The following is a 72,089-nucleotide window of genomic DNA, read 5'->3' on the forward strand; positions in this document are numbered from 1 at the left end:
TGAGGACCTATGGAGAATAGTCAGCCTGTTAGAAGACTAGAAATGGGCAAAACAATGCACTAACTTAAAAAGGGAGAATGTAGATTCCCTCAGCTATAGGTGAATGAGTTCAACATTGCTTCTGAAATAATTTTGAATGAAACATGGAAAAGAATGGTTTACATGCACCTAACAGGGTTTATTGTGATTATGAGACAACATGGGTTCACTGAGAACAAGTCACACCAGACAAGCCTTCTTTCCTCCGGTTACATGGTTTCCTTCTGGTGTGTCTAGAAGGGAGATAGACAATGCGCACCACCGGACTAGTAGGGCCTCATGGAGCTTTCCTACGCAGAGACGGTGGTGGTTCCCCTGCCCGCGATCAGTGGTGTGCTGGAGATGGCTCACAGGAGCTGACTGGGCAAATCTCTTCCCAACTCCGTCTATATTCGGTGACATCACATTGGTAGTTTGAAATCTGCTGATTTGGAAGTAGTTATGCCATGGAAATCAGCAAACACTACAAATCAGGGATTTTTTTTCCCCCCTGGGGATTTGGCTGTTAAACGTTTACCAGCACAACACTGCCTGTACTCTAAGTATCTAGTGCAGTGCCAAGACACAGCGGGTGCTCAATAACTGATGTCTGGCCCTGACCGGTTTGGCTCAGTGGATAGAGCGTCAGCCTGCGGACTGAAAGGTCCCAGGTTCGATTCCGGTCAAGGGCATGTACCTTGGTTGCGGGCACATTACCAATAGGAGGTGTGCAGGAGGCAGCTGATCAATGTTTCTCTCTTATCGATGTTTCTAACTCTCTATCCCTCTCCCTTCCTCTCTGTAAAAAATCAATTATATATATATATATATATATATATATATATATATATAAAATAACTGTTGTCTGAAGGAATAAGTAACTTAAATAAGAAATCTGACCAAGTCTCCCATAATATGATGGTGGTCAAGAAAGAGAAATTTTAACTGGATGCCAGTGCAACAAAAATCAAAAGGAAAAAAAAAATGGAAGGAAGGAAGGAAGGAAGGAAGGAAGGAAGGAAGGGAGGGAGGAAGGAAGGAAGGAAAGAAAAAAAACCTATGTCAAGTTGGCAGGCATTTTCTAAAAGTGGATTAAAGAGCTCTGTCTTTTTCCTGTGAGCCTTGAGTAATTTTTATATCAACATGAGAGAATGAGGATGTTGTATGATACAAAGAACCCTTCACCATCTGGAAGGATGAACTGAACTGAGCAAGATGGAATTTTACAGGGACAAATAGAAAGTCCTGTTCTTGGATTAAGTGAGAACTAAAATAATAAAACAAACTATGAAAGTACAGGATGGGGCTGGGGGTGGAAGAACATAGCAGTGTGAGATGTGAAAAATGAGTCTAATGTCTCCACATTGGTCAGATGTTGCCTGAAAGCCCTGTACCAAGATTCAATTGAATATTCTGAGAAGAACAATTAGAGTGATAGGAGACACAAAAGTTGTCATGAGAGGCATGATAGGAGAAATTTGGAGGTCTTCATCGGAGAAATATTTGGGTGACTATTACATAGCCAGGACCATCGCCTTGCTCAACTCCAAGGAGGCGCCATTGACCTTGTAGTCTAGGTCAGTGGTCAAACTCATTAGTCAACAGAGCCCAATATCAACAGTACCACGACTGAAATTTCTTTTGAGAGCCAAATTTTTTAAACTTAAACTATATAGGTAGGTCCATTGTTATTAACTTAATTAGGATACTCCTAAGGCTTAGGAAGAGCCACACTCAAGGGGCCAAAGAGCCGCATGTGGCTCGCGAGCCTCAGTTTGCCGACCACGGGTCTAGGTGAACTGCAATACCCAGAGCGCTGCAGTGCATGTCTGCACAACCAGGAGAGCCACTCCTGCATGTGCACAAGGGGTTCCAATTCCAAATAGTAGAAGCCCCCGAGAGTTCTATTTGAGCTCAATTTCAGCAAGAGCCTCGGAACTCCTGAAGAGGATTTCCTCTTGCCTTGGATAGATTCAAAGCAGAGGCTGGGTGACCAGATGTCTTGGGCGTGCAATAGGGGATTCTGACAAGAGAAAAGCAAAAGGAGGGTGTCATTTGGATGCACTGTAATATGTTTGCAATTCTGAGAGCCACTAATCCCGGGGATTAGTGAGCTAATCCCGGGGATTAGGGAACTAATACCTGTGCTATACATTGTATTAGATACTTTATATATGTGATTTGATCTTCAAAACCACCCTAAAAAGTGAATGCTATTATCCTTAATTTGCAGGTGAAGAAACTGATACTCAGAGATTATTTGTCCATGGTCAGCCAATTATTAAATAGCTCAGCCAGGATTTAAACCTGGGAGTATGTCGCCTCTTGATTCTTCCCGCATCACTGGAGATTGGGAGGAGAGCTCACCACTCCACTCCCCCCGGGACTATTGGGTAGCAGGGTGACCAGTGTCAATACCAGTATTAGGATCAGGGCACTTGTGGGAGGAAGCTCACTGAAGAGAATGTGGAGCTGGAGCTGTGGGTGCTACTGACTGGCCACGTCTTACAGGTAAGGTTTCATACCAGAGCTAGCTCCTCCCCGTGTGCTGTCCTCATCCATACATCATGCCCTGAAGAAAATGAAGATGCTCAGAGAAACCCAGTTCCTGACTGAATGTTGCTCTTTGGATTAACAAATGTGAGTCAGGAGTCCCCTTATCTTGCCTCTTCACCTACGAGACTGAAACTCAGGTCTTAATGGTGACTCTGTAGGCTCTTAATCAGCCCCGGGATTGTTTGCGTGGAGCCACAGACAGACTGGAACTACCCGGGAACGACCACGTAGCTGTCAAACCAGGAAGGCTGATCTTTGACTCATCCATTCATTACGCAACTAATGGGCACTGCAGCACTGGGGTGTGCACCGTGCGTCAACATATGGCAGAGCCACACCTCTCCACGGCTGGAAGAGCTTGCCTGGCTGGCTCTTGAAGCATCAGATGTTGTTGACTTAGAAGAATCCATGCCTTTTTCATGATCTAATGAGCTATGGCAAGACCGGCATTCCTGTTTGCTAGTAATTCTTCAGTGTGAGAATTTGGTGTGGGCTGATGTTGTGTCTTGGGCAATTACTTTGAATTTCTCTGGAACCACCCCTGTTGACATGAGCTGTACTCACAGCTAGGATTAAAGTCTACTTACTAACAGAAGGCAAACACCTGTCCTCACAGTGAGCACGGCTAAAATTATAGTCAGGGACTCAGATCTCACTCTCGGTTAGGCTCTCAGAGCACCATTCATTTTGGTCTTGCTATTTTTCTGTCTCGGTTATCTCCCGGCCATCCAGGTACTCTAGTATTCTGTTGCTCTCTCTCTCTTTTTTTTAATCCTCCGAGGATATTTTTTCCATTGATTTCTAAAGAGAGTGGAAGGGAGGGGGAGGGAGAGAGAGAGAAACATTCACATTCAGTGTGAGACACATCAATTGGTTGCCTCCTGCACGTGCCCCTGCCAGGGCTGGGGAATCTGCAACCAAGATACATGCCCTTGACTGGGAATCAAACCCAAAACATTTCGGTCCGTGGGCCGATGTTCTAATCACTTAACAAACTGGCCAGGGCCCCTCTTTGTTCTTTTCATGTCAGTAAATTTACCACAGAATCATAAAAATTGGCACTGCAGATAAAGAAATAAAGCACAGGAAGGCTCATCCTACATCAAACAGCAAGTGAAATGCCCTTTCCACCCAAGTACCATGCCCCCTTCAATGAAAAGCTGTCGTGATGTGTGGTAGGACCGATGGGAAGGAAATTGGTAAAAGGTAGTGAATATCTTTATTTTTCTAGAAGATTCTAATATTGCCTTGGAATTCACCAAGCTCAGAACTCTACAGATTTGGCTGAATGGGACACTGAGAATGACGGGCAGGGGCTCTAGCACACGCTGAGTGACAGCCGCTCCTTCAGATCATTCCAGCGATGACCCTAAAGCAGAGGGGCAGGTTGGGTTTAATTCTCTGTGGACAGCCCATGACTCCTCAAGTGACCCAGTGCGGCCGCACCGGGAGGTCTGGCTCTTCTACAGGAGCCAATTGCTGTAAGTCATCTTTCTGTACCCGCTCAAGGTACCGTGCTTGGGCACTCAGGGTGGGAACAGCTGAGTGAGGCTGGTGCTCGGACTCTCTGGCCTCCGGGCTCTGAGTGTGCACTCTGCTGGGCCCCTCCTCTCCGAGTGGCTGTCTTCACACAGACGTGGTCACCAACGGGGGTTGCAAAGGTTCCCTGGCTAGAGGACTCCCTTCCTGCTTGAGGTCAGAGCCAAAAATGACTTCATTCGCACAACACTCTGGCATTTCCTGTGCAAGATGATTAAAGGCCTCTATGGCAGTTGGAACGTTTAATCACTTTTGGCTCAATATCTCCCATTACATGGTACCAACCCTCTCATCCTCCGTCACCCATCAGAAAGGCAGACTAGTTGGTGAATAGTTTGAGTTCTTCAGCAGCAATCCACAAGGGATAGAGTGAGGTGCACTCTGTGTCATTCTATTGAAGAAATCAGGGCAATGTTTGATGGATGGAGACGTCACCTACCCAAACCCATTTTCAATCCAGACAGGCTGCTGGCTGCACACTGGTTATCTCATACCCAGGGCTGCTGGGAATTCCAAAGGCGGCTTCTTCCTCTTAGAGCCATCCTGAATGGATACCTCCTGAAAGAAAGAGATTAAAAATAAAATTCGCCATATGCATGAGCATATCTGTAGAATTAATTCCTAGAAGTGGAACTTTTAGGTCAAAAGGCATGTGAGCTGTCGTTTTCATACTGAAAATTGTACCAATTTATACTTCCACCAGCAATGTGGGAGAGCGATTGTTTTCCTATACCCTTGTAAACAGTGCCAATTTTATCAGTGAGAAAATAAAATACAATTTTTTTATTTAACTGTGGAAAAAATCCATGATAAGTTTTCTGTGAGTTCCTTGATAATCAGGCCTCAGCCAGACTTCAAGGGCTAAATTAGCCTGTGGGTGGGAATTCTGAAAACAGTGGGGAGTTCACATGCAAAAATCCCTGGTTGATTTATCATCTGTAAAAGGAATATAATCATTCCAACCTCGTGAGGTTCTTGGGAGGAGTAGAGGCTCATGGATCTGGCGCGATTAGATAGTCAAATGTTACTTCTCTCCTTTCCCATTAAACACTGAGTGAGAAGCTAAGCCTGAGAAATGTTACTTACAGAAGTAGCTTGCTTTGCAGAAGTGCAATTCTTGAGGCTCTCACAACAGAGGAAGTTTAGGAAATGCCGAAGTCAAACTCGAATCCACACAGATGAGGTACTATCATGTGGCATCCGGAAAGATTTGAGTTTGATAATTCTTTCAGCCAAATACCAGAAAAATAATTCATAGTGACTCGTAATACAATAGAAATTGTATTAGAAAGCCACGTGAGCCCGGCCTGATGTGGTTGAGCAGTTGAGCATCAATTAAGGAACCAAGAGGTCACTGGTTCAATTCCTAGTTAAGGCACATGCCTGGATTGTAGGCTCCATCCCCAGTAGGGGATGTGCAGGAGGCACCTAATAGATGATATTCCTCTTTCATCAATGTTTCTATCTCTCTATCCCTCTCCCTCCACTCTCTCAAAATTATCAATAAGAACATATTTTTTTAAAAATAGAGAGCCCTGGCCAGTTTGATTCAGTGGATAGAGCGTCAGCCTGTGGAACGAAGGGTCCTTAGTTCGATTTCCGTCAAGGGCATGTACCTGGTGGCAGGCTTGATCCTCGGCCCCAGTCAGGCCTGTGCAAGAGTCAACCAATTGATGTGTCTCTCTCACATCAATGTTTCTCTCTCTTGGTCTCTCCCCGTCCCTTCCTCTCTCGCTAAAAAACCACAACAAACTATGTGAGTTTTCCCCCAACATTCAAACCAGGAAAGAGACTAACCCTGTGACAGCTCTTCACCAAGAATTCAGTCTCAAGGGCTCTGAAAGTGAGATACTCTGCTACCCAGTGGACATACATGTATAGACATGCAGTACTGTTCCCTTATATTGCTCACTTCCAAGTCAGTGTCTCCATGGATACCTTAGTGATGGAGTCCGGATTACCTGGTTATGCCACAGGTGACAAGAAAACTAGGAAACAGAGTTTCTTGGTTTTTAACCTTGGGGGTCAGTGAGATTTATCAGGTGATAAATTCCTAAGACATAGTAAGGGTGCTCAAAAATTGCTGGATAGCCAGGAAAAGTGATGACTATCTACAGCGTTGTCAACTGATTTGTCTAACACATATAGCCTTCTTGCATATGTGCGGGCGATCCGTAGTCTTTCTCTAGTTCTATCTGGATTCTGTCTTTCTATCCTGTAACCTATATATTATATTTTAAAGATAACCAGATCACCACAAACCTCCATATACATTAGGAAGGGAATAGAAAAGAGAGCCATTAATTATGACACAACGGGAAAAAATAAGTGTATAGTATAGCCTTCAGCCCACAATTCATCACATGGTCTTCTTTCCTCCACCATCCATTCCGTGCCTCTTTCTCCCTGGGAGTTAGTATGTTGGCTGGATGATGCTATACATGCTTTTCATTGAAACCATTACTTAACAAAGAAGTACTGGGATAGTGTGAAATAATTAGTATGTATATATTGGTCTCTGCCCCCGCTTCTGACATAGAAGTCTTAAAACCTTTGTAAATTCCTAAGCACAGTGGGATTGCGCTAGCCAGTTTGGCTCAGTGGATAGTGTCAGCCTGCAGACTGAAGGGTCCCGGGTTCGATTCCGGTCAAGGGCACATACCTCAGTTGCAGGCTCCAAGGCCTGGGAGGCAACCAATCGATGTGTCTCACATAGATATCTCTGTCTCTCTCCCAACTTTGCACTCTCTCTAAAAATCAATGGGTCGGGAGGATCCCCAAGTGAGGATTAAAAACAAAAAACAGTGGGAGTACTTTTTATTCTAATGAGGGGACTCTGGATGGGCTCCTGGATAGAGGGTGGTCATCAGAAAGACCAAGGCATAATTAGAAGCTTGGCATTTTCATCCCTCCCTCCCCGCATTCTCCAGAGAAGGGAGAGGCGAGAGGGGTTGGAAAGGCAGATGGTAATTGGCCATGCCTATGTGAGGAAGCCACCCTAAAATCCCAAAAGTATGGGGTTTCGAGGGCTTCCAGATTGTTGAGCACATCCACCTACCAGGAAGGTGACTCACCCCAATTCTACAAGGACAGGAGCTCCTACGCTCAGGACCCTGCCACACCTTGCCCTATATATCTTTTCATCCCTATCCTTCATCATATCCTTTAATAAACTGGTGAACGTAAGTAAAGTGTTGCTCTGAGTTCTATGAGCCCCTCTAGCAAGTTAATGGAACCCAAGGAGGGGGTTGTGGAAACCTCAGATTTATAGTGATTCACAGGTGACAACCTGGGCTTGCAATTGGCATCTCTCTGAAGTGGAGAGGGATCAGTCTTGTAGGACTGAACGCTTAACCTGTGGGGATTGAGTTGAATTAAATTGTAGGACTCCCAGCTGGTGTCTCAGAGAACTGCTGGATGCCAGGAAACCTTCACAGAAAACACAGGAGGAAGAACTGGTTCTTTCCCCTTACAGAGGTAGAAGTTATGTCCTGGGTTTCAGACATACCTCCTCCCTACCTCCATTGTGTAACAGCAACCCCAGTTCTCCTTGATAATCAGGATAAACCATTCTATTCGACACCATAACCCACTTGGGCCTCCTCTTCAAGTGGTATGGGGAGCCCCAATGGCCAAGTGACGGTTTCAGCTTCTGCTTCGGTGTCATCATTTTTGTGTCGCTGGTGGAAACATTCCTCTAAACCAGCAGAGCTCATAGCTGTGGGAATGAGCATCAACATTTTTCTAAGTGGGTCATCAGATGCAATAGTGAAAGATGCCTCACCCACCATTTCATTTTTTCCTTGCTTTCGGTCCTGCTCAGCCCTGGCAGGATAGAGGGTGGTCATCAGAAAGATCAAGGCATAATTAGAAGCTTGGCATTTTCATCCCTCCCACATATGCAAGAAGGCTGTATGTGTTAGACAAACCAGTTGACTACGCTGTAGATACATTGTAGGCCATGCAGTAAAAGGGTCAAACCAGCATGCTTTCATGTGGTAGACAAATCAAAAGAGGTCTGCCAAGCACGGCGCCTCTTTCTTAATGGTAGGAGTTGCATCTGCCTCCTCCTTTGAAGGAGATATCCAACTGGGATTGATACCTTAATGAAGTGGTAGCCCCTGTATTTTCTTGGGATACACCTCTTATGTTAGGCACATAGGCATCTGACCCAAGAAGGTTTCTAAAGCACCTGCTGCCTGGCTGGTGTGGCTCAGTGGTTGATCGTTGACCTATAAACTAGGAGGTATCTCTCCCTCTCCATTTTCCTCTCAAATCGATAAAAATATTTTTTAAAAAAACACCTGCTATATCCTGGCTTCTAAGTCCTATTAGTTTGATATCATCAATGGGCCAACTACATGTCCATATATGACATTCCGGGCTAAGGATCACCCTGGGGCCTCAGAGGGGAGGAAGGTCATTGCAGGCCAGTAAGAAGAGCAGATGTTCAGTCATGAGAAGTTTGCCATGCCCTATAGATAGGCCAAAAAGATTTCTCTCCGATAATCCCTTTTAATTAGGCAAGGCCCCTAATTGGAATTTTTCTATGTAGTTGAGTGTGGGCGGGGGTGGAGCAGAAGTTTCTCTTGAGCCTGCAGGGTCTCGGTTACCTTTAGCTCAAAACAATCCACATACCACAGAGGCATATCTTGGGGTGACTCATTCTGAACTCCCATAATATCATTGTGGGCTCCCCCACAGAAAAGGAGGAAGAGTACCTGTATCAGTGAGATTTGGGGTACTTTGAATCACATGAATCCTTCCCAAATTCAATTCTTAGGACTAGGGAGTCCTTTATATCAAAATCATCGACTTGCCGAAACCGGTTTGGCTCAGTGGATAGAGCGTCGGCCTGCGGACTGAAAGGTCCCAGGTTCGATTCCGGTAGGGGGCGGTCGGGGGGCATGTACCTGGGTTGCGGGCACATCCCCGGTGGGAGGTATGCAGGAGGCAGCTGATCCATGTTTCTAACTCTCTATCTCTCTCCCTTCCTCTCTGTAAAAAATCAATAAAATATATTTTTAAAAAAAAATCATCGACTTTAGTTTTCTTCTATCGCCTCCTTTCTCTTCCTGGAACTATTATAATTAGGCTATTAAGTCTCCACCTAATGGATCCACTATGTCTGGTATCTGTGCATTTTTCTTCATATTTAGTTCTGTTTTGCTCAGAGCTATTGGGACGCTCTGCCCCTCCCCCCGCAAACACTAATTTGGTTTTCAGAAGTAATCATCGTCTTTAACTTCTACATTGAATTTTCAAATTTAGAAGTCATGCTCTTTAGTGCCATAATTTCATTTTTTTATGCTCTACTTCTGCCTTCTTAAATGTTCTCATTATGTTCTTCCCCCTCGTTATATTTTAATTGAATTTCTCTTCTGTGTCTCCCCTTAATTCTCCCTCAACTTACTCTCATCTTCTGGCCATTGAGTTTGGTCTCTTTCCTGAAAATGACCTGTTCCCTTTGTTTGTCATCTCTCTTGCCTGATGATCTGGTGGCAAGTCAGCGGTTGGAACCTCTCAGGCAGTGGTGGGCTGACTGCGGCTGTCATATGGGCCAGTGGCAACTGGGACAGGAAGCAGAGACTTTCCTGTGGAGGCTTTTGGGGGCGAGGTCTCTGTTCTCAGATGCAAGAAAGTGAAACCTTCTAGAGCTGCTGGCACCAGTGGGACGATGTCCATTTCCCCAGAGACGGGCCCAGCAAACAGGCAAAGTGGCCAGATTTGGATTCTCGCCCTGTGTCTCCACTTCCTTTCGTGGCTGAGTTGTCCTAGCTGGGAGGACTGAGATCTGAAGAGTCTATACAGGTTGTCGTTTCCCCAGAATTCCCTAAGGATGGGCAGTGCAGGTCTGCTGGCCCCAATCAGTGGGGACCCTGAGGACAGGGACTGTGTCCTACATGTACTCTGCAGTTTTGACTCAATCTCATTACACACAGCCATGGTACTCCTCTTCACACACACCCCGCCCCCTTGGGCTAACCTATGAAAACAGAGTAAAAAATTTCAGTTCCAGTTACCCTGGTGACAAAGTGCCAAATTGCAGTTTCTAAGAGAAAAAAAAAATTTTTTTTTCTTCCCATCACTTTTATTTTTCCAACATTTTCACAAAAAATTATTTCTGACAAATCAGTAGCTAAATACTATTTAAGAGAAATACTTGTGCTAACTTTTCAACCAGTTTTCCTCTGTCTCCATTTCCCCTGTTACCAGAAGTGAAGTTTGCCAACCAGCATCTGTCGTCCCATCTGGCCTGCTCTGCAGATTCCTTTGTGTTGTCGCAACCTCTGGTGATTACACTTCCTTGGGCCACTCTGTGGTTCCTGATCCAAATTCCAACGTGCAGAGGAGGAGGATTCCCCTCATGCCACCAAGCCATGCTCAGGACCAGCTGGGTGGCCAAGAATTCAACTCATTTCCGACCCTCTCCACTGGAGAGCGCATCAGATCCCACAGGCTGGCTCAGGGCTCAGGCCTCCAAGACTGCCCCTCCCCCACTCAGATGTTGATGGCAAGTCCAGGTACCTGTGCTGTTGACTGATCCACTATGGATGGGGGTTTGTACTGCACCCTAAATCGGCTCGTAGAGCTCAGAGAAACATCTTACGCACTAGATGATTGGCTGATGACAAAAGGATGTGAGCCAGGAAGAGCCAGATGGAAGAATCACGTAGGGCAAGGCCTGGGGAGAATATCTCGGAGCTGCCATGTCCTCTCCGGAGGCGCTTCTCTCCCCAGATCTCCACGTGTTCGCCAGCCGGGAAGCTGCCTGAATCCCATCCTTTGGGTTTGTGTGGAGGCGTTATTACATAGGCACCGTTGATTAAGTCATTGTCCACTGGGGATGGATTCCATCTCTCGCCCTTCTCCTATCCCCAGAGGTCATGGGGGTTCCAACCCCCTAGTCATATGGTAGGCTCTCCTGGCACGGAGCCTCCATCACGGGTGCAGTCCAAAAGCCACCTCATTAGCATCACAACAGGCATCTTGACCGCCCTCATCCTTTAGGAAATTCTAAGGGCTTTTGGAGCTCTGTGCCAAAAAGGGGACGGATACTAAATACATATTCCTTAATCATAAATCACACGGCCACAGCCACTTCACTTAGAATAAAAAAATAGTCCTAAAAGCTGAGCCTCAACTATCCTGCTCCCAAGGCCACCACCTGCACTCCACGGCCCTTGACTGTGCAAAATGCATTCCCTCGTGTGCTAACCTTCACCGTAATGTTCCTCAAGGTGTGCTAGAAAGTGCTTGCATCAGAATCTTAGGAAAACTTACAAAGGTTTAGAATTCTTGGTTTTACCACAAGGTAGTGGAGCACTGTCGTTGGTGTTTCAAACAGTTCTCATTTAATCTTGGCTGGTGTGGCTCAGTTGGCTGAGCATCGTCCCATGTACCAAAAGGTCACCAGTTTGCTTCCTGGTCAGTGCACATGCCTGGGCTTCCGGCTCCATCCCCAATAGGGGCCATGTAGGAAGCAGCCCATCAATGTTTCTCTCTCATCAATGTTTCTCTCTCCCCCTTCCTCTCTCTCTCTAAAATGAATAAAAACGTGTTTTTAAAAAATAACAAAGAACTAAAATAAGTCTAATTCATAGGACTGTTTGGGAGCCATGGGAGCTACAAAGCCATGCAGAAGAAAATTCCCTTTCTGGTGACCAGTTCTAGAAAGACCTCAACCCCCACACTCACTACTCAGTGTCCAGAGTCAGAGAACCTCAGAAATTATCTTTGAATTATCCCGAACCAGCTATCTATTAAAAGAATAGTTGGGCCTACCTGGTTTGGTTCAGTGGATAGAGCGTTGGCCTGTGGACTGAATGGTCCCAAGTTCGATTCCGGTCAAGGACACATGCCTGGGTTGCAGTCTCGATACCCAGTAGGGGGCATGCAGGAGGCAGCTGACCAATGGTTCTCTCTCATCATTGATGTTTCTATCTCTCTCTCCCTCTCCCTTCCTCTCTGAAATTAATGAAAATATATTTTAAAAAAGAATAGTTGGACACAGTCCAGCCAGGTAAAATTCTTCGAATGTTGCCCATGCCACAGGTGCATCTCACTCCACATATGTGTGCAATGCCCTGCTGTACACACCAAGTTCTCTCAGCCTTCAGATTCTGTGGACTGTTCTTGCAGGAGTGCAGGCCTGTACAATGAAGTCTTGCAACTGCTTGCTAGGCCTTGCAACTCAGTCCATTGGCTCTAGCATTCTGGACAGCATTACATGGGCTACAAAGGCACTACTTATAATCCGATTGAGTTTTCTCCTCAAACACTATTTACCCCGAAGTACCCAAGGATGAGGATCAGTTGCTCTAAAAAAGATCATGCAAACCCTCTCCACCAGACTGTGAACAAATCTTTTCTTCAGGCCTTGAAGTAAGAAGAGAGACTTTGTTCAGGGGGTAACCAAGCTTTCATTTTCACTTTGTGACCACGGCCTTGCACTTAGATCCTTATTTTAGGAACACAAACCTGTTACTGAGAATGTGGCTTTTCATGTGCATTAACTCCGTTAATTTTCACATCAACCCTGACACATAGATAACATTGGGGGCACAGAGAGGTACAGGAAGCAAATGTTGATGCTGGAAAGCGCACCCAAGCGCTCTGGCTCCGAGGCCTGCACTCCTCTGTGATTAGCTATAGGCATAAGATTAGTGATAAAGGCCTGCTTATCTTTATTTGTTCATTAATTGATTCTGGAGAATGGACTTCGTGTCAGGTCCTAAGCTACGTGCTTGGGGCACAAAGGTGAGTGTTACTGACCTCCCTGCCCTTGATATTCCCAGTCTAATAATGAACAATGAAAGGGGCAATTAAAATAATTAGTGTTAAGTGCCAGGGAGGAAGTGAGGGGTGAGGCTGTGGAGGCACAGATGGCGGGGTGGGGGGTGGGTTGGGGGGGGCAGGGTGTACACAGCAACGGGAAGATAAGCCATGGAGTTGGCATCTGAATCGAGTCCCCAGGGTGAGGTGAGGGTCAGTTAGAGGAATCAGGGGATCTGGCTGAGGAAGCAACATGCACAAAGACCAGAGCAGGAAAAGGAGGGAAATTCACTATGAAGAGAGTTTATGTGAGTGGGTTTAGGGAGATGGCGAGAGATGAGGCTAAAGGGGTTGGCAGGAACCTAACCTAAATGGCCTCTCTGTTGTGAGAAAAGCCTAGGCTTTACCCTGAAAGTAATATCAAGCCACTGAAGTATTTTGAGTAGAGGTTTTCTTTATAGCAAGAAGATACTGGTGGGCACGGGAGGGATGGTCTTGCCTGCAACTGTTACCAAACTCAAGGGGTTCCCCATTTGATGTGCTCTATTCAAAAGCCAGACCTGGTTGTCACAAGGTAGTTTTATTTACTTGCAGCAAGTAAAAGAAATAGTAGATTCACATCCAATGAATGAATTCAGACAATATATCCCACGAAGCTTCAGAAGGAAATGAACTGTTTTCATCCATGTAAACACGGTCTTGTGGTATGTACTAATCTTCTCCATCAAATGATATACGTAAAGCATTTTACCTTCAACTAGCTTTATAATAACTTCCGTTCTTGTTCTGCAGGTTTAAATCTGGCTTCCTAGAACAATGTTTAAGAGTTGGATAAATATGGACAGTTATTTAAAAAACCTGGGTTTTTCAATTTTGGGGTTCATGTAACAAGTGGTAAAGCTGTTGTAGGCAGAACTTGAAATGTGGTCCAGTGGTGTGAAGTTCAACACCGGGGGCTGATATATCAGGGGCCACTCCCAGCTCTGTGGGCAACTGTCTGCCGCACCCTTGGGATCACACCTTTCACAGTGGCCATCTCCCCTTCCTTACTTTTAAGGGCGAGGGCTCTTTGGAATGTGCCTAGCTGTAAAATTCTAAGACTTACACTCAACTTTGTGTTAATCATTTCTTAAACATTAGGGTTTAACAAACTATAAAGAATGAGCTTGATGGCTGGGTCAAGGCGTAGAGGTGGCGCCATGGCCAGACCACTCTCAGTCTCCCCACACCCCTTCCCTGGGGCTGGCTCTCGAGCTAAGCGTATTCTTCTTTCTTAGACGGGTGGTAAAATAGGCCTGGCAGTGCCTCAGACTAGGAGCCTGGCCCTGGTTAGTGTGTGGGTGCCGCTTCGTCTGCCTGGCATTTAGGTCTTCAGCTGCAATGCCATTCCATTCCTTCCCCTGGATCTGCGTTCCTACCTATTGGAGCTGAGCTCCGGCTGTGAGTCCTGGTGAGGGGGATGGGGGTGGGGAGCAGAGGTACCAATGGGTCTTTTCTAAATGTTTTATGGGCTAGTGCTTCTCAGGTCTGTCTGCACAGTAAACAATGAGCAGAATGATTAAGCCAGAATCTCTGTGGGCAATTCTAACATGCAACCATGTTAGAATGATGTTCAAAAGCTGGACTTTGAGCCATTAGTCTCCCTGTAGCACTGGGAAAATGAAGATTTCAAAACCCACACCTCACAGAACTGCTCTAGTAATTCCGATGCAAACGGTGGAACGTGTTAACATTATTTATAAAAATACAAAAGGAAAGAGGAAACAAAAATGCGGTATTGCTCATGTTTTGATTGTATTCCAATTTTTATTTTTTGAACAAAAAAACATAAGGACAATGATCTTAAATAATAAAACATGGTACAGTCTAGATACTTTTAAAAAGACAGTTCATTAAATTTGGATTTCTACAGTTCTGTTGTGATGCTTTCTCCGATATTAATATTTATTTATTTATTTTTACCATTTTATCACCACTCTAAACTCGCTAAACAAAAAAATCACTCTGTCTGCTCCCACGAAGCTTCACTTTAAAGAAATCCTCCACTCCCACATCAAACACACACAGAACAGTCATGATGTATTTACAGAACACAGGAAGTCTGTCCAGCCACTTTGGTTCTGTTGTTCCCTTACCCATGCTGACATCAGCAAAAAGCTAAGTAATAAGCATGATTTCGCTTCAGCAGGCCAAGGGCGGCATCAACCAAACTTCATGAAACAACCAACAAGTTACAAACATGGTCAGCAAAAGTCAACTTGCACAACAGTGATTTAAAAGCATACACACGGAGTGGGTCACAACTAGACTGGCTTTCCCTGTGCAACTCTCCTCAGGGAACAGTACTACCCATTTCACATAGGAAGGACGATGCGTCAAAGCCTTTGTTCACGAAGAAGGTGCCCTTCAAAACAAACTCATCATAAGGCAAAAGGAAAAGGAAAAAGAATGAAGTAGTTTGGCCCAGAGAGAGGCTTGTGTACAATGTGTATACACAGTATATACACACTTATAGATATATTACCATTTAAACTATGTATATAGTCATTTGACAATTAAATGAATTGGCTCAGTGCAGTGAAAAAGTATTCATTGTCTACAAACTGTAGTTATTGCTAATATGCTACACGTGATAGTTGGACATGAAAACTGAGTAACTTAGAATTAAAGCTGCCATATTGCCAGTGTCAGCCCCGCAGCAGGCGTTCATATGGACAACATGCCATCCCTGCCTAAAGGAAGAGCAAACATTCCACGACCAAAAAAAAAAAAAAAAAAAGAAAGAAAGAAAGAAAAAGAAAAAGGCTTATGCACTGTCCCTTACATATTTGCCTATTTTTTAAAAAGCAAAAAACAAGTCCAGTTCACCACAAGCTAAGCACAACCTGACAAGCAAGTTTAGCGGCCTGAAGGGAGGGGAGAGGGAAATACGGCATGCATTTACAAGGAGCACTGTTCTAGTCTATTTTGTCATACAAACTGGAATACAAAAATCCAATTTAAATAAGACTAGACTAACTGTAATAGTAAAAAACCAAAAAAAATAAAATAAAGCAGAAAACCAACCACACGCACAGTAGACTTGGTTGATACTGATTATTTAAGAGTAAAAGTCATCCTGTCCCCTTATACCCAACTGTAATTTATTTATTGATGGCTAGAATATTTACTTAAAAAAAGATATTAAATACCTGTAATTACATTCTTTTTAACAATGAGACATACTGTTTAAGAAAATAGCTCGTGTGAAATGTGTCTGAAATGCATTTTTCCTCATAACTATCAAAACATCCACTCACACTTAAAACAACCCTCCCCCCCCCCCCCCCCAATAGTTAAGGACAGATGGGGTGGGTCAGGTGAGGGACAGGGAAGGAAAGGGTTACCAGCACAGTGTTTAACAATGGTTCAAGACAGAACCAACAAGAGTTGGTCAAAAAGATGCCTTCGATACATGGCTATGATTAAAAACCAAACTCAACCACTTTGGGTTCATTGCAGTGACGCCAAAAAAAAAAAAAAATATATTCCTCACAGATTTATAGAAATACTAGACTCCAGCTCGTTCGTTATTATTATTTTGTAAAGTTTTTCTGTTTGTTTTTGCAAGGCCTGGCTACCTTGTTACACTTTTTATCTGCTCTGCAACAACTACGAGAGGTAGGCATAAAGCATGAAAAAGTTTCCCGTTAGTACCTCACTGTGGATTGTTCACTGCGCAATACCATTCACTTTAGTCTTTTCTGAACCCCAAAACAAAGCTGCTGCCATTCCATCAATGTTCTAAAAGAGTGTACTCACAAATAAGAAACTTTTTCTACTGAAGGATACTGTCAGTGTTTGCTGCAGAGCATTTGAATACATATATATATTCAAAAGACAACAAAAACCAAACCCAGGTTCCTAGAACCAATTCTCTTGATTCTCTACTTCCACAAAATAATGTATACCATTTGGCCAAGACTACAGATGTGTTTCTTTTTTTTTTTTTTTTTTTCACAGATGCAAGTGCCATGCAAAAAATAAATTAAAGAACAGATACCAAAACATACATGTGATAAAACTACTGAAGGTAGATCTTTAAAAGCATTTATATAAACATAATTTATAATACTTCTTTTTTCTCCTGTATGTACAGTCACAAAGCTGTAGTTATACATCTAGGATTTCCTCTGCGGTGCCCCCACAGCGCAACCTGTAGCGGCCAGTTCTCCAGCTTATCGTAGGGTCCCATAATGCCGACAAAAAAATGTATATCGTCATGGATTCACGGATGAACCAAGCTACTGCATAATCAAGTTTTGAAAAACACAGTGTGCCACCCTACGAATTAAAAAAGAAGAAGAATTGATTTACTATCAGACTAAAGACACAGTTAAAAAAAATAAACGTTTTTGAATTCACACTTTTAAGTACACTACACAAAAATCAACTCTGTTTAAAAAAAATAAAATCCGTTTCTTAAGATAACTTAACTGTCATGCAATATTATAATGGTAAAGAAAATGTTGCCCTGGCTGGTTGCTCCGTGGTTAGAGCCAAGGACCAAAGCGTTGCGGGCTCAAGGGCACATAAGTCAGTTGCAGGTTCAATGCCAGCAGGTGGGGGCATGAGAGGGAGTAAATTCTCTCAATGATGTATCTCTCTCACATAGATGTTTCTCTCTCTGTAGCTCCTCCCCTCCTTTCCACTCTCTCTAAAAATCAATGGAAAAAATATCCGACCAGCATGGCTTAGTGGTTGAGAATTGACCTATGAACCAGGAGGTCACAGTTCAATTCCCAGTCAGGGCACATGCCCGGGTTGCGGGCTCCATCCCCAGTGGGGGGTGTGCAGGAGGCAGCTGATCAATGATTCTCTCTCATCATTGATGTTTCTATCTCTTTCTCCCTCTCCTTTCATCTCTGAAAGCAATAAAAATATATTTTTAAAAATATCGTCATACCTGGGGTATTAAAAAATATAATAAAAATTTTAATTATCTACATATATAAAAGCCTAAGCAACCATTCGACTGGTAGCTATGATGTGCACTGACCACCAGGGGGCAGATGCTCAACGCACAGGCATGGAAACAAGGAACAGACTGATGAATCCCAGAGGGAAGGGAGGAGGGGGGAGGGCGGAAAGAGATTAACCAAAGATCTTATATGCATACTAGAGGCCTGGTGCACAGATTCATGCACCGGTAGGGTCCCTCGGCCTGGTCTGTGGGGACCGGGCCAAACTGGCAGTCCAACATCCCCCGAGGGATCCCGGATTGCGACAGGGCACAGGCCAGGCCAAGGGACCCCACTGGTGCATGAATCAGTGCACCAGGCCTCTAGAGAGTAAATAAGAGGCATTAAAAAACTGCTAGCCTAATATATTCTGAGTGAACACTTTTTAATTTAACATCATTGTTATTTTTCTTTGAGCCCTAATAACAGTGACTGCATAACAACTGAAAGCTGAAAGTCAAGTTGAGTTTTGGGTCCACATTCCACCAACAAAAGGAATGTTTAAACTTGATATTAACCTTCAATGGGAAGCTATCTGATCTTTTCTACCTTTAATAAATTAAAAAGTGGTTTGTTTTTTTTTAAATTCTCATGCAAAGACACGTTTTTATTGATTTAATTTGAGAGAGAGAGAAAAACATTGATGTGAGAAAGAAACATGGGTTGGTGCTTCCTGCACATGTGCTGACCAGGGACTGAACCTGAAACCCAAGTATGTGCCCTGACTGGGAATTGAACCTACCACCTTTTGGTGTACACAGGACGATACTCCCACCAACAGAGCCACCGTTCAGGGCTAAATTAAAAAGTTTTGGTTCCATCAAGTGACTGCCAATCTTTCCATACCTATCCACATACCTGGACACCCCTGAGTTGAATGTAGTCAAATATAAACCATGCCAGGCAATGACACATGAAAAATACCATAATATCCCATCTGAATACATGGTGGGCTGCCCATCCAATAATTAAACTGGCAACAAAGCATTCTGAAATCGGCTCACAAATTATTGTAGCAGGAAGCATGTTAATTCGTAATTTGGTCCACCTAAAAAATAAAAGGACTTTCTTTAAACAATAGCTTGGTTACAAGACTAAACCTTTCCCCCCCAAAATAATCAGTTCTTTACCATGTTATATCAAGGTCCCCCTCTTCAAAGAGTATTTAATGAATCTCTTCTATTTTTATTTAGCATATAAAAGGGCTAGAAATTCATTTGTATGGTCTATATGAATAAAGATTATAAAATTCAAAGTATAGAGAATGAGAAAATAAAGATGAGCACATAAAAAAATCATCTCCACATTTCTTTTTTGAATGCTTTCCGTGTAACACAGTGAAGAAAATATATGTAGACATTAAATTAGCTAAACTTTCTTTTCTGGAACTGAAAAATCTGACTTTTAGATTTATTTTTAAACCAAGTTATACCACATAAAAATCACCCCCCTCCCCCCCTTTTAAACAAAGTATAAAAGGCAGAAAGCGGCTGACTCACCTGATCATTCTAGATTGAAACTGAGAAATGGAATATGAGCCAGAGTTCTGCATGGCAACTTGAGTGGACATCGCAAACCGCCAACCTCTGAAAGTTAAGACAGTTGAGCTGTGATGATGGACACATGCAAGTGTGACTGGCGATGCTTTAATCATCACTGTAAAGAGTCATCAGGGAGAGCCTAGCCCTCAGGATTAGCACCCCACTCAGGGTACATCATACGGATGTTTGAGCAGTTACGTGGGCCCCCGACAGTACCATCTAAGGGCTGGAAGAAGCTACAACCCCTCCGTTTACAATGTAAGAAACTTAAACGACAGGCATTCTCAAAGTTCTAAATGGAATGGGTTCTGTATATAATAGTTTAGTCTCTGGCCCAGTGGTTGAACGTCGACCTATGAACCAGGAGGTCCGGTTCGATTTCCGGTCAGGGCACATGCCCAGGTTGAGGACTTGATCCCCAGCGTGGGACTTGCAGGAGTCAGCCAATCAATGATTCTCTCTCATCATTGATGTTTCTATCTCTTCCTCCCTCTCTCTTTCCTCTCTGAAATCAATAAAATATATTTTAAGAAAAAGAAAGTTTAAGTGGGAACGGCCGGGGAGAGGTCAATGGGGGAAAAAGGAGACATATGTAATACATTAAATAATAAATTTTTAAAAAAAGTTTAGTCTACTAACCAAAAAGGGGTGGGGAAGGGCAATGTGTGTGTGTTCAACAAAAAATGTAAATAAAAAGTGACATCATATATCTCTTGCAAAACACTATGAAACCACAAAACAACATGAACACCATTAATGAGAAAATTTTAAAACCCCACTTCAATTTTTAAACCACTTCTTTAGTAAATTATCACACAAGACAAGGATCCCCTTTAATAGCAAACAGTATTATTTTGTGATAGGGAAATGTTAAGTTAATCATGTGAACCATTAGTTGGCCTCTTAGCAAAATCCCAAATAATCTGAAAATTTCAAACTTTGAAATAATGTCCTTTGAATTTTCACCTACTGGCTTATGACTACACTGATATTTTTAATTCTTCTAAAACACACAGAAATGTACACCCATAATAATGAACATTCACAATTACAAAGAAACTTCCTTTTAATCACTTCAAACCTCATTAATCTGAAGAATGTAGATGAATGAGAATATTTATGTCTTTAGAATAACATTATCTATGAATTCATAGAAATTACTTTCTGAAAATATTAACCTATTCTGCATTCACTAGCAAAAATAAAGAGTCCTTAATCCATGGTTTTAACAAATAGAATAAACCAACAGAAGTTAGGTACTGAGCATACTGTAGCCTAATGTAATTTAGTTTTCTTACCGGTCAGCTATTGCTTTGGCCATAAAGTAATCTTCAGCAATGTATTGAGCAAAAGCTATAAGCCCTCCTGCTTGGTCTAACACATCCTTTCTCATTAAACAAGACATTCCTGTTACACATTTGAAACCAGTTACATGGGCAGAGATATAGGACCTCGGATGAGAAGTTCCAAAATACACCTGCCGAAAAAACAACCCAGAAACACATGTATACAATTAGAATTTTATGTATGGTGTTTATAAACTCTTATTTCTAATGAGTTTCCTTTAAGTATGACTGAATGAATATCATATTCTTATATAAATTACCTGAATAAAAATTGGTATAAATAATGTTTACAGATGTCAGGCAGTCAGTAATTTTATTGGTTGACTACTCTTGCTATTATTTTATTACTTCTATTTTTTAAAATTTATTTTTATTGTTGAAAGTATTACAGATGTCCCCATTTTTCCCCTCTGACTCCCACCCTACCTCAGGCCTTCACCACACTACTGTCTGTGTCCATGGGGTATGCATATATGCATATAAGTTCTTTGGTTAATCTCTTCCCCCACCCCCGCCTTCCCTCTGAGATCTGTTAGTCTGTTCCATGCTTCCATGTCTCTGGATCTATTTTGTTCATCAGGGAAAAGTATATTCTATTCTCAAATAAAAGTTATCTTCCCGAAAACTGCAAGATTCAAAGATTTATCCAAATAAAACTTAATTTAGATATAAGACAGGTAAAAATATCACTCATTGTTATATATAAAAATGAACAAATATTTATCATCCTGCTTTCAGAATGTTCATATAATTATACACACACACACATATAATATATATATTACATATATATAGTATATATATATATATATGTATATATGTATGAATACATATACAAACACCACCTATCAACCTACAGGATGATTTCTTAACTCCTTTTCTTGTATCCATTCATAGCTGGCTGCTTCCTGCCCCCGAGTCACTGAGCTTCTCAATTTCCCCAATTTTATTTTTCAACTTATTTTTCATAATCAGGGCAGACACTAAAATTCTGTCTCCCATTTTACTGCCCTTTCCCTAGATAGCTGTGAAGTCACGAGATATGCAAGCTGTTAAAATTAATGGTTAGAATAAGATGGTCATCACCCTACTTATTATACATAAAACCCTACTGATTATTTGCATCTGAGATATGCTACGTCTTCTAATTAGCTTGAAATAGAGAGCAGTGATCTTTCTCAATGGCAATAGTTACATACACAGCACAGAGCAGGGAATTATCAGAGCAATTAAGAATATGATTCTTGCTACCTACCCCATACCCAGACTGTAACGAAGCCCTTTGTGGTACTGAATAGGACCAAACTTCTAAGACCAGAAATATACATCTTAATTCCGTAGGTAGTTATTAAGTGAGGTCTGAGGAATGGGGTGGGACTATGGACTAGTTGGAGGCTCTACAGATTTCTTCATAGAATGGAATGAATCCTCTGGCCTATTTCTATTCATTCTAAGTCTGGTAGATTAAACCTAAACTACAGGGGTTGGTGCAAAATGGGAGGTGCTTATCACTGACATATAAATCATCCTGGACACTTATAAAACAGAAACACAATGTGGCATAGAAGAATAAGACATATTTTATTTTGAAGGAATTGAGAGTTTCCTTTTCTAAACAAAAAGTCGATTAGCGGACAATTAGTCCTTCCCAAAATGTCATCCCAACTCTCTGAATAGTCTCAAGCTTCTGGGCGAGTAGGAACCCGACAACAAGAATGTTATTTATGAGCATCATACTCACCTGTTCCAACGTGGCGGCAAAGCCCTGTCTGTCTGCTACATACGGCAGCCCGTGAACCAGGCCAACTTTCTCTGTCATTTGGTTAACCATGTCAGTGAGTGTGTCTGGAAGCACTACATAAAAAAGACAAAAAGGTGGCAAGGGGGAGAGAGGAAAACACTCTTTTTAGTAAAATGCCCACTAATGTAAAATATATTCTGTGAGTTATTAAATTACTAAAAAAAAAAAAAAAAAAAAAAAATTTAAATTCTTTTTTACATTTGGATCTATTGAAGGAATCTCAATTCCTTTTCTGAGTCGAATACAAAATTTCAAAAAGGCGTAATTTACGATAAGCTAATTTACTCTATACGTTGTTAGGCCATTATATACCTAATACTATGGATATACCTTGAAAACCTTAACTACTCCCGTTTCAGATCCTCCAAACTGGAGTAATGGACAATGTGTCCTAGTCAAAAGCTACAGGGGTAGAAGTCAAAGGACCCCAGTTCTTAGGCCGCCTCCTCCATTCTCCAACCACAGGAAGTGAGCCTACACTTTCTTGGAGGGTAGGAGATGTCCTCTCTCATAAAACTGCTGCCAGGAATCAAGTAAGATTATACTTGACAGAGATTTGTGCACTGGAAACATAACACATTCATGATAGTATATAACTTTCGATAGTAAATGTGTTGAACATAGTCCCTGATAGATATGTAAGGATCCTGACTTATTAGGAGTGCCACCCTGGACTTAAATACAAATAATCGAAGGCAGCAGTCTGACCTGCTGCCCCACAGGGGACACCTGGCATTATCTGGAAACATTTCTGGGTGGCACCCTGACAGGGGTGTCACTGGCATCCCGTGGGTGGAGGCCAGGGATACTGCTGAACAGCCTCAGCAACAAGGAATTACCAGCCCAGACGTCACTAGTGCTGAGGTTGAGAAACCTGAGGTAATTAGAATGCAACAGCATAGCACAGAACTCTGAAGTTACAGTAAGTATAAACCTTTAAAGCTGCAAGTTAAAATTTCAGTATAGAAAAGGCTTCCTGTTAAAATCATCTAAGTGAAAAGCCCTAAATGTATTCTAGTAAAATATCTATAATTTCTGTCCCTTTGTGTGAGATAGTGTGGTTATTGTGCCACGAACAGATCAAAGTAGAAGTGTCACATGAACAAGAGGAACTTTACAGCTGTGAGAAAGTTTATAGAATGTATAATGGACCACAACTGTACTTTTTTAATGGCTGAACTTTTCTCTTCAAGATGAGAACATTTTTATATGTGTAACGTTCCAGGGTAGCATAAAAAAGTCAAAATCTTAGTATAACTTGACACATTACCATAAAATAATGATAAAATGAATTATTTTATTAGGATAACAAAAAGGGTTGATAAATTTGTTTTCAGACTGCTTTTGGAACTTTTTTCATCAAATAAATAGTTTTATAAAATAAGAAAAGCCTTACCTCTTATTCCACTATCACAAATCCAGATAAGATCATACTTTGCAACTTCATATCCTGGCATTAGATTATTAATTTTAGGATTAATGCCAACCTTTTTGCCACCTAAAAATGGAAAGGCACAGCAATGAAAAATTCATTCAACACTGAAAATATTTTCTATTACACAGACATATGGTAGAGAGAAATAAAAAGTACTTGCATATTTAATAATTTAAATGAACATACTTTAACATTGTTTTACATTTCTTATTCACAATGATATAGTTAGAAAAAAACTGTCCATTCTCAAAGGAGAATGATATCATTTATCTTTAAAGTTTTATTAGTTTCAGCTTTCTAGTTCATAAGTTCTTATATTAATAGTAAGCATGGCCTGGCCGGTGTGGCTCAGTAGTTGAGTGTTGACCTATGAGCCAGAAGGTCATGGTTTGATTCCTGGTTAGGGCACATGCCCGGTTGCACACTTAATCCCCAATGGGGCAGTGTGCAGGAGGCAGCTGATCAATGATTCTCTCTCATCATTGATGTTTCTATCTCTCTCTCCCTCTCCCTTCCTCTCTGAAGTCAATAGAGATATATTTTTTAAAAAATAGCAAGCATGCCCTAACGGGTTTGGCTCAGTGGATAGAGCGTCGGCCTGCAGACTAAGGGATCCCAGGTTCGATTCCGGCCAAGGACATGTACTTCGGTTGCGGGCACATCCCCAGTAGGTGGTGTGCAGGAGGCAGCTGATTGATGTTTCTCTCTCATCGATGTTTCTAACTCTCTATCCCTCTCCCTTCCTCTCTGTAAAATATCAATAAAATATGTTTTTTAAAAAAATAGTAAGCATGAATCAATATATATTGGAAAATAAACCTCTACAAAAGTCTTTAGAATAAGCCTACATACAAGCTTTTGGAAAAATATTCCTTTTGCAATAAAATAAAAGTGAATTCTATGCTAACTCCCAATTACAATGAAGGAGATACAAAAAGGCCACAAGGTGAAAATATTAAAGAAGCAAATTAGCAGATTCTTATATCTGATTGATGAGTTAAACATAATTTGGGATTATTTTTTGTTACTTTGTTAATCCCAGATATGAAAAAAAAACCTTTGTTTTTATAACTGAAGCTTTCTCATAAGAATATAAACACCTTTTGCCGCTCCAATAAATATGCATAAAGCAAGCATGCCAATAACTTCGATGGGTGGCTGACATCTTAATCAATAGTTTAAAGCCAAGATTACTGCCATCTAATACTATTATAGCAAAATGGTTTTTGGAGAATTCGCAGCTTACCTATGAACAATCTGGCATCGACATTTGGATATTTTCCAAGAAGCTTCTTACATACATCAATGGCTGGATCGTCATGATCTTGTACACAGAGGAGTACTTCATACTAGCCAAAGAACACATTTTATGTAAATTAATCTCTTTACAAAAAGAAGCACTTAGTAGTATTTACTGGTTGATCAAAAAGCATTAAGAAAATCAAGCAATTGTACACACAAGTTAAACAGTAAGAGAGTATTCATAATGGATGCACTTATGATACTAAGTGCTGGCTGCGGATCAGAGCAGCTTCCCCAGAACAGGGCCTGTGTGCAAGCGGAGGGAGAATGGAGAGACTGGCGGCGCCCACAGTTGAAATCTTGCCATTCCCAGATAGGCATAGCCTAGTAATCAGATCAGATCTCAAGCTTCTCCATGCCCTCCATCACGAAGATTTACTACATGTTCACACAGTGCCCAGCAGTGTAAAAAGCAACGTGGAAAGCAAACCAAATAAACACAGCCTCCATTCTCTAGAACTTTGTCTCTGAACTTAATATATAATAATTTTTAAAAAATAAAATAGAATTTGATTCAAAATGTATCATCTTGAAAAAAATGCTTAGCCTTTCTAAAAAAAATGTTATTGTTTTGAAAGAGAGAGAGAGAGAGAGAGAGAGAAACATTGATAAGAGAGAACCATTGATGGGCTACCTCCTGCACGCCCCTCACTGGATCCAGCGGTAAGTTGGGCATGTGCCCTGACCCGGAATCAAACCAGTGACCTCCTGGTGAATGGGACGAAGTTCAGTCAACTGAGCCACACCAGCCAGGGTGAATGCTTAGCCTTTAACCTATGAAAATACTCAGAATTTTTTTTTCTCTCAGTGCTATGTTTACTCTTTGATAGTAAAGTAAGGAAGTAATTTCTTAGCACTTAACTGACTGTGTCAAAGTTACCCTGGTACGTGTATTTTAAAAAGGGAATACCAGGCCCTATTCTTAGATTTTTTAATCAGAATCTCTGGGGTGACATGTTTATAAAATCTTGAGCTCTAAGTTACCATTTAATAAACTATTAAATTAAAAAAAATGTTTGCTTCCACATACAAAGATGCTACTTTAGTATTTTGTGGGATATTTTTTTCAAAAGTGGTGATAAATTCATGCTGACTCAATGACAAATTTTCTACTAATCCTCTTTCTGAAATAGGTTGGACATTTTGAAGCAAAAAAAAAAGGAGGTTAAATTAATGATTTCCATGAAAAAATAACAAAGCTACGTTTTGTAAAAAATAAAGAGCTAAGGACACAACTTTTTAAGGGCTAACTCGTGTAAAGGGAAGGACTATTTTATTTACTTCCATTGATAAGCACACACAAGTAAAAAGTGAAAATAAAATGTTTACAGTGCCCTTGAGCACAATAATTACTATTTGCTCAATATATAGTATCTCAGCAAAAATTGGCAGTATAGAAATTAGTGGTTTGGGCACAAAAGAGAAAGGACTAAGGTCTATGAAGAAAGTAATAGGTAAGATTCATTTTTCAAGTGAAGTAAATGTTTTTTCATACATTCTACCCAATATCTACCTTTAACACTGACCAAATTGCCACTCAAGAGGCATTGAAAACAACTGTAAGCTACCTAGTTTCCAGAGATCAGATAAAACTCTGAGAAGGGAAAGGCCCCACTCTTGCCACACCCCTAAGATTTCCCAAAGGGCTGACTCTGAGTTCTAGAAAGTGTCAGCCATCACCCTAACTTGACTTTCAGAACAATGTCTGGCTGAGCTGCCAAAAGGTATTGACCTTAACAATGAAGATTAGGAAGGTTAAGGGACTTTCTAAAGGGTAATAGTGACAATTACCTTTCCTACTACAGTGGGCTGCTCAGCCAGGCTTGCTCTAAAGAGTTCCTTGTTTTTGCAAACATAGCATAGTTTCCTTAACGTTTTTATGGTTTATGCTTTTTGGCAGGTATGAGTGAATATAGTGAAAGGAAGTATTTATAAGCAATGCCATTTCATAAAATAGAATTAAAAAGCTAACTTTAGCCTTTTTCCCCAGCAGGAGAAAACTTTGTAAAATATACTAGAAATGTATTCAATGGGAAGAAAAAAAAAAAAAAGCTATGCTAGGTTACAGCAAACATTTTCATTTTTTGAGAATTATATGGTATTAATGTAAGTAAGGGAGTACATATAGTTTACTTTGTTCAAATTCAAGGTTTACCTTTTAATTAGCCTTGGTGCAAATAAAACTCAATTCATATTATCAAGAAAATGTTCAGACTTTTATTATAAAACACAACTTTTGCTTAATTGTTTCTGATGTTGAAAAATCATATCCATTTGGAGGTAGCATTCCAAGTGTTATCTAAAGTATCAGATTTAACCAGGAGCCTTCAGTTTTCAGCTATGATAATCACACCTCTGTGTCTTCACAGTTTGATCAAACACTTATTGGTTACAGACTTTCTTAGCAAACACAAAATACAGTGTTTATTAAAAACATATTTTATGAATATCTCAAGAAAACATGTACTTCACAAATCTGGAAGTGATATAAGTAAATTCCACTATAAAAGGATACAGCATAAAGACATGAGATCTAGAAATAAACCCCAGAATACTTTAAATGAGGTTAGCCTCCATCAAATCTCTACTAAGGCTGCTATACAAATAGCTAAACTGACTAATTCCCCCCTTTTTTTCAAACAGTGAGATGACTAAAGAACTAAAGAACGAGAGGTATAAAAAACCCACAAATTGTGACTCATCCCTTTGATATTTAAGAAATGAATATCTGAAACTGCAATAATCATGAATGCAATTTTTCTGCTTTATGATTAAAAAGTAATCTTAATTAAATAATATTAGATGTATAAATAATATTAGAAAAAAAGTTCCTCATTGATTTAGCCCTATCAACATTAGGAATGCAAAGTTTTAAATATAGTAAACAACATAAAATATCCTCTTAAACATAAAAATGTTTTAATATATATTAATCAATTATATTGCATAATGGATAGGAATATCTTGAATTTTTTATAAATAACTAAATGTCGTGTTTACAGAAAAATCTTATGATGACATCTGGATTACAGAAGATCATTTGGGGAAAGAATATACTTAGACCCCAAATGCCCAGAACATTCTCTGGTGCCGAGTAGGCGATGAATGTATTTGTTAAGCTAAGGCACTCATCCTAGGGCAGCCTTTTAAAAAAATATTTTATTTATTTTTTAGTTTTTTAAAATTTATCTTTATTGTTGAAAGTATTACAGATGTCTGCTTTATTGTTGTTGTTTTTTCCCCACTGACCGCCCCCTCCCAGAACTCACCCCTTAGGGCAGCTTTCAGTAAAAGACAAATGCCAGCCAGGAAATGTTTTGCAAGAGAACCACTCTGAATTCAAAGTTTTGACAATACTAAATACTTACCTATTTTTGAGTAGGTAATTTATACAGTTTTTGAAATTTATTTAAAAGACCCCTAATTTTTCTGACTTAGTAGTTTTATTACATATATTGTGCTTCATCTTTTGATAAGTGATCCTATTCTCAATCTTCAATTCTTTGTTGGAAGACTGGCTAAAAAACATTTCCTCTCAAGGATAGCTACACCACTGGCAATAAAGAATTCAAACATGCACTGGACTTGTAATGTTTTAAACCAATTCTGTATTTGCAGAAAAGAAAAAAGTCATAAATGCCATAGTCTCATTCTGTTAATAACTCTGATCATTAATTACAAATTCTTCATATGGCCAGAACTCACTGAAGTAAAGCCATCAGTCATGTTAGATGCAGATTACTGAGTTTTCCTGCTACTGGCTGACTCTCTCTCCAATGCCTTCTATGCTGATGCCAAATGAGTACTCAATTTTATGAAAAATGAACTGTATCACTTTTCCATTCTTATATATTTTCCAAGGAATAATTTTAAAAATATATATATTTTATTGATTTTTTACAGAGAGGAAGGGAGAGGGACAGAGAGCCAGAAACATCGATGAGAGAGAAACATCAATCAGCTGCCCCCTGCACATACCCCACTGGGAATGTGCCCGCAACCAAGGTACATGCCCTTGACCAGAATCGAACCTGGGACCCTTCAGTCCGCAGGCCGATGCTCTATCCACTGTGCCAAACTGGTCAGGGCACCAAGGAATAATTTTTAATCAAGGAATACATATAATCACAGAAATCTTTCAAGGCAATTAGTATAGTAATGTCACCGAAATTTAAACCTAGAAATTCAGAACAAGTTCCAGTAGTAAATCTTGCACATGTCCAAAATTAAATAAAATTTTAGAATTTCAACGTATGTTTTATTTTTCTCCCAAATGGCCTATAATGTTGCACATCAAATACCAGGGGAAGGAGTTATGTCCAGAATAAAAATGTTTCCATACTTTTTAAAACAATGTTCACACATGACAAGATGAAATTATTACAGTGCATTGGGCCTGGCTGTCACATGAATGTTCATTTCATGACTACCCGCCTCCTTGTCGATACAAAGGGCTCATCTATTCACACTCAGGTCTGTGTGATGTTTCAGTGGTTTAACTTCAGTCTCTGTGGAACATTGTCATTGTGTTTGTTTTTTTAAAAAGCAAATAAAATGCCACGAGATCAAAATTTTCCTTTAGGTGGCAGGTATTTTGTGCTTTCCCTCTGCTTTCTAAATTTTCTATTTACACAGCTAACAATACTTTTGTAATCAGAAAATAAAACCGTGATCAAAGTATCAAAATAGCTTTCTCCTCAACCAATTTAAATGCCTGGTGACATGATTTAAGTGGAAAAAGAACTAAGTGAAAACTACAGCTCTTGAGATAATCCCGAATTGTAATTAAAAAAAAAAAAATCAGGATTAAGAAGTCAATTATTGATTCATCCCAAATGTTCATAATTAATGGCTACATATGTTCCTGGAGTTATTTTTAAAAACTCTTTCTACAATTAAAACCCACACTAACTTCCACAACCATTTAAATTCCATGACTATCATCTCACATGAGCTACAATATAGAAATTCTATAATTAGGTTTTAAAAGTGGTTTAGTGAGAAAAGGGGAAAGGGTAGGCTGATGGTTAAAAATTAAAATGTGAGACTGTTTCACAAGAATAAATTTATACAATTCTTCTTAGCTATGCTCTGAGATTTATTTGTAACCAATGAACATAGTCTTTCATTATAAAAATAAATTCTCCTTTGCACATACTTATATAATGTAGGTCTTGAAAAACTCCCATTTTTCCTATTGTAGAGCTTATTTTACAAATTAATTGTATGTATGTAATTCTTTCTGAATTATAAAAGGCTAATTTTTGCATTTTCAATTTGAAAGAAGATCAAGTACAACTCAGACATAAAAAAGATAAGATCTTGCCATTTGTAACAACATGGATGGGTCTTGAGAGTATTATGTTAAATGAAGTAAGTGGGATGGAAAAGGACAAGAACCATAGGATTTCACTCAACGCAACAAATGAACACACAAAACTTATAGATGCAGTCAAAAGTATGGTGGTTCCCAGAGGGGAACAGAGTGGGGGAGAGGATGAAGAGGGTCAAATGTATGGTGATGGAAGGAGACCAAATTTCAGGTGGTGAACCATTTCTGTCCTGTGACTACTGTTACTACAGCATAAAATTTGAGGTTGACATCATCATGAATTCTGCATACTTTTACCTTATACAGTGTCAAAATGTCTCTTTATGTATTTACCATGAGAGTGAGAAAGAGAGAGAGAGAGAGAGAGAGAGAGAGAGAGAGAGAGAGAAGATGGCCTAGCCCATTTCTAATGAGGACAACACCACACTTACTTTGGGATAATCCAATTCAAAAAAAGTTTCCAAGTTGTTGATGAGATTGGGATCCACTCCTTTCAGTGGTTTCAGAAGAGACACGCCTGGGAGCTTGCTATATGGCTGTTTGTCAGTTGCCTTCTTGTTGAGGTGCAATCGGCTACAAAGCAAACAATGTATACATTATTTCTGGAGAATATATTAGCGCCAAATCTACATATAACCACCAAGTTATCAAGAATTACTAAATTCTAAGTTAAATAATAATTTTTAACGGACATTTTTCTAAAGGGATATCTGAAAATGAAGGCAAGTAGAACCAGGGAAGCTTCCAGTTAAGGAAAACCAGAACTAAGCAGAAGCAATACTCCAACGAAGGCCGGAACTTAAGACGGTTGCCGATTGCTGTACTCGCAGTGCCTAGAACTATGCTGGGCACACAGCAGACATTCAATAAATACATGGTGAAAAAATGAGTAACAATGTTAGCCCACACATTAACTGCCCTTCCTCCCGTACTGCCATCAAACTGGCCAAAAAACTATCAAAACGGTGTGTGTGTGGGAATCGGGATAAGTAGCAGAACTCCCAATATTCACAAGCCGCAAATGGTAGGGTTGGGTCAGGGGAAAGTTGAAAGTAAGAAAAAAAAATCTCAGTGATGAGAAAAATGTCTACTAATGACCTGGAAAATATGCCAGTGTCATCAATTCCCAGATAAGTTGGTCGAGGTTCTCAGGGCTGGCCCATCCCAGGGGTACTGCAGCACAGGGCTCCTAATGAGGGAAGCCATGCCATCAGAAAGGAAAGAATGTGCCCCAGTTAATGTCAGGCTATCACAATAAAGAAATGAGATGCCATTCGGCAGAGTGGCGAAGTTCTAAGGGAAGTCACCAAAGGCTGCCTCCCTCCTTCTCAAAATCAACTCTCCACAGAGGCTAGAACAGTCACGGAGCCATCTGCAAGCTATCGTAAGACACACATTCTTTCACATTTCAGTCTCTCTGAAATCAATGGGATCTTACAATTGCTGGCAGCCAGACAGTTGGGAGTCCTAACGCTGTAGCATGAAAACCAACCTATGAGACCTGCAGAAGACCAAGAAAACACCAGCAGCATCAACGCCTCTTAGGTTGGATGAAATACACCATTAATCTATGAATGACTCCTGGAAGTACACCAGTACCACCTTCTAGAGCAGTCGGCCACAGGCTTGCTCCCAGCCAATTAAGGCAGGGAGTTACCATAGTAAACACCTAATGTTTCAGGTAAGGCCATACCAACATCCTTACAGAAATAAAACAGGTTACCTACAATGAAAAAAATTTACACGTGAAAGACATTTAAAAGACAGTGTATAGATTTCATAGCCACACCACCAAATGCTAAAAACAGAGAATGGAGCACGGCCTACAGCAGTGCTGTCCAGTGTGGTCCACTGCACAAGGTGCTTTTTATTGGTCTGTGATGAGAAGAAATAGAGAGAAATCATTTAGAAACTTTTACAGCAGTTTCACATGGCCAGGCCATCCAAACACGTGATCAATAACTTATTTTTATTGTAGCTTATCAAAGTTATCAATGCATAACAGATAGGAAAATTTTTAAAGGACTGATCCTTTGCCACCAATAGGTTGGAAAATACTGATCTACAGAACTGATCAAGATGGCTGGATAGAGGTTCAACCATGAGCTAAGATGTATACAGCCACAAAAACGACCACTATTTCTAACAAAATAATAGACTGGACGTCTAGAGAGAAACCCACCCAGTACAGAACATCTAGATTGCTGGGGGGGAAGGGGGGAGTTTTAGTAATACTTAATTGAACTGGTAAGATAGCCACCACATGGTTCAAATCACAAAAAAATATTTAGAAGTTCATGTAAGTCTCCCTGTCTCCCATCTACCTATTCCTATTACCACCTCCCCAGCACCAGTAGCGTCTTGCTGATCTTTCTAGAGGTTTTCTTAATATATATGCAAGCCAAGGCATGTACATATATATATATATATATAAAGCCTCATATAACTTTATACTGTTCTCCCTCTTTTTAAATACAAGCGCACTGAAAGCAAGTCTTTAAATACATGACTGCACTGTTAGGAAAACAAGGAGAGCCTCCCAGTCAGAAAGGAGAAAACTCTAAGTCAGTGAGTGCTGCAGACGCTACGGGCCCTGGGCCACCTGTTGGTCCCGGATGACCTAGGGATGGTGACAACCCGAGACCAGATTCACAGGAAATCTGTGAAAGGCAAAGTAGAAAAACCCTGGCCCACAGAGGACAGATGGGGAAACGGTCTATTTCGGACTCAGTCTTGAGCGAAGAGGAACAGAAGGGAAACGTCTCTCTGGAGAACGCCCAACCATGTGGCTCTGGAACCCAGGATGCAAACTTCCTGTGTTGCTTGAACTAAACAATGAGAGACCATCATCTGTGACGATGAATATATGAAAAAGACCACACGGTGTCTGGAAGTAAAATTAGGATCACTGACATCGGAAACGCAGCAGGTAAAACTGAAGACTGCCCACTTAAAGGAGAACTGGAGAACAGGAATCTAGACTTGAAGAAATTAGCCAGAGTGCAGTCCAGAGAGAATGAGCTACGAAGACACTGAAATCATGGAAGAGTGAGAATTTTTATCTCTTGGTCCCACTGGTGATCACTAACTGCTATTAAGCTGTACCAAAGCATGCACCCGTGGCGATGACCAACTACAGAGAAACCTCGCCCGCCGACACACTGCACTTAGCAAGGTTGTAGATGAAAAACAAGGATAATTTCAACAGTGCTCAACAGCCCAGTGCTGATCCGATTGCTCGTCCCTTCCCCGGCTTCACTAAGACATTTTACTTTACGTGCTAATACAGACATGCCTCCTAACCCTTGAAGAGCTTCTCCTATCAAGCATGCAGAATTTTCTCAAAGACTCATTCTGACTCGCCAACAACAAGAAGCCCTCAGGTGTGTGGTGAAGAGAACTGATGACAGTACCATTTACCTGGTAGCTCGAGAGTGGCCTGGGTGGTGCCGTTCTCCAAATGGGCCAGTTTGATGAGTGGCTCTGCTAGGGCCAGACGAGGCTGACTGCTTTTCAAGCCAGTTTTTATTTAAGTGTCTCAGGTCACCGTTCTGCATGACCTGAACAGTGTGAACTTGAGCTTACTGCACCCACACATTGCACAGGACTGCTCATGGATGCCCATTTCTACCCTTATAGTCTCCAGGTCCAGCAAAACAATGATACATCATATGTTCTCAATTTTAAAAACAATGGAGAGTAAATGAAGAGTAACTAAATAAATAGATATTTAGAGCTCAGAAGGTATGGTTAGTCCAGAGATAAAAATACTGGAACCATCTACTTTTGGTAAATACTCATAAACTCTCCCAAGTACAACATGCCATTAGCAGGTGGCCACAAATAAATATCACTAATATCATAGAACCAGTAATGCATGAAGGAGACTAAGAGTGAGTGAGTGACCAGAGAAGGGGGAAATTTGGAAGGGTTCAAGAAAGAACAATATCGAATGTTAAGACAAGAACTGAAATGTCGCCCTGGCTGGGTGGCTCAGTTAGTTGGAGCATTGTCCCGTATACCAAAAGGTTCCAGGTTCAATTCCAGGTCAGGGCATATCTAGGTGGCAGGTTCGATTCCCAATCCAGGAGCATACGGGAGGCAACCGACTGATGTTTTTTCACATCAATGTTTCTCTTTTCCTCTTTCACTCGCTCTCAAATCAATAAACATATCCTTGATGAGGATAAAAAAAAAAGGAACCAAAATGTCTACTGGACTGTATGCTTGGTGACCTCAGAGCACTTTGGGCAGGAGTAGGTAGGTAAATACATGTTAAGTACATGAATGGGAGGTGAGATGTGATAACAGTGAATAAACACTAGTTTCTCTTGAAACCTGACAGCAAATACAAGGGCCAAAGACTAACTAGATGGAGAAGGGGTTTCCAGTTCAATTTTTCATTATTTTTAACTTTTAATACTTGAGTATATATGGTAAGGGGAAAGAGCTAGCCAAAGGGTAAAGGGAGAGAATACAGAATAATTAGTGACACATTAGGATCCACAGTGTGAAGTAGGAGTGACGGTAATCTGACCAGCACGAGGGTAGGATGGCGAAGGTGTAGAAGAGGTTCTGCCAGCCAGGGGTGACAGAGCTAAGTATAGACAGGAAGTACTGCCAGGCACCTCTGGGCTTCGCTGAGATCCGAGCCCATGAATGTGCAGTAGTACTAATCCAGGGCTGTGCGATCACCCTCTGCGGGACTGTGAACGTCAAGAAGCTATAAATTGTGAGGTGGGTTCAAGATCAGAGGGCAGGCTGACGCGAGGTGGGGCAGGACAACGAAGTGATGAATTGTGTGTTCCTGGCCAGATGGAGAATTAAATGAAGCCACGGGGCGGAGGCCACCACACCGTGAATAAACAGCCTAGGGCTGTTGCTCTCAACCTTGACTGCACCAAGGATATCACTAGGGCAGTCTAAAAACAAAAAATTCCGATGCCCAGACCAATTAAATCAGAATCTCTAGGGTGGAGACCCAGCCAGCAGTGACCTCTCAGTGACCTAGGAAGACTCGATTCCTGAAGGATTGGAGAGGACTGAGGGGGAAACGCTTAGAAAGATCAGCAGTCATGGGATGGATGGAAAGTCAGAAGCCCGTGAAGAAACAGGACCAGAGGTGTGAGAACGCGGAAGAGCAGAGAAGAGAATGAGTAGGGGCTCTCTCCATAGTGATCTAAATGTTGCCAATAATCAGAAACTTAAGATTCAGAACAACTGTAGGAATTCCTATACGCATACCCCTATGGATCACTTCCGGGTTATTTTTAGGGTACCACACCACAGGCTGTATATTCCATACTGGCGTAAGCGCCCCGCCCGGAGGCAGACTGTCTGGATTTCTGTACCAGCGTCACAGCTGTGCTGTTCTTGGGCACGTTACTTCTTTACCACAAGTCTTTGCTGTTGTTGCTGTTTTTTAAAAAGGTGGGTAACACTACCTACCTCATAAAGTAGTTGTGAGAAACGAGATTCAGCCACAAAGTAAACATTCAAGGACAGCTATTATTGGTAATTTTTAAAAACTCGGCTAACTTTAAGGACATTTTCCACCAAATGTAACTTCTCTGAATTACCGAAGTTCTGATAAGAGATTTAGAGATGTTGCCCATCGATGAGACTTATATACCAAAATAGAAGAACTAGAAATTTATATATTTAAAGATTCATATAAATTAAAATGTTAGGCCATTATATTGATTTTTCAAAAAACAATAAAACCAAGCCTTGTGTACTAAGAAAGATTAAAAGGGGAAGGGGGATTTGTCAAAAGCCCTAAATCAAGGTAAAAACAAATAACAGTCAAAACATGACACAGAACACAGTTAACACAGAGATCAAATTACATGCAATAGTTAGGATAAAATTATATTCAAAGTTCAAATTACACCTAATATTTAGGAACCAATTTAAAGTTCTACAGACATCATCCAAAATGTAAAAACAATGCAAGGATGAGAGTGAGAAACATTAAATATCATAACTTATTATCCACTGAAAACGACTGCTACTCGTAAATTCCTTTTAGCTGAGCTCTCTTTTTAAACTACAGGATGTATTCTCAGCTGGACAGTGGTTCTGCATAGTCCTGGCTCCTCTTAATTCCTGTTCTTCAGACTCTGACTGGGAATGTTGGGTTCTGCAGCCACAACAATCCCCACTCACGTGGCTCTGCTGGAGGGAGAGGTGGTCACCCCCAGAGCTGAGAGGCAAAGGTAAGATCATTTCCACAGGTACAATGTATAAGGTACAGGTACAGGTACAATGTACAAGGTACTGTAATTACTAGTTACTCTGTAATCCAAACAATACCACCTTCTAGTATGGAGATGCTCTGAAGGCTTCCAGAGAGAGTCTATCCTGCCATGAAATCACCGCACCTACCTCACACAGGCCCCAGAGCAAAGATTACAAGGGAAGGCCCCACCCCACGACCTGGCAAAGGCTCTTAATCCGTGGCAGCAGGTGCCAGGCATCAGAACCAGCAAAACATACTTTGGAATTTTAATAATCATCTTAGCCCTCTTGAAAAGAATCTGCCTCACATGTACGTCCATTTTGATTTTCAGAAATGTGATTTTGTGACGTTTTCAGGAACACATCGGGTATAAAAGGAATGGATCTCCTATACGGCTAGTCAACTGTTTTGATCTGTTTCCTTTTTAAAGAATGGAATGATCCTGAAATGTAAGTGAGCAATTTTCCGGAGATAGGAAGCACAGTAAAATGTCCGTATGTGTCACTTTCCAGAGGAATTATCTCTAAATTGCACTTTCAATCAGGATCTGGAATCACTGTCAAATAAAAAAATCCTATTCATGTAATTTAGGCACCTCACCTCCAGGAGGGAGGGGGGAGGGGGAGGGAGAGGGGGAAGGGGAGGGGGAGGGAAGGGGAGGGGGAGGGGGAGGCTCACCTCACATGCCTGCAGGGCTGTGTCCCCCCTGCCAGCATTAGGGACAACTGTGCAGGTACCGTTCTAGTCAGGGTGTTTCTGAGAAGTAACTTAAGTCCAAAAGGTCATCAGGGATGAATCACAGACAAAAGAGAGAGCCTTCGGGGTACTGCTTTGTCTGGTGCCCTAGAAGGTTATCTATTCGGGGAACACTTCAAAGAAGTATCCGGGTTGGTTCTGTGGGATTTAAATGCTTTAGCCTGATGACCTAATCGTCTCTCTGCAACTTTTGAACTGAAGGGATGGTCTTACTCATCCTAGCTGATGTTTATCTTCTAACATCTCAGTCTCTAAAACAGTTACTGTCTTTTTCATCATTTTAGCTTCTTGCTTTATGCTTCTGATCTTTTCACACACCTCCCCACTCACTCACACAACAATCTGAACCATTCTTAAGTGCTTTGTTTTACAGTTTTGTGTTCTAATTGGGTTTTGAGCGGGAGGGAAGCCTAGTAGGAAGGGAAGCCCTGCAGTGAGAGGGTGCGCTGTGCTCTCTCCGCTCCAAGCCAGAGGCAGCAGCCTCTGCGGCAACCTTAACACAGTGTTCCACCTCCCACAGGAGGCACAAGACTCGCTCCAGGCTTCTAAGAATATGGATTCCCTGAGGGCAAGGTCCACCTTGCTTAACAGCCCCAGATTGTGCTGTTTTTACAGTTCTGCCGTGTGATTCACTTGAAACAATTTATCTGACTCTGGGAATTTATCTCCGCTGCATGCAACCAAGCTTGTTAATATTTCATGTAAAATTAGGTTGACTGCTCTATCAGCAGGTCCCCGGCTTCACACAGTCCACGCCAACCACTTCCAGCGGCGAAGGGCTTCTGTTGTTGTTACTCGTGACTGCGCCCGGGAAGGCTGTGACTGTGTGTTTACCATCGGTGATGTGTCATGACTGATGTTACTTCCACGCAGCACTTTTCTTTTCCAAAATGCTACTGCAGCCGGAGGGGCTTCGCCAGCAACATAAGATTCCCTGAGTTCTGCACACGCAAGATTCCCCAGAGAACACAAAACAGCCGATAGTGACTTAAGTTTACCGGAAAACACCAACTATTTCTACCAGATGACAGACAGACATACTGCAGAATACGGAAGATTCCTCACCATGGAAAACAAATAGGTAGGAGTTCTTTAATAAATTTGCTCCCCCTCCCCAATAATCCACCCCCAACTCACTAACCCTTTGGTGACAATAGGTAGCCCTAGTGTATGAAAAATGGAGCATGATGTTTTGCTAATAGCAACTAAATAAGAAAGGCACTCGGCAGAAGATGCGGTCCCAGCAGGCCGTGCCCCAAAACACAGAAGACCCTCAAACATATCATAAACTCAAAATCCCCTCTTTTCAAATCAAGAGGAAACTAATGGGACTGGCCCGATCCTCTTCTACACAATTCCCCAAAGCTACCCTTTTAAAGCTGAAAGTAATGTCTAAATTAAACTATTTTGTGTCTAAAGCAAATTTCTGTGGGTGAAGGAAAATTGGGGGACATTTGTTATGATCTGCATGTCAACCAACTCAGGATAGCACTGGGCTCCACATTCCCCAAAGGACAGATCTAAGTGTAAAGATTAGTGATAGCAAGACAGCCATTCCCTTTGGAAAAGGTTAGGGAGGGGGGGAATGGGGGGGGGGGGGGGGGATTCAGGTTTTTAGGTAAACAAGTTATTGATAGAGCCCTGTTTTTATTTACCTGGAAATTAACTAGAAATAGTTAGATAAACATTCCCTTTGGTCCAATAAAGTTCATTAAAGTTCATGGCCATTGAAAGCATCCCAAATTCTGACCATCCACCTCAAATCACAGTGGCTAAATGACAGCGAACTTATGAATGAGCAAAATATTCACCATTTCTACTAGAAAAAAATTCAAAGATCATTTATTTAATAAGTAATAATGAATGCCTGGTTGACACTGGACATACAACAGTAAATAAGACACTATCCTTACCCTCAAACACTTACAATCCAGTTGGGAAAAGAGACAACTGAACACATTTACAATTTAGATGGGTAAAAATCAAGGTGCTATGGAAGGACGTAAGAGGGGGCGCCTAACCCCGTAAGGAAGTAAAGTCTAAAATTGCTTGAATGAGTAGGAATTAAACAAAAAGGAAGGGGGCCGGGGTGTGGGGCATAGAAAGGAAAGGAAGGAAAAAGAATTCTAGAGAAAACACATTGCATAGTTAGGGGAATGCCAGTAATTCAATGTTGCTGAAGATGCAGGTACAAGGGGGTGGTGGCTCAGATCCTGAAGAACTATACATGTCTTATTAGTATTGAATTTTAACCTAAAGGCAATGGGGAACCATGGTAAGATTTTATGCACATGATCTCAGATTAGTACTCCGGTAGGATAAGGCTAAATAAGAAAAATAAAGTAAAAAGGAAACAAGGCTGTAGGAAGAAACACCAGTAAGCAGAGATAGTTTTAAATAATCTAGGGTGGAGATAACGTGTACTGAACCAACATAGGAAAAATGGAGGAAAAGGGAGGGATGATGAATCCACAGTACCATTACTGAATATTAACACTGAATTCCAACTTTCATTTTGCTTATTGAAAGCAGTCACAATCTAGTCCAATTTGGTATCTTCCCAGGCTCAGGTCAAAGGAGGTCAATTTCCTCATTCATTCACCAAAAAGTGGTCCTGGTAGCAATGATTTACCAGGAATTTTTAAAATGAGCAATACTTGACTATTTAGTCAGGGGCACTGACCTCTCCCCTTAGATTGTCAAATAAAAAATGACAGCCCAACTGGTGTGGCTCAGTGACTGAGCATTGACCTATGACCCAGAAGGTGATGGTTTAATCCAAGGTGATGGTTTAATCCATGGTCATGGATTCCCAGTCAGGGCATATGCCAGGGTTGCGGGCTCCATCCCCACTGGGGGGGGGAGGGGGGGGGCGGGAGGTGTGCAAGAGGCAGCTGATTGATGATTCTCTCTCTCATTGATGTTTCATCTCTCCCTCCCTCTCTGAAATCAATTTAAAAATATGTATGTATTTAAAAAGCTATGCAGTGGGTAGTATAGTATAAAAGCTGCAATACTAGAAAAGTTAGCAAAGGCAGAATTAATTTGAAAAAAATCTCCAGGAAAAGGACCTCTGGTTTACTAGAGGGTAGTTAATATTTACGGGTCCAAGATGTATTTCCACACAGGCCTGGCACCTCCAGTCAACTAATAGAAAAGATAGCGCCTAACACTAAACATTAGGACATGAAGTACGGAGGGGGGAAATGATCATCTGAGGAAGGAGAGGGATGGGGAAGAGAGAGAGGAGAAAAAAGGCAGGGGGTCTTATTTAGATCCTCTTGTCATCCAGCAATATGCCCCCTGAAGAGCTAAAAAAGGAAGAAAACCACTGTTTCCAAGCTTTTATATTATTTCACCACGGCCCCCAAGCTATCAAACCACATTAGCTCTCAATAAGGGGAATAAACTCATAAAGGTCACTTAACCCACTCTGCCCTCTGAGGCTATAATCATTGTTATTGCTAGGAAATACGAAATCTTGGGAATAAGAGCCTTGAATTTCAAAGGTTCTAATCCAGGGGTGGGCAAACTTTTTGAACCGAGGGCCACAATGGGTTCTTAAACTGGACCGGAGGGCCGGAACAAAAGCATGGATGGAGTGTTTGTGTGAACTAATATAAATTCAAAGTAAACATCATTACATAAAAGGGTACGGTCTTTTTTCTTTTTAGTTTTATTCATTTCAAACGGGCCGGATCCGGCCCAAGGGCCGTAGTTTGCCCACGGCTGCATCTGAAAATTATTATCTTAAACATTCTAGCCAGAAATCCCACAAAGGGGGATTTCTAAAATGTTATGAAATGACTAAGCATCAGTTTAATATTAACATTGGGAAGGAGTAAAGCAGTAGGTAAAAATACCAGTGAATAGATATAGTTTCAAAATATTAAAAATCATTTTCTAATTTCTAAGTTACCTCATTATTTTAATTGCAGGCTTATAGAAACTCTAAAGTGAAATCTGAACAAATAATTTCATTGAATAAGAATTGTTCATTGTATTAGTCACATTCCGCCTCATTTTTCAATACAGACCAATACTTAGCTCTTTATCTCATTTTAAGAAGATACACGACAATAGAACATCAAATCTAAATTAACTAGATACCATTACACACTGCATTTAATCTTTAAAAATAACCAACTGGTTATTTTGGTTTTTCTCAGCAACTTTACTACAATATTTGTATTAAATACTTTTTAACAATCAGGAATCTACAGATTAAGCATCTTGATCTGAAAACCAGATAAGGAGCCATATAAATTTCAAAAATAGGCTCAATTTCCTCCAGGTGCAAACACAAGGTTTTCTAGGAGAGTATAGATAAATGCTTATTTCAATTTATTTATACTTTAAGTTATTTCAAAAGAATTTGAGAGGACATAGAACACAGGTGTAGAAAATATTCTAAAATAAAATGCAGAATGTTTAGCACCATATTGTAAGCAAAATTGCCATTGTTCTTTAACTTTGCTTGTCAAAATACTGAGATATCAAATTTGCAATTTTACTAAATACACTAGAGAGAAGGAGAGGGGAAAAAAACCTTAGTTCTCTGCTGAAACATAACTCACATTAAGCTGAGAAGTATCTTTACTTCAGTAAGAAAGGAATAAAATCAAACAAATAATTTGGAAGGTGGGACAGAAGAAACTTATCAAAAATAAAACGGTTAAGATCTAATTTCTACATAAGTTAAGCTCTTGATTATTTGCTTTATGTTCAGTTGTCCATTTCAGAAAGATAAGCACAAGATTCCTTCAATTAGCTAGTCATTATAATCTGTTAAAAATGAATTGCATTTTCTTTATTCTATTTTCACATAATTTTGGGGGCTCTTGTTACTGTCAGTAAAAATAAGTAACTTTATGGGGTATTAGAAAATAAATACAAAGACTCTCTACAGTATCTCAACCAAGGTAAATGTTTGCACTATTCTCAAAAGCTAGAAGTATTTTAAGAAAACTTTACTGGTTAGCATTAAGAATATAACTTAAAACAATTCTGGAGCTGTCTCAAGTCTAAACACTCCAGATGGTTACTGGGGATGTCAGCTACATCAGTAGTGTTTACTTCAATTAAAGAAATGTGACTAAATCGTTATGTGTCCATAAAACAGAGGGAAGGGGATATATATCATGGTGCTATGCTGAAAGAAATCAATTTCTCCAAACTGAGCTGTAAATTGAACAATTCCAATTAAAAAACAAGATTACTTAGTGTGAATAGAAAGGTTCTAAAGTTCATTTTTAAGTAAAAATGTGTAAAAAGCCAAAAAAGTTTGCAAAAGTGTAAGATGGAGCTTGCCTTCATTAATTAAAACAGTGGATACTGGAGCAAGAACAGATCAATGAAACAGCATTGGGAAAATTGAAACATACCCAAGTATACAGAAGAATTTAGTCTACAATAAATATGATATTTCAAAACTGTAGAATAATCAAATAATCATTCAATAAACGATCCCGGGAAAAGTGGCTAAATATTTAGGTGAACCTAAAATTACGGCTCTAGATCTCTTAACAAAATAAAATATTGAGTACATTAAAGGGTGGAATATAAAAAAAAAATTCTGAGAAAACTCAAATACTAAAAAAATATATATATCTATATATATAAAAGCCTGTGTCCCTCCATCAGCCCAGTAGCTATGACACACACTGACCACCAGGGGGCAGATGCTCAATGCAGGAGCTGCCATGACGCACACTGGCCATTTAAAAAGAAAAAGCACCAAGGACCTGGTGCCCACAAACCAACACTTGGCTTCCCCCAAGGGGGACACAGGCCCCCGCCACCCCGGCCCCCCCGCCCTGCCCCGGAGCGACAGTGCACCAAATTGTAGCCAAAGCTGCCAAGACCCCATAGTGCAAAATGCGGCCCCCAGCCCAGCCCAGCCCAGAAACGTTGTGAGTGCGGGTTAATGACGTCACATAGCAACACCTAGCTTCCTCTCCCTAGCGACTAGGAACAGGTCTTGCTTTATAGTCAGGTGCAAACATTTCACACTTTAACCAAATGTCTGTGAAGCGTTTTCACGTGCCTCATCTCATTTGATCCTCACAGAAGTCCTGGAGTAGGTAGATAGGAGACTTGGTAGAACCCTATTTTCTTTTCATTAGCCAGAAAACAGAGATTTAGAAAGTTTAGAAACTTGACCTGACTAAAAAGAAGAAATGGTGGAACTTGAAAATGACTTCAGGTTTTCTCACTGCACAGAATATAGTCAAACACTGCTGTAATTAAATATTTCACCCTTTGTTCTCCCTGCATGATCTACAATAATAATCTGCTTCGTGTTGATATTTACTGCTGTGTTGCTGACAATTACCTGAAAGAGAAGTTGGGGTGCTTCACTGGGCTGGAAAAAGTTTAGCTAAATCAGAAAGCAGGTCTAATTAAGCACGTTTATCTCTATATATAAAGCTCTCACTGGCACCAATCGCACACATGTGTTTCCATCTGCCATTGTCGATCGTGAATTTGGTTGACACTTGTATTATAGAGAAAGGGCAAATGGTGATATTAAAATATTTCTTCTAATTAATTTCCTTTCAATGTGCACGAATCCATTAGGGACACTAATACTATAATAAATGGGGGGGGGGATATAAAAATTACACCAGAGTCAGAAAACATTAGAAGACTTGACTATGTAACACACACAGGCACACACACTTTTCTCCATGTTAAATATGTATACAGAACTGAAAGAAAAAAAAAACCACCAAAAAATACACCACCAAAAAACCCTGGGAAAAAACAGTAACAGAAACAATATTCATACCGAAAAAGTCAACTCAGGAATAGACTGTAGCACAGGCAAAGGATTCTCAGCAAGTAATTTACAACTACATGTAACTAACATAAATATATCGAAAGTGTTCCATGGAATTAATAATTAAAGCAATGGGGGGAAAAAACACACAGAAAACAGTAAAAAGCCTGGTATTTAGTAAGGGAAAATGGGGACCATCAGTCAGTGTTACCAGGTCTATGAATAGATACAACTTTCCTGTACAGCAGCAATTGCCAACCTGTTTCATCTCACACACATAAACCTATTACTAAAATTCTGTGGCATACCAAATATATATATATGTAATATATATATTGCCAATCAGACCCAAAAGAAAAGGTATAATTTTGATTCATTCACACTGGATGGCTATTGTTATGTTGGCTGTAGTCATTTTTTTCACTTGACAATCTAAACGAACAGAGGTCAGTGCCCCTAACGAAATAGTCAGGTATTGCATGTTTTAAACATTCTTGCAGCACCCTGGTTGAAAATTGCTGCTGTAGAGCAAGATGTATGGCTGCTATAGAGCAACATGTATCCAATATGTATCCAATGTGCACCACTAACAGCCCAATAGTACATCTTTCAGAAATGTAAACTAAGGAGGCCATCTCTCAAACACGTATGCACCTGAATGCATCAATGTGGTTTGTAATCTTGATAAATGAAACAATGTAAATGCCCATCAATAACAACAAATACATATTAGCCATCATAATGAAACGCCATGCATCTATTTAAAATGATGCAGAGATCATACATTTATTAATATGCAAAAAATATTCATGACATTTTTACGTGGAAGCTTCATGTGAGCAGCTGGATGTCTTGTCCTTCAATCTTATTTCCAGCACCTAGAACAGTGCCTTGTACTAAAGAACCTACCCCAAAGCATTTATCAATAGTTGAATTTTATTATTATTATTATTTTGTACATATTCTTTATTGATTTCAGAGAGGGAGAGGGAGGGAGATGGAAACATTAATGATGAGAGAGAATTATTAATTGGCTGCCTCCAGCATGGCCAGGATGGAGCCGGCCACCTGGGCATGCGCCCTGACTGGGAATTGAATCTCGACCTCCTGGTTCATAGGTGCATGCTCAACCACTGAGCCATGACGGTCGGGTTAAATAGTTTAATTTTAAAAGCAGGTTACAGAATAATAATCATAATAAAGTCCCTCTCTCTCTCCTTCCCTCCCTCCATTCTCTTTCTCCCTGTCCCCAACAGAAACATAATTGGAAGGATGGTCACAAAAGATTGACAAAGTAATGTAATTTTGATTGTGTTTAACTTTTTTCTCTATTCCTCTCTGTTGTGTCTAAATTCCTTATATTAGCCCTAGCCGGTTTGGCTCAGAGCATAGAGCACTGGCCTGCGGACTGAAGGGTCCCAGGTTCAATTCCGATCAAGGGCACATGCCCAGGTTGCAGGCTCAATCCCAGTAGGGGGCATGTAGGAGGCAGCCAATCAATGATTCTCTCTCATCACTGATGTTTCTATCTCTCTTTCCCTCTTCCTTCCTCTCTGTAATAAATAAAAATATATTTAAAAAAACAAATTCCTTATATAGAAAGCGTTTTTTATTTTTATGATTGGAAAAAGGAAAAATTGTTCTTAAAGAACTCATATATATATAAAATGAACTCCAGAATGTGTTTAGTGACTATAGCTAACAAACTCCATACACGAAGATCAACAACATCCAAATGGCATGTTTTCTTTCATCTTCAAAGAAATATCAATGTGTCTAGTACAATGAAGCATCTTTCTCCAATACCAGGAAATGCCACACTATATTAATGAAATGTAGTATTTCCAAAAGAAAAAACATACTTTTTCTGTAGTAAAAAGTGAAGAAAAAGAAACAAAAATTAATTTCTTAATGTCCTTCCCATCTTTTTATATACCCGATTCTAGTTGGTGGTAAAGATAACCATGCATAATCTTTTTTTTTCCCCCCCCGCTAAAAAAAACAGTGAATCCATATCCAGAGAATATGGCCTATGCGATTCTTTCATTTCTTTGTAAAGGTTGATTTCGGTTTGAAAACATGTAAATAATTGAAATATCAAAACTAGCCACATACCCCATAACCCTGTTTATTTTACTCATAGACTTGGATTGGAAATAACCTTATTCAGATTTTGTTATGTCCCTTCTGGAATGTAAGTTCTATGAGGGCAGGAATTCTGCCCTGATCATGCCTGTGACCTCAGTGAATAGCATCTAGGCCTCAAGAAGTACATGTTGTTAATGATGAAAAGTTTGTGTGTGTGTGTGTGTGTGTGTGTGTGTGTGTGTGTAGGGGACGCACATCTGAGCAAGACAATAAATAAGAAATTAGAATGAAAGGAAAGAAAACCACACTGAAATGTATAAGCTGACATGATTCAAGGGTATAACGCCACCTCGGAGGTGGACAGGCACTTGACACCTATCTGAGGGCATAGAGATCGTCTAGGAAGAAAATCCACAGGGAGGTTTCCAGGTGGCGGCTGTGTGCACCTCCCAGAAGATAGGAACGACCATCACCACAACAGAAATGTGTCCCAGGTCAAGGGGGGAGGGGGGGGGGGCGCGGAGAAGACACCATACATCTTGGCCCAGATGAAAAATCACACGAATCCCCAACACAGTCAAACCAAGCAAGCAACCTTCCGCCACACGTAAGAGCGCAGTTTCCTTTCCCCTGGCTGTGCAGTCGCCTGCAGCCCAGCAACCCCCTCCCTCGCCACTTTTCCCTCCCAAGGACCCCCCACCCTGCTGGTCCAAAGGGAGAGAGAATGGGGGAAACACTGAGAATTAGCTCTCTGCACCCCCACCCAAGCCAAATCCCCTCCAAAGCGCAATCCCTCCCACCCTCGCCTGTCCCTGAGGCCCCGAACCCGCCACAGGCTCCTCCAGCTGCCCCTCACTCACGTGTAGATGATGGACATGAAATGCATCAGCCACAGCACCAAGAAGAGGGAGAACCCGAATAAGGCCATTCCCTCCAGGGCCAGGTCCAGCAGCGCCATCCCCCGGCCCGGCCCGGCCTGCTCCGGCCGTCGCCGCGGACAGCGCTCCCGCAGGAGGAGGACAGGGTAGGCGCCCGCGGCGGGGGCGCAGGAGGGGAGAGGAAGGTGGGGAGAGGAAGGGGCGGAGTGGGGTGGGGACGGAAGGGGCGGGCAGGGCCTACGCGCCCCCGCCCGCGCGCACTCGCCCGCGCGCTGCCCTGGGCGCGCTCGCGACTCTGGGCGCTGCTGTGGCCGGGCTGGGTGGTCAGCGTGGCCGTGGCTCCGCGCCCCGGCTCGCCTCCCCTACGCCCTCGCGGCCGCCGGCCCGGCCCCGCGCGCCGGTGCCCCCGTCGCCGTCCCGCCGCCTGGCTCCGCGCCGCGCTGCTTCTGCCCTGCTCTGCCGCCGCGGCTCCGCGCTCTAATCGAAACCGGCGGCTGGCGCCCCGACTCCCCGGCGATCCCCGCCCCTCCCGGCCCCCGCCCTCCGCGACCGCGGCGCCCGCCCCGCCGAGGGGCGGTGCGCAACGCCCCTCCCCGCCCATCCTGCTGCCTCCGCGCCGGCTGCGTCACCCAGGCGAGCAACCCCCGGGCGGCTTCTCCTGCGGGATGCTGGCCGGGCTTTCCCCTGGCTTCTGTCTCCGCCGCCGCCTACCTTCCCGCGTCGGGCCGAGGCGCACGGGCGGCCAGCGTTGCAGCCCTAGGCCACCCTCCCTCGGCGGCGGCGGAGCGTGACTCTGTGTCCCACTTGGAGGCCGCTTTCCCTCTGCCCGGCTCTGGTGTTCCAGAAAAATACACTAGGCTCCAGGCAGCCGCCGGCTGTCTTGCAAGCGGGTTCCCAACGCTGCGTCCGCAGCCTGGCCGCGGGCATCCCTCCGAGCGGCGGAGGCCCCAGGCCACGTTCCTGGGCGCAGGGGTTTCCCGTCGCCTGCCCCCCTCACGGCCTTTAATGCTGTGGTGCCTTGGATCATAACGGACCTGAGTAGAGTAATCTGCTTGTGCCTCGCAGATCTCTAAGCATCTTAGAGGCCGCGTGTAATAGAAAAGAAACTCTCAAACACAATGTAAAGAGTCCGTCATTATCGAATTCCCTAAGAGTTACTGTTCGGGTAGCCATAGGTGGCTAATGAGCGCTGGAAATGTGGCTAGTACCGAACTGAGATGTGTGATGGGTGTAGTCTGAGACCACCTCATTCGTAAATTTTAAATAGATTACGTGTTGAAACAATAATATATTTGATATGTTGGGTTAAGTCAAATAAGTTAGTAAATTAATTTCGCTGTTCTTAACTTTTTAAATGTGGTTTGCTACTAGAAAATTTTAAATTACACAGGCTCTAAAAAGCAAAGAAAGGGCACTCTGGATCATAAGGTAACAGTGTTTATCTTCATTTAAAATCAGTCCAAGGAGATGTTTTAATCTAGTACTAAATGTTTCTGTTTGTTTCTTTAGCCCAGATGAATTTATATTGTTCCTTGATTGTTTCATGTTTAGACAGTGTTTATTATTTCAAGTGATTTCCTTATAAATAATCCATTACCCCCTTGAGTGATTTCAGAATTGAATTCAGTTTTGAAAAGAGTTTATTTTATCAGTGCAGTTTATAGTAGTTAATATTGATTAAATGAGCTACCTCAGTCTCCGGTTAAATGATAAACTACAATCAGGAAAGAGTTTAAATTAAGGTCCCTATTGAGAACCAATCCTGGACTCGCTGTACTGTTTGTTTTATCGGCTTTAACATCAGTGAGAAAGAATAGAGCTTAGAAACCAAACTCCCATTGTTGATTGTTATTGATAAGTTAATGTTACAGCAGGGTAGTGTATTATTATTGAAATAATATTAGAAATGGAAATTTTAAAACCTCACTGTTGCAGCTAATCACTCCTAAGACATTTTTTTAAAAAAAAAACAATTTAACCTGTTTTAACATTTCTAAAATGGAAATGCATCTCACAGTCAATGAAGTCTTACAATTAATTGGTGGGTGTGTTTTCTTAATCATATATAAAATCTCATACATTGCATTTTATAATCAATACCTTCATAGATTTGATGAACTACATCAATTGGTCGATTTAAGCATTTTGTTATATTCTTTATTTCTCCAAAACGTTTTTGGGAACCTTCTAACAAAGGATTTAATGCAGTATGATCAATTACATGGAAAATGAAGCCAAAGAATGGTGAAGAAACAGATATTCTTAAGGGTTAACAGACTTGCTATCATTGAGCATAATCGGTAGATTAAAGATCAGCTATGTTGTACTTGAGCCTAGTTAAACTTGGTCTATCTGGAACTGGTTGCTAATTTTAAAGCAGCAGTTTTAGAAAACTAATGTTAATTTTCTAAAGATACAGTAACAGTGTAAATTTCTTCCATGTAGTGCAGACAGGAGTCTAAGTAGCAAAGACCCTGTCCACTCCTCTCACCTTTGGTAGTTCACATTGTTTCAGTTGTTTGTCTGAAGGGCCTCTCTTTTAGAAAACTAATTCCACCAAGTTCAGGGCTTCTGACTTTTTCCAATGGCAATCCAATAACAGTATATATTAGAATTCATACAGCTTAAAGAGCAATGTTTCTAGAGGCAAACAAAATCCAAATCTGACTGTCATTGAATGGCCCTAGATATTTTAGTTTATAAAATCTAAACAAGGAAAGAACCCAAAATATCTGGTTCAAACCAAGTAATTGAAACACATTTTTTACTTGAACCAAACTCAAACCCAAACAATTTAATTATAGCTGATTCTAAACTGAAACTGAAATGAAATTGTATTGGTTCTTTTCCCACGTCCCAGAAAAGAGCAGCAGAAGGCTCTGAGAACACAGGTCCATAATTTACTTCAGCGAAACAAAGCAATTAAACTTTGGGAAATTGATATCCTTAGTTACATTTTATTCAGAATGCCTAAACTGTACTATAAAAGTTCCTGTTAGACTTTTTTAAGTTATAACATTTTTAATAATCATGATTCTTGATTTGGGTTGTATCTAAGAAAAACATCACCTTTGGTGAGATTTCTAGATAAATCAAGTTTAAATGTGACACTGAAAAGCTATGCACAGAAAAAAGACGGAAAGAAATTATACCACACAACTATGAGTATTTGTCTTTGAGGAATAAAATGTTGATTTTTTAAAAATTTGCCTATTTATATTGTTGACTTTCTATAATGAGTATTATTGTTTTTATGATGAAAAGTGACCATTTTTCTATTTTATAAAAAAGTTAATACATGATGAAAACCTATAGAGATTTTGTATACTTTATTTTTTTAAATTATGAGTGGTGCCCTGGGCAGTATGGCTCTGTTGGTTACAGCATCGTCCCTTACACCAAAAGGTTGTGGGTTCAATTCCTGGTCAATACCAGGTCGCAGGTTCAGGAGGCAGCCAGTCGATGTTTCTTTCTTTCTTTCTCTCTCTCTCTCTCCCTCCCTCCCTCTCTCCCTCTCCCTCTCCCTTCCTCTCTCTAAAATCAATAAAAACATATTTTTTTAAAAAGGTGTATACATTGCCCTAGCCGGTTTTGCTCAGTGGATAGAGCGTCAGCCTATGGACCTAAGGGCTCGATTCCAGTAAAGGGCATGTACCTAGGTTGCAGGCTTCTTCCTGGCCCAGGCCCTGGTCAGGGCACATGCAGGAGGCAACCAATCAATGTGTTTCTCTCACGTCGATATTTCTGTCTTTCCCTCTCTCTTCCTCTCTCTAAAAATCAATGGGAAAATATCCTCCAGTGATGATTTAAAAAAAAAAAAGGAGCATACATCAAAACCCATAGTTTACATTAGGAGTGAACCCTAATGTAAACTATGAACTTTTGGTGATGCTGATGTGTCAATGTAGGTTCATCAACTGTAACAAATGTACCACTCTGGTACAGAATGCTGATGTTGATAGTGGGGGAGGCTGTGCATGTGTTGGGGCAGGGAGTATCTGTACTTTCTGCTCAATTTTACCGTGAACCTACAACTGCTCTGAAAAATAAAGTCTATTGAATTACTGAGTGCTCTGTTAAAGGAAAATTATTGGAAATGCTATGTGTCTGAATAAGTGAGATAAACTAGTCTGTCATTAACTCCCAGGGCCTTGCACCTTCTAGGCCAGCTATTTTCAACCTTTATTATCTCATGGCACACATAAACTAATTACCAAAATTCAGCAGCGCAGCAAAAAATATATTTTTTGCCGATCTGACAAAAAACAAATAGGTATAATTTTTATTCATTCACACTGGACAGATACTGTGTTGGCTGTTGTCATTTTTTCATTTGACAATCTAAGTCAGTGCCCCTGACTAAATTGTCAGGTGTTGCATGTTTTAAAAATTCTTGTGGCACACCAGTGTGTCTGCCGAGGCCCAGCAGTTCAAAATTGCTGTTCTAGGCACTCCCATATTTGTTGAACGAGTGAATAAATTATCTGTATTGAGGAAAGTCACTGGAAAAATTGCTCACTTTTCTCCTTCGTTTGCTAGTACTTTAACATTTTCTTGTTGAAAACAACCCCTCTTTTGTGTTACAAAATTAGATCACAGAGTCAGTGTGAGAGTAACTACATATTAGTTCACCTAATCACAGCCTGAAGACCTGCTGCATAGCCCATGCTCTACTTGACAGTCAATAGCATATTTTTATGTCAATATTGGACATAGTTTCCATGTTTGTCATTATTTTAAAGAATCTTTCATATATTAAACATTTTAAAGATCACAATTCAGTTCCTGTGGTTAATGTGTTATTTTTAAAAGACATGCATACTGTAAATTTTCAGCTCTATAAAAACTTTTGAAAAAACAAGTTTGTTTTTAAAGGAGATCCTCAAGGAATTGGGTGAATTTGAAATTTCAAAAACAAAGTTAGAATTTATCTAAAATTTGTGGTGCTAATGCCAAAAAAAGCTATTTAATTCTTGTCCTTTTCCCCCTAAGCATTTTTGAAATTAGAAAAATGTCTTACCTACTTATCAGCTCAGGTGCTTAACTTAACATTAGTTTTGTTACCCATGAAATGGTAACTTTGTAAAAAGCCTTCAGATTCTCAGATACTATGTTACTGTGAATCACCTTCAAATGCACAAAGCTTCTAGGCAAATAGTTCAGGGCCTCATCTGATAAACCACTGTTATAGTGTGTTGGCATGTATGGGTGTGGTCCAGGGGAGTGCCTAGAGTTCACTAGAGTTCATTTCATTCTCAGCTGTTTTGCCAACTCATATCCAAATGACTAATTAAAATGTTTTACCTCATACTCATTTGTCTTTTCAAATGGCATATTTGATTTTGTGTTAATCCAAAGTGTGCCAGGTTGCACTAGTGTTCATCGTAAAGCAAGCTAAATTTAAATATTTAAAATATTTCCAAATGTGTCATGTGTAAATATCAACTATTTTCTTGTTCAGAGTGTTTTTAAATTGCTTTACTTTTAGATAAATATTTATGACTCAATTCAAATTATTAAAGTTTATAATGTTAAAACATTTACCTAAGCTGTGAATGTGTGTAAACAAACTTGGCAACTTTATTGGAGAGAGAAGCTCTAATATTTATTGAATACAGGGAGATAAGTTGTATGCCAAGCAAAGTTTTAAAGTATTAACTTGATTTTTAAAAAAGTGATGAAATGTATAACTGGAAGCCAAAAAGATTAACTACTCAGGTGACATATCTGATGACTAAGGGAGCTGGAGTTCGGACTTAGGACTATTCTAATCCGAAGCCAGTGCTCTTTATATAAACAAATACAGTATTAAGTAAATTTAAACGATATATGGTAGATGATCAATCCTCAAAGTTCAGATTGCAAAAGTAGATTCAGCTCAGCATTTTTCAGTTTGGTAGCCATTCTATAGAAGTCAATTTTACCACATGAGACATAGGAAAATATATTAAGAATAAATCATATATTTTATGCTAAGATGCACTGGCAATTTAAGCACCTGGCTCTTCTTTACCGTATGTTTTGCTTCAGTTAGGAGGAATTTCATGAAATATACTGTCATTTCAAAACAATTTATCTACAAGAGTAAACAAGTAGAAAAATTAAAAAACAATAAGAAAATGAAAAAAAATCTGTTTCCTTGTGTATCATCCATAGTATTAATGACACTATAATTAAAGTGTGAATTTAACTTTTACTAAGGAATAAAGGCTGTAGATAACCTGGACCTCCTGAGTTTGGGATCTCTACAAAGCACCTTCTATCTTAAGAATGCTCTGTTTTAAGGTACAGTGTAGACTACTGGTTAAACACATATCAACTGATGGTTTGAATCCCAGTTCTACCATTTCTTAACTATATGAACTCTGTTGTGAGGACTAAAGTGAACATGTAAAATATTTAGAACAGGTCCAGGCAAATGTAAATTCTATGAATGTTTTATTATTATTCCTTAATAGAGTTCATTCATTCTAATTTCATCTAGATCATTAACTTTTGTTTTCTCCATTTCTCCCTTTACTGTTCCTACCTATAAAAAAAATAAAATTAACTATACTTATAAGTTATTTTTAAAGCAAATCAGTCTCTCTGTGACAGAAACATACAACACTCACAATTCTGTTTATTACATAAACCAGAATGTTCTATAGAAACCATCTTCTTGATAACATAACTGGCTTAGTCAATTAGATACAAATGCAGTTAGATGACAATTGTATGGAATAGAAAAAGTATAATTAAATAGTAAACAGCAATCAAAGATACTTTATTCCATAAGAAAAATAAATTTGAGGCATTGAAATAAAATATTCTACACAAGCAAAGCATAAGATTTAAAAAGGTATTTATATATACTAGGGGCCTCTGACATAAAAGAAACGTTGATATTAAATAAGTGCTAATGCTATTTTTGGTATATTTTTGTATACTCAGAATACAAATCATCAAGATATCAGGTTTAACAGAAGACAACGTTTTCAGAGTCTAGTTTACACAATAGATGACAATATTACTTCTTAGCTCAGAATTGATTTTTTAAAAAAGTAACATTTGCCTGAATGAGTACCAAACTCACAATGAATTTGTGAAGATGAGTCCTCTACCAAGCCTAATAATTTCATGTCCAGAAATCATATCAGATTATTTTTAAGCCTTTACTTCATTGTGGGTACAAATTTGAAGTGCTATCTCCAATGGGAAGAAGCATGAAACAGTACATGATGCAACCATTGGGGCCTCTTCTATACTAAGTTCATCCCTAAATTCAATCACCCATTTAAATTATTTTGAGATCATTTGGGTTCGGGTGCTATCATTAATGGTTAGTCACCATACAATGGAAAATACTGAGCAGAATTATTTGAACGGTCTGTCAAGATGACAAAGTAAATGAAGTAACAAATCCAGTTACTCCTTTTCCTTTATTCCTCAACAAATTTGATGAAAAGCAAGTGTGTTCCAGGAGCACACTGTCCTCATGCTTTGGATACAAAGTTAAAATGATAGAATTTTTTTCCAAAATAGATATTAGAATGCAATGTTATGTTCAAGAGATATGAGGAGAACTGTTTGGGACTTGGGAACAATTGCTTTTCTTTAGGAAAGTCTAGAAAGATTTCAGGGAGGAGTGCTGGATCCAGATGAAACAGTAAGAGGTTATCAGGTAAAGAGTGAGAAGAAAGCAGGGTGTCCTCTGTGGTTACTTTTTGAATATAAGTATTTGAAACAACTGAGCAATCCGGGGGAGGAGGCTGGGAGACCATCAGAAAACAGTCTGGATGAATACAGTTTGCAAAACAGTGATGTTGGTTCACTGATAAACTCATTGATAGGTATGTAATTGAAAATCCAGTTACAGGGATTTAAATGATTGTCTAAATCAGGACACTTGAGAAATAAAGGGGCACCACTGACAACCAGGCTAGGAGAACGGTGTAAATGGAGACCGTCCTAGGCAAATTAGCTGATCAAACACTATTGGCACAGGAGTCAGGCAAGGCTCAATCGAGGCTCTTGCTCCATCCTTCTGGCTCTGTGTCAATTTTATCTTCATGGTTGTAGATGGCAGCTAACAGTTATCTGTACCTAATGGTTTTCCCTCCGCACGCAGGAAGAGAAAAAATTCTTAGTTATTCACAACCACCTAACAAAAATCTTAAGTCTCTCTCTCCCTCAGCCCCCAACTGGAATGCTCTTGATGCCACTTGCTAACTGATAGTAAGGATGGTAGTAAAGGTAATCACCCAAACTGATGGCAGTGATATATATACTGGATGGGAAAATCAAACTAAAGGGATAATAACCACATACTATATTGAGTTTTTCCAAAACAATGGAAAATTTCTAGGAAGTCTTAAATATGAAAAATCCCAGTTAACCTCTTTCAGCGTTTGTTATTTATTTTAAATATCAGCTTTACTGAAATATAGTCACTTAATCATAAAATCCACTCTCTTAAAGTATACAATTATGTGATTTTTACTCTATCACAGAGTTGTACAACTATTACAACTTAACTTCATAACTTTTTCATCACTGCGAAAAGAAACTCCACACCTATTAGCAGTCATTCCTCATCGCCCCCTCCCCTAGCCCATGACAACCAGTAATTTAATTTCTGTCTCTATAAATTTGCTATCCTGGACATTTCTTTTTAAAATATATTTTTATTCATTTCAGAGAGGAAGGGAGAGGGAGAGAGAGAAATTTCAATGATGACAGATGAATATTGATCAGCTGCTTCCTGCATGCCCAACACTGGGGACAGCCCGAAACCCAGGCATGTGCCCTGGCTGGGAATCAAACTGTGACCTCCTGGTTCATAGGTCAGTGCTCAACCACTGAGCCACGCCGGCTGGGCTATCCTGGACATTTCAGTAAAACAGAATTTACAGGCCAGACTGTCCCACTTTCTGTATTAGCTCCATTTCCCTTCCCCTTCCGAACTTTGGCCAGATACGCTGACACTGCCAAGGGTAATAACATTTACCAACTTCGTTTATCATAAGTAGTAATTCTCTGTTCTGTGGTACAACATAAAACCAGAGTGACAGACAATGGTCAGATCATTTAGGGCATAAATTTTAGTCTAAATTTTAACATAGTTCTGAAGTTCTGGTCATTGTTGCAAGATGCAAAATGGAGATAAAAGGTATAACTTGGGGAACGGATCTGAGAAGTTTTAAATTATTTATTTAAAATACATGTTAGGCAATATAAGTGAACAAACAAAACAGAAAGACTCAGATACAGAGAACACACTGATGGTTGCCAGAGGGGAGGGAGGTGGAGGGACTGGGTGAAAAAGGTGAAGGAATTAAGAAGGACAGATTGGTAGTTACAAAAGAGTCATGGGAGGTCAAGTACAGCATGGGGAATAGAGTTAGTAATATTGTTCATAACTATGGTTGGTGCTAGTTGGGTACTGGAAATATCTGGGGAGCACTTTGTAAAGTATATGATTGTCTAACCATTTTGCTATACACCTGAAACAAATACAAAATAATACTGAATATAAACTGTAATTGAAAAAAAAACATTTAAATACATGTTAGGGTACAAATCACATACTTATTAATTCAATCATATTTATTTTACCTAAATCTTCTGACCTTATTTATTTTCTTTCTACTTAATGTTACTAGTTGATAATGTTGACTTAAAATTCCAGTTATATTTTTTGTTTCCACTTTATTTTGTATTTCTAATCACTTTTTATTTATATATTTTATACAGTAACATAGGACATGACGTTCAAATGAATTAACTTCTACCACATACTTGAATGTACTTAAACATCACAACTGGGATGGTGCATGTTATTTGCTACATTTTTAAATAAAGTAAAAAATTGAAGCTATAGATGTTTAATTGGCTTGCCCTCAGTCATTATGTAAGCAGTGGAAATGGGATTTGAACCTGGGTCAGTGTGGCCCCAGAGCCCTTGCCCCTCCCCTCACCTTTTATTCCATACAACCAACACATAAACTCATTCTCAAAAGCCCAAGGTCTGTGTTCCTCATCACATTCTAAAGATGGTGAACATATTTATTTCCTTTGGCATAATCTGCCTTCACTTGTTCATTTTCTGGCAGGATAGAAACCTGAGGCCCATTAGTTTAAATCCATCATAAGCTTTCAAAATACAGACTCTTATTCGCCAGGTGACAGTGGCTCCTTAATACCTCCCTCAACCCCTCTGAATGGTTAGAGCCTGTTCTTCCTGTGCCAATTAAACGTGGGTGATTCAATTGGGATTAGGAGTGTCTCATCAGACCAGCTGGAGAGAGCGGGATGGCCTGCCCTAGCTATACCCAAGTCTCCTCCGAGAATTGCTCTCAGTTACTAAATATTACCCCACGTCTGTTCCACCTTCTATGCTCCCCATCTCAGTGAATGTCATCACCATCCATCCTGTTGCCTAAGTTAGAATCCTCTGAACCATTATTAATACTTCCCTTTGCCTCATCAGTACATACAGGAAATACCAAACCCTCTTTCCTTAACTTTTATGTAAAATTAATCCACTTCCTATTTCAGGCCACCCCTTTCTTAGGGATAGTAGTGCTAATTTTTCTCCTTGCCTCCAGCCCATTCCAGGGTGGTCACTCCAAAATGCAAATCTTGTTTTTCTTTTTCTTGAGGTATATCTTATTAAAGGTATTAACTTAGTAAAGTACCCAAATCTTAAATGTATGACTTAATATTTTTTAAAATATGCATTCCAGATTAAGATACAGAACATTCTGGCACTACAGAAGGCTCCTCATGCCCTTTAGAGTCATACTCCACCCTCACGGTAACTACAACTCTGGCTTTTATCACCACAGATTAGTTTTGCTCACTTTAAAAATTCATATAAGTAGAATCATATAATAAGTTGTGTGTTTGTGTGTGTGTGACAATCAATGTCTGTGGTATTCATTCATATGTGGTATGTATAAATAGTTTTCTTTATTGCTATATAGTATTTAGTTCTATGAATAAATCTCAATTTAATTACTCTTTTTACTGTTGATGGATCTTTGGGTTATTTGTAGGTTTTAGGTATTATAAATAAAGCCATTATAAACATTTTTGTACATATCTATTGATTGACACAAGCAAGAGGAACATCATCAATTGGCTGCCTCCTGCACATCCTTCACTGGGGATCAAATCCACAACCTGGGCATGTGCCCTGACCAGGAATTGAACCAGCAACCTCTTGGTTACTGGGTTAACACTCAACAGTCAAGCCACACTGGCTAGGCACAAGCACTTATTTTTGTTGGTAAATAACTGAGAGTGTAATTCTGGGTCATAGAGCATTAATAGGTATCCTATATAATAAAAAGGTAATATGCAAATTGACGCTAATGGTGGAATGATCAAGAACGACCGGTTGCTATGACACACACTGACCACCAGGGGGCAGATGCTCAACACAAGAGCTGCCCCCTGGTGGTCAGTGCGCTTCCACAAGGGGAGCTCCGCTCAGCCACAAGCCAGGCTGATGGTGCGAGAGCAGCGGCGGTGGTGGGAGCCTCTCCCGCCTCCTTGGCAGTGCTAAGGATGTCCAACTGTGGCTTAGGCCCACTCCCTGGACATCCCTCGAGGGCTCCCGGACTGTGAAAGGGCACAGGCTGGGCTGAGGAATGGCAACCTCCCACCCCGAGTGCACAAATTTTCATGCACCAGGCCTCTAGTTGTATATAAGAATTGCAGTTACTCCACATTCTCATTAACTCTTGGTATTGTCAATCTTTTTAACTTTAACCATTCTGGTGACTTTAAAAATCTTTCTATGACACCCCACCTAGACAGAGTCCAAATTCCATGACATGATGGGCAGAGTCCTTAATAATCTGATTTTTGCTTATCTGTTGAGCCTCATCTCTAATCATTACCTACCTTGACTTTTAAGCTGTAGTCATACTAAACAACTTGTGGCTCCTTGAGTGTTCTTTGGTTGGTTGATTTTGTTCTCCCATCCTTTGCACTTACTCTTGTGTCTTCATTTCATTTGGGTAAGTCCTTCTCACCCACTGAGTCTCAGCTTAGCCAGTAATTTTTAAACTTTCCCAATTTCCAAGGTTCAGTTAAATTGCCCTTCAATGTTCACCCAGAGTTTCATGGGCTTACTCTTTTCTTGATATGCATCACATTGGTATTGTGTTCTTTCTTGTAATTGCCTGTTGACTTGTCAGTTTTTCTGAGGGCAGGAACTGTATCTTGTTGACAAGTATGGACACATAATAATTTGTTGATTTAATGAACAAATTAATGAAGGAAATAACTGAGTATCAGTGGAATAACTCAAATTATTATTAGAAACTAAATTCCCAGGATGCTTCCAGGTTAATATGTTGATTTCTAAATTTCCATTCCTTAGGTTGTGTTTTTGATAATTGATAGTGAGGGAACAATCACAGTAAGTACTAAATAGAATTAAATCATCTTAAATCTCATCTTATTAAATGATTCAACAGGGGATGAGCATTTTTCAAAACACACATGCCTCCAAAGATTCAGTTCTTGCAATTTGCAACTAAGGCAGAACATTAGAATAATCTGTAGTGTTGAAAAAAAAATACTGATGCCCAGAGATCGTTCTGGAGTTTCTGATTTAAGCCAGAGTCAGTCTTTCTGAAGCTTGCCCACCATAAAAGAGAATAGGCCCACAGTCAGAAAGTTCTGGGAAGGAAAGTGATTTATTGACATGAAACAAGTATAGGAAAGACAGTAATAGTATTCTACAGGCTTCTTGAGTGCTGTGAAACTATGGGGTCTGTATGTTTGTACTAAACTATGATTTTCAATGGGAAACCTCCTTTAATGTAGAAAGAAGAGAATCAGGTAGGAAGAACAGAGAATAATACACTGACCGGGAATCAAACCGTGACCTCCTGGTTCATAGGTTGACATTCAACCACTGAGTTCTTTCTTGTTATTCTTCTTTTTGAGCAGTAAGCATAATAAACTTGAGATCAAAGAAAGCAGAAAGTAAATGACAGATAAATTTAAGGGCTTCCAAAAATTTTTCTCTAAGTTCTGTAGCTAAATCTAAGGCCAGTGTAAGGGGTGAAGGCAAATTCGGAAGGCAAAAAGTGTGGGAGATTTCCTATTTCTTTTAAGAAACAGGTTTCCTAGGCACACAGCTTCATAATTTTGGAATATCAGAGTCTCTTCTAAGGACAAACATTAGTGCATAAAAATGCTTTTTACACCACCTGATATTTTTAGTTCATTATCCATTTTGAATGTGTATTACAAATGTCTCATAAAGGTCATGATTGTTCATCTTGCAGTTTTTATGGAAATTCAGATAACATTTATTATTTTTCTCATGTCCCATTTTATATTGTAATAGATCTTTGTGATTTTCTAATTAATTTCACAAAGAATACTTTAGTTCAAATGCTATGTTCTGGCTTGTACAGATGGAGTGAAATAAATATAGACCCATGTACAAAAGGTTAATGTCCTAAGTGTGTGGCTCAGAGAACCTCAGGCTGGCAAAATGCATGCAGATCATAACGCCATTTCACCTTGAACAGGATTCTTACTCTTTCAGGGTTTTAGATTTCTATTCTCTAAAATAAGAAGAGACTGGACCCAGGAAATACGTTTCTTTTTTTCTCCACTGATTTTTAGAAAGAGTGAAAGAGAGAGGGAAAGACAGAGAGAAATATCAATGTGAGAGAAATACATTGATTGATTGCCTCCTGCACACGCCCCAACCAGGGCCTGGGCCAGGGAGGAGCCTGCAACCAAGGTACGTGCCCTTGGCCGGAATTGAGCCCGGGATCCTTTGGTCCACAGGCTGATGATCTATCCACTGAGCCAAACTGGCTAGGGCCCAGGTAGTATGTTTCCATTAGAGGAGGAAAGAGTGGCATCCGAGTTATGCAAGGAGCACTGAATCATTCTCCCATCTTCACTTTCATTCAAAGTCTAAGATTCTATTACAGTTACTACTCTTTCCCCCATTATATTTTTTAAATGGATTTTTAAAGAGGAAGGGAAAGGGAGAGAGAGAGAAACACCCATGCTAATTGAACCAGTGATCCTTTGGTGCACGGGACAATGCTCAACCAACTGAGCCACACCGGCCAGGGCTCCCCCATTATCTTGAATGAGAACCACTAGCTAGAGTATCTCTGATCTAACAATCTATGGGTACACAAATTTCCAGGCCAGAGGTGAATAAAATATTAATACTGTATATACACAAAGAGGCTGGTATGTCAACCTCACATATGTGGCTCAGTCTCAGGCATGCTAAGAGAGTGACTGCACAACACGCTCAGGGTGAACACATATTTGTGTACCCGTTTACCCTGTGTTCTAGGAGAGCACACGGAAGGCCATGCCCAGGCATAACTGAGCAAGCACTGTGTTGGAATCCCAATGCCCACCTGTCTTTTCGACATGACTAACCCAAAGGGAGGGGCTAAAGGTCTCTTATTCACCATCAGCCTGCTCTGAGCCTGCACTTAGTGTATCTTCCTGGTACCTGGAGACAATGTAAACAGGACAAGCAGGTCGAACAGAAATACTGTGTAATGGTGACTTGTCTTTCTTTCTCATAAGGTCTTACTGTAACCATGGGGCCCACACCACAGACATACTAAGCAAACATATACACTTGTCAGAAACATGTGCATTGGCCTACCACTCACCAACACACTAGGGCTCCATCCAGTACACATAAACTCTGTCCTAGCTAACACACACACTCTCTCGCTCTCTTGCTCTCTCTTGCTCTCACACACACACTTATATTTTATCCAAACATAAATATATATAACCTATCCCTATACAAACCACTTTTTCAAAAACATATCCTCTTCATAAATAGGTATACATGTCCCAATAAAATGAAACCCTCTGTTCCATCGGTTCTAACAAACATTCTGCACAGAATTCATTCTTTAATTAACTTTTTCAATATTTCTTGAACTGCACTGGATGTCATGCCCTATAGCAGCTATTGGGGAAATAATGGTCAGAACACCTGTCCCAACCTCTGTTGCAAAATCTACTAACAATGACTTCTCTTGGGATATGGAGATGGAATTATGAAAGAGAACTTGAGTAAATCGGAAGAATTGGTAATGTGAATTAGGAAAGATACATGATTGTTCAATAATTCAGGATTGGTTAGTCATTTCTGCTCTCGTGTTGAAATGGGAGCTAGAGAGGAAGCAAAAATTGCAGGAGCACACAATTTGACATAAGGCCAGGAGAGAGCTTTGGTCCCAGAGAAAACTGGAGATGCCAATGGAGTCCAACAAGGTTAGATGATGGGCATCTCCTGGGGATCTGGGGCAGCCCTGGATCCATGGGTGTCCGTGATGCTAAGGTTCCAAGATAAAATATATGACATTCAAATAAATGTTAATTTCAGCCAGAAAACAAAAAATTAGCATAAGTATATGTTATGCACTAGTGAGACATAGACTACAAATTATCCATTAGTTATTAAAATTCAGATTTAACTGGGAATCCTATACTTTGATTTGCTAAAGCTGGCAACCTTCCATGATGCCAATGGGAGGTGAGAAAGCCAGGGCTCTCCATTTTGTGTAACTGGCCTTTTAAATTGACAAGTAAATAGAAAGGACGTAAATGGAGTCAAACTGAAAAAGCCAGAGCCCCAGAGCTCTCCACTGGGTAGAAAGAGGCCAGAGGAGGAGGTCAGGACCAGGGAACCGGCAAGTGAAGATGAAGCTAGAGCCAATGACCGAGGGCCCATTCCTGGCATAGACCCTGTGCTACAGACCCTACAGTTGGGTTTTGTTGCCAAACCAAAATCCATTTCAGATCACGGGCATGTCTTAATTTAACATTTTGGGCAGGTAAAAAAGGAGCCAGAAGGTATAGGTTCTCTTAACTATTCTAATTGCATTTTTGGCTGAGTTCTAGTTCACTTTGGGATTAATCTGTGATCTGAAATTTTATTCTTTTTCTAGTGATCGGTATATCTGACATGGTTTGTTTGCTAGCTCATTTTCATAGCAAAACTTCATTTTAGAAAACTCCAACTGGTCTAAGAAGAAAAGGATGTGTTCTATACCCAGGACTGGCTACATAATTTGTAGGGCTCAGTACAGTGGTTCTCCACCTGTGGGTCGCGAACAATGAAAATACATCCTGCATATCAGATATTTACATTACGATTCATAACAGTAGCAAAATTACAGTTATGAAGTAGCAACGAAAATAATTTTATGGTTGGGGGTCACCACAACATGAGGAACTGTATTAAAGGGTCGCGGCGTTAGGAAGGTTGAGAACCACTGGAAAATGAAAATGCCTGGTCCCTTGTTTGAAAATTGTTACAGATTTCAAGATGTTAAACGGAGCATGGGGTCTTCCAAGTGCAGGGCCCTATGCAACAGCACAGATCATATTCCCATGAAATTGACCCTTAGTTATAATAAGAGAGATAAATCCGTATACTCAGAGCTAGGGATGGTGATGGAAGAAGTTTGGATTCTTTAGAACTCACATGGAGAAAAGAAACTGGGCAGAAATAGGGAACACAGGTAGGACTGACCTTGGAATAGATGAATTCATCTAGCAGATCTCCTTCTTCTTGTTGCTTTCCAAGTTTTTCCACCACTTTCTGACATGGTTTTAGAGTCTCTTTTAGTTTTGTTACCTCATTGTCCTTTCTCTCACCATCTACCTCACCTGTTCTGCCTCACCATAGAAAATCATGCTTCAGATATGACAACATAGAGAACAGTATGATGATTCCTTTCTTTGATCTGCACCCTACTCTTAATTCACAGTCTAATAATATGTTAGCCTTTTCAATAGCTGCTTCATGCTTTGGGCTTATATTAAGCAAATATGCTAATAAAACCCCTCAATCTAGTCCACATGAGCTAATCTAAGTCCGGACTTGAGTTTCTACAGGTTCTCTTTAAATTGAACACTTTGGACTTGATGGCTGCCTAATTTAAATTTCAGCTTGTTGGTTTCATACAAGCATTCCAGCCAATTGAGATCATTGTGGAAATGGATTCCGTCATGCATGGTTTTATCTATCCTTCCTGGCTTTGATTCACTTGCAGATTTGGCAATTCTGCCATCTATGTCTTCATACGCATCCTGCTAAAAACGGCAAACAGGACAGGGACAAGGGTAGACCGGATCTTCCACTTGTTCCCGAGTGACACAGACAATAATCCCATTCTAGGTGTGCTTCTGTCACATGTAAATATGTGAGGAATCATAAGAGAAACTAATTTGACATTCCTTGAGAAGTAAGCAGTCTGAAGAATTATTTCAAGTATTTTTTTAGGAAATATCACTAGAAGAAAATTTAAGTGCCCAAAGAGATACTGGTAGACATAAGATGTAAATTAAGAAGGAAAAATAAAAGGAGACAAACAAAAAAGAAATGGGCAGAGAGGAAGGATGGGATCAAAAGGAAGAATAGATGAGAAATCAAGACAGAGAGATAGAGAGACCTCGGTGACAAGTTTTAAAAGTCATGTGACCTTATTTTAAGATTTAGTACTTCCTGCCTCTGAATGCATAATGAGGCTAAAGAACCTCTCTTGTGATATAATCATTGGACTACTGGGCCACATCAGATAAAAATCAGCATTTCCTGGGGCTAATCCAAATTGACTTGGAACTCTTTAAAGTTTGGATTCTCTTTGATACAAACAGTCATGCTCCTCTATCTTAAAAAAAAAAAAAAAAAAGAATGAACATTCTTCTTATTTTGATGAAATACTGCCAGGAAAATCAGCTGAGAATAATTGAGAAATTATTTTCTTGATTTCTCCAATTAGCAACCATTGCCTTGGGCATATAGAAAGAGTAACTATTAAAAGGAAGTTGAAGAGATGAAAAACTTCCTTTTAGTGTCCCTTTCCTGTATTTGATACTAAGGCATTTCTGATTAAATGATATAGAACAGTGATGGCGAACCTCTGACACAACTGAAATACATTTAAATCATTTTTTTGGTTGATTTTTCTTTGTTAAATGGCATTTAAATATATAAAATAAATATAAAAATATAAGTCTTTGTTTTACTATGGTTGCAAATATCAAAAAATTTCTATATGTGACATGGCACCAGAGTTAAGTTAGGGTTTTTCAAAATGCTGACACACTGAGCTCAAAAGGTTCGCTATCACTGATATAGAATCATATTTTATTCTTGTCAGCTTTTTCAGAATTCTACTATAGAAGAGGGTTAAAAGTGAGGGCTCATTTTATTTTTATTGAAATGCCATGATCAGAACAGGTGCCCAGGACTCCTCTTTACCCACATTTACACATTTTGCTCAGTCAGGTCACCCATTTATAATGACCATTACCATGTCTCTCACTCTTCCATGGTGTTTCAAGACAACTCTTCTGTTTGAAATGTCCCTGCCTCCCCTTCTCCTTGGCTAATTGCAACTAATGCTTTAAAGCAGCGGTTCTCAACCTGTGGGTCGCAACCCCTTTGGGGGTCGAACCACCCTTTAACAGGGGTCGCCTAGGACCATCGGAAAACACATATATAATTACATATTGTTTTTGTGATTAATCACTATGCTTTAATTATGGTCAATTTGTAACAATGAAATTGGGGGTCACTACAACATGAGGAACTGTATTAAAGGGTCACAGCATTAGGAAGGTTGAGAACCACTGCTTTAAAGAATGAGTTTAAGCATTATCTCCCTAGAAATATTTCCTGACTCAGCTGAGTTGAGGAATATAAATGCCCCACCTGGGTTCCTGGATGTAGTAATATAGTCTCTCTTTTCTCTATGAGAAAGAGTACTAAAGGCAGGAACTGATTATTGTTCCTCACTAAATCCTCAATATTTAACATAGGACCTGGCACCTATGTTAAACACTGCCTGGAAAGAATAGGTGGCCTTTAAAAGACTCTTCTAGTCTTATCACTATAGTCTATCTTTTAATTTACATATTTCTTCTATCTGAACTCTGAAAAATGACCCATGATTCAAAGAGAAGATAGATGGCCATTTGGCAGAGCTACACTGTAGATATTCAAGCACATTGATTAATATCATCCTGTTAGTTCAAGGAAATCTTCAGATTTCTGGTGAATGTTCAAGTCTACTTTGTGATGTTATTTATAACCTGTGTGTTACCGTGAAAAGAAAAGTGTTATGATTGTAGTAGTTCAAAGAAACATAAAATAATTTAAAATAAATAATGAGGTAATTGAGACTGACAAAGCAATGATCAATCAGAAAAATAAAGCTCAACTTTATCAGAGAGAATTTGGAATATGATAAACCTCTGAGGAGTAGTTTCAACAGGAGGCCGTTGGCATGCTACCCAAGTGTTCATTAGCATTTCTCAGCCTCTGCTTCTTTCTACTCTAAATGTAGCATATACTTTATTAGGAGGTAGAACTCAAAAGGGGAGGTTGAAATATCTGCAGCATAATCCCCTGTGACTATGGGAGCCTTTCTTTTGATAAACATGGCTGCACACTGTCCCTAAGTGGTTCTTTAGTTACACCAAAATATAAGAATTCTTAGTAAAGACCCAGAATGACACAGTCATTTCTTACTCAGTCATAGACTAGAGAATTTTTTCTGGAGATTGAGATAAAATTCAGAATTATAGCATCTGGGTTTTCAAATACAACTGAAATACATTTAAACTGAAGGTGTTAATATGCCCAAACTTTAAGGCACTAGGAAAAGAAATACTCAGGGTCACCCCTGCCCCATCCAAGTTAATATATGGTCACATGCCTTTAATGTGTCAGATTAAAGAAGAACTTGGATATCTAATATTGCTCTCTTTCCTAAAGATACATGTCTGCATCTCCAAACCTCTTACTTTACATTTCTACTGGAATGGGCCATAAAACTCTATATTTTAAAAACTGAAGTTCCAATTTCTAATCTTATTCCTAAAAAAATACTTCCCCTTTTCTGACTTTCTTACTTCTGTCAGTGGTGCTTTTGAAGAAATGCTCAAAGAGGATATTTCCCAGGTAAGGCAAAGGCCTAGTGAACAGGGACCTATCTGGTACAGAAGCTTCTGAGATCCAGGTAGAAAGGGGGACATTAATACCAGAGAGTTAACTGATGGAGTAAGGCGCATGAGGAGGCAGAGAGGGACAAAATTCAGAACACAGCTTTAGATCAGAGAATTTGCTTTAGACCAAAGGAAAGAGGAAGGAGATGGACTGATGAAAATAATTTCATATAATGGAGATGAGAACAGAGATTTAAGGTACTTTCTAATACCTTTTATTTTCTCTCTAAGGTATTAAATGAGGTCATCTTGTACGAGTGAAAAGGTAAGGTGGGTCACAGAAAGGGTAGAGAATTTGAAGAGAACAGAGAAATTGAAAATAATTGTTATGGAGAATAGAAGAGAGAGTGGACCAGTGATGTATCATGGAAGGCCAATCTATTTTTCCAGGTGGGTTAGATAAAAAGGTTAAGGGGACAAAAGAACAGATAGTTTTACCAACACAGTAATTGATCTGAAGAGCTAAGAATTTAGGTTGGATTGGGGGAGACAAATAGGCTGGAAGAAAATGGTCTAGAAGGAGCAAGATTGAGAGAAATGGAAGATTGAAGCCAGAAGCAGGATACTAGAGTTTAAGGTTGTGGAGGTGGAGTAGTTTGGAGCAGTTGACAAAATCCAAGATTTGTCTATAAATGGGGCTGACTAGTTACATGGTGGTCATGGGGCTGAATGGTCAAGAAGTTGTTGGATAGATCACCCAGATGGATATTGTGGTCATTCATGGTGATTTTGGGACTGGAGGTAAATGTGGGGATGTGACCAGGAGATAGTAGTTTGAGTCAATGAAGGGAGCTAGTATAACTAGTGGCCTAAAATTCAACAGAGAAAAAAATTTTTAACTAGTGCGTACAGGAGTAATAGTCTAAATTACATTGGGATGTAAGAATGCTGCTCTTTCTGCTGGGCCTTGTGGAGGATGGAGTATGGAAAGGCAGTAGAGGAAGTGGTGTCCTTAGGGGAGAACCTGTGTCAGTTATGACAGGAGAAGAGGTCACAGATATAGAGGACTTTAGTTATCATGGTCCAGGGGTGGGAGTGAGGGGAGAGTGGGAACCTGGTCTTGGAAGAGGTAGTAGAATATGTGGACCACTTCCTCCAGGGAACTTTTTCCCACCAATCCAGTTTTTATTTGTCTCTTATTCTCTGCACTTCTAAATATTAATGTCTTCAAGTACAGAAACTGAAGTATTCAGATAGTCTGAGTCATTGTACAATGCTGCCTTCCAGGCATCCTCTTAGATTCCGATGAAGTTATGCGTTTCCCTGAGTTCATATCCTATATTTCCTCAGCTGGTCCGGCAAGCTGAGAATGATAAACTTGAATGGGTAGTTATTGCACGCTCTGGCTGCCAAGATGCCTTAGTAATCCTAATGCATCCTGGTTCCTGCCTTTTCTTTCTTTTAAATATATATATATAATTTTATTGATTTCAGAGAGGAAGGGAGAGAAGAGATAGAAACATCAATGATGAGAGAGAATCATTGATTGACTTCCTCCTGAATGCCCCCTACTGGGGATCGAGCCTGAAACCCAGGCCTGTGCCCTTGACTGAACTTAACCCAGGATCCTTCAGTCTGCAGGCTGATGCTCTATCCACTGAGCCAAACCAACTAGTATTCTTCCTTCCTTCCCTCCCTCTTTCTCTCCCTCCCTCCCTTCCTCCTTTCCCTCCCTCTCCCTCCCTCCCTCTTTCTCCCTCCCTCCCTTCCTTCCTTTCTTTCCATAGCAGGGTTAACCAAAAGCCAAAGGAACCCTTACCAACAGATTCTCCACTGTGTCCTGTCCTTTCTAAGTACTCAGACCTTCAGCACCAAAAGCAAGCGCACTGTTAGGATTTAGGCATGAGGTTAGAGCAGCCGTGGGCAAACTACGGCCTGCGGGCCGGATCCGGCCCGTTTGAAATGAATAAAACTAAAAAAAATAAAAATAAAAAAGACCATACCCTTTTATGTAATGATGTTTACTTTGAATTTATATTAGTTCACACAAACACTCCATCCAAGCTTTTGTTCCGGCCCTCTGGTCCAGTTTAAGAACCCATTGTGGCCCTCGAGTCAGAAAGTTTGCCCACCCCTGGGTTAGAGCCAAGAGCAACTCTTTTGCTTCCTCCCCTCCCCCCAAGAAATTCTGTCGATCAGGTAGTCCAAGTATTTGGTCACTGGCACAAGTTGCGTATACTGTTCACGGCAGCAGATTGAAGTAAAGGCCATGGTCTAGAACAGTGATGGTGAACCTTTTGAGCTCGGCATGTCAGCATTTTGAAAAACCCTAACTTAACTCTGGTGCTGTGTCACATATAGAAATTTTTTGGTATTTGCAACCATAGTAAAACAAAGACTTATATTTTTGATATTTATTTTATATATTTAAATGCCATTTAACAAAGAAAAATCAACCAAAAAAATGAGTTCATAGGTTCGCCATCACTGGTCTAGAAGGTCCAGGGAGGGTCAGGTCCTGACCATCAAACCAACAATGCAGAGATGACTGGTGACCAGGAATTCACAGCCATTCTGATCTTACTGAGCTTAGGTGTCCCACCTGGCAGCGAGAGGGACTTGAGCTCTCTTAGATGATCAGGCAGGAGAGCAATAAGCAGAATATCTTCAATATCACATTGAATATCTTCCATCTGCTGCCATGGTCTTTCCTTCCTGTTACAATGGTCTGGCTCAAGGTTTCTGGGGCATGCAGCTGGGTATAGCTCTGAAACAAATGGTTCAAGTTCTAGGTACTGGCTCCTCCCCACCTACCTTGCAGTTAACTGAGCCATTCTCAGCTTTGTTCTAGGACAGTGGTCGGCAAACTCATTAGTCAACAGAGCCAAATATCAACAGTACAACGATTGAAATTTCTTTTGAGAGCCAAATTTTTTAAACTTAAACTATATAGGTAGGTACATTGTTATTAACTTAATTAGGGTACTCCTAAGGCTTAGGAAGAGCCACACTCAAGGGGCCAAAGAGCCACAGTTTGCCGACCACGGTTCTAGGATATGACAATTTATCATGTTGAGAAGATATCATTATCATTGCTAATAATAATAAACATTTATGAGAACTTATGTATCAGACACTTTATACATATATATTGGCTCATTTAATCATCTTAACAACCTTATCAGATTGGCCCCATTAGCCCCATTTTTTATATAAGGAAACTGGGAATTTAACTATACCCAAAGTCACAAAGCTAATAAGTAGAAAAGTCAGTCTTCAAAATCAAATATGGAGCTCTTGCTCTTGACCAGTACATTATACTAACTTGCTTGTTTTATACAGCTGGGAACGGTACGTGGTTGTTGCAGACTGTATATTTCATTAAAAGAGAACTCTCCACAGGTAGTATGGGCTGCCTAAGTGAGGGGGTAAAATTCTTCAAGCAGTGGCTGGGTATCAGGGACAACACAATGGGTCTTCAAATCATGGATGATGGTGGAAGACAGTCAGCTTAGGGAGCAGTGAGGTTGAAACTTAAGGGAACTTCCCAATGCCATTCAGTTGGATCCATTGGATGCTAACCTCTCCCATACACACATGTAGGATTAACACATCCAGCAGAGCTGAAGGCATCCATCACTTCAGAGAGGAAAATACATGCTTTTATCATTCTAATGAGACATCTCTTCAGATGAAACTCATAATGAAACAATAGCAGGGGTGCAATTTCAACCACAAATAGTCAAGTATGTACTTGTTTCATGCTTGAACTTGTGTCATTAGTCAGTCAGTCCACTCCTCCAGGGTGCACAATTGCAATCATCTTTACTGACCTGTGTGCACTGGTGGGGGCAGGAAGGATAGAGGGAAAGAAGAGGAAAGAAAGTTATACGTATCTGCCAGGTCCTCTGCTACATGCTTTTTAGATAAAATCTCATTTAATCCTCATAGCAACTCCATCATATACACATTATCTGCACTTCACAGATTAGGAAACCGGGAAATCAATCACATAAGTAATAGGGGTGGAACCTTGACTTCAAAGCTCCTGAGTTTTTTTTACTGTAGCATCCTGCATACTCATGTACGGGTGGGAGGGCTGGCAACTTCCACAAGGCCTTAATGAACAACAGGAGAAGCTGAGATGAAGTAAGTACAGCAATGTTTATTATGCCAAGGACAATTATATCCTTGATTCACTTGGCATGAACTGAATAGGGAGAGAGGCACAGGGCTCTGAGCCTCCCAACTGTATTTTTCCCTCCTGTCCTAGATGCAGTCTCTACAAGGCTACCAACCAAGGCTTGCTGCCAAGTCGCTTTTATGCTTCTAATCTCTGGAAGCCAAAGTGAGTATAACCACAGCCAGACAGAACAATAATGACCCAATCCTTGCATTGTACTGGCCAAAAGACTGAAGCCCAAAGCGAGGTAAGGACTTATTCAAGGACAGGCATAGAGTTAGGATGAAAGCTACAACTAAAACCTGGATCTTTCTCTCAGGCAGATTTTTTAGGTGACAATAGGGTCCTGAGAAATTGGCAGTTCTAAGCTACATCTCCTTCGTTCCTCAGTGTGCAAGTTCAATTGCATATTTCTGGGGATTCTCTAGAAGTATCCCATATGAAAATGTCAGTGAGGATGAAGATAATATAGGTATGTTCAGGAGAAGTATTTATTTGGAAGTTAAACATCAATAGAACTAATATGAGGAGTGACTAGAAACCAGAAGACCC

General features: G+C 40.3%; 1 protein-coding gene across 1 annotated transcript; it reads right to left on the bottom strand.

Annotated features, from left to right (window-relative positions):
* Nucleotides 1-14,669: 14,669 nt before the first annotated feature.
* UGCG (UDP-glucose ceramide glucosyltransferase) lies at nucleotides 14,670-47,759 on the bottom strand. The gene is made up of 9 exons (XM_070430901.1): nucleotides 47,372-47,759; nucleotides 31,077-31,218; nucleotides 25,258-25,360; nucleotides 23,973-24,074; nucleotides 22,517-22,629; nucleotides 20,728-20,906; nucleotides 19,388-19,474; nucleotides 18,747-18,936; nucleotides 14,670-17,211 (listed from the first exon to the last, which is right to left on the bottom strand). The coding sequence occupies exons 1-9, from the start codon at nucleotides 47,467-47,469 to the stop codon at nucleotides 17,041-17,043; spliced, it is 1,185 nt and encodes a 394-aa protein (XP_070287002.1). The 5' UTR covers nucleotides 47,470-47,759; the 3' UTR covers nucleotides 14,670-17,040.
* Between the last annotated feature and the right edge of the window lie 24,330 nt (nucleotides 47,760-72,089).

Source organism: Myotis yumanensis, unplaced genomic scaffold (genome assembly GCF_028538775.1).
Source record: "Myotis yumanensis isolate MYYU_CA2020_CCGP unplaced genomic scaffold, mMyoYum1.0.hap1 SCAF_12, whole genome shotgun sequence".
Classification (NCBI taxonomy): domain Eukaryota; kingdom Metazoa; phylum Chordata; class Mammalia; order Chiroptera; family Vespertilionidae; genus Myotis; species Myotis yumanensis.

Bases quoted from the DNA above. Each gene is read 5' to 3' on its own strand.
- UGCG (XM_070430901.1), bottom strand. From the start codon at position 47,469: ATGGCGCTGCTGGACCTGGCCCTGGAGGGAATGGCCTTATTCGGGTTC. The intron at 20,907-22,516 runs GTGAGTATGATG...TTTTTTCGGCAG, and splicing joins TTGCCGCCACGTTGGAACAG to GTGTATTTTGGAACTTCTCA. The intron at 19,475-20,727 runs GTAAGAAAACTA...CTTAACTTTCAG, and splicing joins GCCAAAGCAATAGCTGACCG to AGGTTGGCGGTTTGCGATGT.